This window comes from Sarcophilus harrisii, chromosome 6 (assembly GCF_902635505.1).
Source record: "Sarcophilus harrisii chromosome 6, mSarHar1.11, whole genome shotgun sequence".
NCBI classification, from domain to species: Eukaryota; Metazoa; Chordata; class Mammalia; order Dasyuromorphia; family Dasyuridae; genus Sarcophilus; species Sarcophilus harrisii.
The window spans coordinates 188,393,568-188,465,656 of record NC_045431.1 but is presented as its reverse complement, the minus strand read 5'-3'; the positions used below and the strand labels follow the sequence as shown (position 1 = coordinate 188,465,656).

General features: G+C 41.2%; 1 non-coding gene across 1 annotated transcript; it reads right to left on the bottom strand.

Annotated features, from left to right (window-relative positions):
- Positions 1 to 38,024: 38,024 nt before the first annotated feature.
- On the bottom strand, positions 38,025 to 38,131 carry LOC111721393. The gene has a single exon (XR_002770619.1). It is a non-coding gene; the product is annotated as a U6 spliceosomal RNA (small nuclear RNA).
- Positions 38,132 to 72,089: the final 33,958 nt, after the last annotated feature.

Below are 72,089 nucleotides of genomic sequence, written 5' to 3'. Positions count from 1 at the left end.
ATGCCTCCCAATCTTTGATCTTCATCAATCTTTCTCCAACCCTTAAACCAGCATTACACCATCTCCCTAAGCAATAGATTTAGGTTCGAACATAGATGACTCAAGACTCCTCCTCTTCCTTATCTCCCTGTTTCTCTAGGGAACACCATCCTCCTTGCAGTCAATCCTCTTCATGACTTCAATCATTCTCACCCAAATCTTCACTTGGACTCACCTTCCATATCTAATCAGTATTGACTTCATACCATCAACAACTCCATTATTTTCACCACAAACCCCCTAAACTTGGTAGTCTTGAAATACTATTCAAAGATCTCCTAGTCGGTCTCCCTGCATCTGGCCTTTCCCCTTTCCAATATAACTACCAAATTTATATTCTAAAGAATTGTTTTAGCTATAGTACCTCAGTTCAAGAAGCTTCAGGCTCTCCCTTTTGTCTCTGGGATAAAACACCTTCAGCATTTAGAGTGCTTCCCCACTGGGTTTCAGCCTATTTTTCCAGGTGGATTACACATTCCTCTCCCTTGAATATACTATTATTGGTTGCTTATTTACCATTGCTTAGGTGCAACATCTTCTCTTCCTGCCTTCATGTTCAGACTGTCCCTCATATCTGGAACAACCTCCCTTCTCACCTCTGACCTTGGAACCCAGGTCCCTTTCAGGGTAATTCAATGAGACTTTCCTGATTCCCCAAATTTTAATCTGAATCCCACTTCCAATGATTGTGTATTCATTTTTTATATCTCCTTTATTTACCTACCTATAAATATGCTGTGTGTCTCCTAGAGCGTAAACTCCCTGAGCACAGGAACTCTCATTTTTATCTTTGTATTCCCAAGGCTTACAACACTGCCTGATGCAGAGGAGGTTCTAAATGATTTGCTGGTTAGTTGATTAGCTTCCTAAATACTCACTGATGGCAATACAGTATAGTAAAAAAAAACAAACCCTGGGCTGGAAATAGGGCAGAACTGAATTCTAATTCCATAGCTACTTCATATGTGTGTGACCTGAAAGCTTTCCCCTTCCTTTCCTCATCAGTAAATTAGTGTGGCTAAACTTAATTGTTTTCCTGGATCCTTCTAGGACTACCATCTTCTCTATGATTGATAAAAATATTTTTGAAGGGTAAATTGGGGATTTAACTGAGGTTTTTATAATAGGGTGTAAGTAAGGGCCTGAAACAATAAACTTACATATAGTTCAGGCCAATAGATTTGTGTTCAATCTCAGATCATTTGGACGACACTGAGTTTTGTGTTTCCTCTGTCATAACTATCCAGGAAATTGTGTCCATGGAGGCGTATGGGTGCCTAGAGAATGAAGGGAAAGATAATAACAACAACAATAAACAATAGGATACTTTCATTTACTGAAATTTATCACACAGCTAGTAAGTAGCAGTCAGGATTTGAATCCAGGCTTTCTGACATTAAAGCCCATGCTTGTCACACTATGTTAGATTTCCTGGGAAAATCCTTTTATTTCACTGGGATGGGTGGTCTTTCCACCACAGATCAACATATTTCTGGTCTTTAGAATAATGATTTTTAAAGTGGTAGAGACCCCTTCAGGGGGAAGGTCAAAACTATGTTCATGATAATCCTAAAATGTAAAAACATCACTAGCTATTTATTTCCCCTAGAATCAAATCTAAAATCCCCTATTTGGCTCTTAAAGCCCTTCATAACCTAACCCCTTTCTATCTTTTCAGTCTTTTTATACCATCCTGCCTTCTACTCCCTTCTCCCCCTCCATTGGGGCAGCTCGATGATGTAGTATATAGAGTGCCATCCCTGGAGTCAGAGACATTCATCTTCATGAGTTCAAATCTGGCCTCAGACACTTACTAGCTATGTGACCCTGGACAAGTCATTTAACCCTGTTTGCCCCAGTTCTTCATCTGTCAGATGATCAGGAGAAGGAAATGGCAAACCACTGCAGTATTTTTGCCAAGAAAACTCCAAATGAGGTTACAAAGAGTCAGAACAACTCCTCCACATACAGCACTGTGATTGGGTGATGCTGGCCTCTTTACTGATCCTCAAACATGACACTCCTCCTGATTTCCAATATTTTTATAGTTGGAACTGTGCTTAGAACTGTGCCTCTCCTCCTCCTCTGCCTTCTGGTTTCCCCGACTTCTTTCAAGTCTCGATAAAGTCCCACTCTCTCCAGCAGTTCTCCTTAATCTTAGTGCCTTTTCTCTGAAACTCCTAATTTATTTTGTATAGATCTTGTTTGTACATAGTTGTTTGTCTGGTGTCTCCCCCATTAGACTGTAAGCGCCTTGAAAGCAAGAATTGATTCTTTTTGGATCTCATATCTCCAGAACTTAGCACAATGCTAACACATAGTAGATATTTACTAGATGCTAGCTGAGTGATTGACTGAAGGAAGATGTTTTCATTTCTAATAAAATAAATATTGGCAGATAAAACCCACATAAAGAAAAGTACTTGGGTGGAGGCTTCAGTAGTTTTTCAGAGTGTAAAGGGGTAATGGGATCAAAAAGTTTGAGACCCACAACTCTAAGGAAATGACTTCCAAATCCTCGTTCTGCTCCCCCATTCCACCCAAAAGCACCCATTGGTGTTCAGATATATTCCCTAATGACTAACCCTCATGGTAATGGCTCTTTTTGCATTTTATCAGGCTCATCTTCTATTAACAGATATGTATTCTTCCCTAGCCTTGAATATCCAGCTTGGTAGGACCCCCTCCCCTCCTGCCCCTTAAAAATTTGTTTTTTTTCTGGCATAGCCTTTGAGAATTCAACCCCAACTTTGATTTCATGATGAAACATCAGATTTCAATATCAATAGAGGAATAACAATACACCCAAATAAAACAATATAAAATTATGAGTCAATAATGCAAATGTTAGAATCCCTAATTTTACATATAAGGAAACAGACTCTCTAATATTATAGGTCTTGCATAAGTTCCCAAACTAATAAATAAAACTGCCAGGACCAGAAGAGAATCTGGTTTTTCTAAGAACTCAGGAGTCTGCCTTTTTTAATAATGCATTTTAATTTAATTCAATCCATTCCAACAAACATGTATTAAAACACTCATTGTTTGTAGGGCCCTGGGATAGACGAATTCTCAGTTTCTATCCTCAAGAAGGTCACTCTCTAGTAGTGGAAACAAATATGTAACCAAAGGCAGCATGTGGTGATTGTGTAGAATTATAGAAGAAGGAGATTGGGAAGGGAGGGATCCCTTACATGGGAGGCTCAGGAAAGTAGAGAGCAGGATGGATTCAGGTCAAGAGCGGAAAATCTTTCAGGTTGGTAGAACCATCTCAGAATCTCAGACTCTTAGACATCAGTGGGGATACAACATAAGCCTTTATAAGTCATTGATAAAAATGCTGTAACATCCCAAGGCCAAGCTTGGGACTTTCCAGGGCCCTTTAAGCTCTGGAGCACTGTACATACCTATTCAATTCAATTCCACCCAATCGATCTTGACTAAATATCTACGATCTGCAAAGGCAAAAATGTGAAAAAACACAGTCTTTTTTCAAGAGTTCAGTGTGATTAGGCAATGATAGATAAGCTCATCACAAATTAATTATTATATAGTATAACAGGATAAGTACATTAACAATTGGGTGAATCAATCAAATGCTATTTGAGGTTCCCAAGGGTGGGGACATGGGGGAAGTGGCTCCGATCAGCTCCAACTTCATCTCTTACAGTTTGGGGGCCAGTGAATAGGGAGAGGGAATTAGAAAGGAGAAAGGATGCAGACCCATGCTTTCATCTCTTTGGGGAAATTTCCTTCAATGATGCAAAGCTAAAAATGGTTTATATAAGGTATTGACAGACAAGAGTTTCTGTGATTATATAGTAGTATGTGTCATAGGTAGTATGTAAACTCCAAGTCCAATTCTTTTTTCACTGGACTACACTACCCCTCTTACTGATCCTCAATAATTATTAACACTAACAGCTCCTGTTCTTAGAGTGTTTTCCTCCCAACAGCAAAACAGTGAGGAATATCTCAGGATACACCCCTGGGAATGTTGGTATTATCCCCATTTTAGGGAGGAAAAAACTGAGGCTCAGTGCGGTTAAAAGGATCTACTCCTTAAGCAGTAAGCAAGCAGAGAAGAGCATCTATTCAACAATTAATATTTGCCAGGCATTATATTAAACACTAAGCAACTCATCATCAGGGCCAACCAAACTGGTTGTTTTCCCTGTGCCCTCCATCCTCCTGGTCCATCTGGGCTGGCTTGAGGCATTTCCTCTGCCACGTCTGGCAGCTCCCAGCCCAGTTGACAGCCCCTTTCTCGGCGCTTCTAAAGGGCCTAAGGTCTACACCACCCAACTTAGCCCTTAATTCCAGATCATCTCTTATCATTCATATCTGTTTCATGTGTGTGAGTGAACTGGGACTTTGTCTCCATCCCCCTCCTCTCCCCATGTGGGGACCGGGTCATAAGTTTGACTTTCTAACAAAAAGACTTAATTTTCTACCTGGGTGATATATTGTCTGACTAGACAGAGACGTGCTTTCAATTTTGAACCGGTAACTTTGGTAACTAAACGTGTAAATAAGTGCAGATTGCCGGGCACTGGGGGAGAAAGTAGGGAGGAATAAACTGCAGTGGAAAAAATCCATGAATGGGAATCTAGTGCCCTGGAGGGTAGTTCTGGTGCTGCTAAGAACTGCCTGTGTGACCTTGGGCGGGGCATTGAAGCCCCTTCTGTGCCTCAGTTTCCTTATCTACAAGATGAGGTTAATGTTATTTTGCATTTTTATAATGGTTTTTAGTTCTCAATGAAATTTTCTGTCCATTTTCTCAAAGAATTAACACAATTTTGAGGTGGTCCCATTTTTTGTCATTGTCTTTTGGTCTGACTTTTTGTGACCCCATTTGGGGTTTTCTTGGTAAAAAAAAAAATACTGGAGGGATAATACATTTCCTTGTCTAACTCATTTTACAGAGATTGAGGCAAACAAGGTTAAGTGACTTGCCTTCTTGCTAGTAAGTGTCTGAGAATGGATTTGAACTCAAATCTTGAAGTCCTCTGTTGTTATTTGCTTGTATTTTATTTTCTTTCTCAGTTTTTCTTTTCCTTTCTTCTTTTTTTATTATAGCTTTTTATTCACAAGATATATGCATGGGTAATTTTACAGCATTGACAATTGCCAAACCTTTTGTTCCAATTTTCCCCCTCCTTCCCCCCACCCCCTTCCCTAGATGGCAAGTTGACCAATACATGTTAAGTATGTTAAAGCATATATGTCCTAACAGTTATTTTGCTGTACAAAAAGAACCAGAATTTCTTTTCCTTTCTTCTTGATCTGATTTTTCTTGTACAGCAAGATAACTGTATAAATATGTACATATATTGGATTTGACATGCATTTCAACATATTTAACATGTATTGGACTACCTGCCAGCTAGGGGAGGGAATAGGGGGAAGGAGGGGAAAATTTGGAACAAAAGGTTTTGCAAGGGTCAATGTTGGAAAAATTACCCATGCATATGCTTTGTCAATAAAAAAAAAGAAATTTTAAAAAAGAAAAAATATCTTGAAGTCCTGACTTTAGACCCAATGCTCTATCCACTATATCTAGTTGCCCTTATCCCATTTTATAGATAGTCAAATTGAAACCTAGAGAAGGAAAGTCACATGCTGATTCAGTGGCAAAGCTAGGATCAATTCTCAGGAGTCTTTCTTGACTACTAATCCATGGTTTTAACCACTGGGTCAGATTTCTAAAATCCTGTCTAGTTCTAGATGCTCTACTATATGGGAAAAGAGTAATGGGATTGGACCTGAGTTCAAATCTTGGGCATGATTCTTGACAGTTCTAACCTGGGACAAGTCAACGTGATATAATGGAAAGAACACTGGATTTTAGATCAGAAAAACCTAGATTCAAATCTCAGCTTTTGCCATTGCCTTTGTGCGACTTTTGTTAAATCCTCCCCTTCTCTGGACCTCAGTTTCTCCATTTATCAAAGAAGGACCATGGACTACATTGTCTCTAAGGTGCCTTCAAACTCTGATGTTCTATGATCTCTAGCCCCCTGACTGTGAGAAGGGATGACAAGCCCAGAGCTGTCCCCTGGCAGAGTGGGCAGCTCTGGACTGGAGACAATAAAGAGCCAGGAAGCTTGACCCAGAACAGGAAGAGCACACAAGGCAGGTCACTTTAAAACCAAGCCTGGATGGACTCACCAGTGCCCCAAACCTGCAGGATGGAGCCAGAAACCTTAACTGAAGGGCTCTTGTGGAGAATCACAATCGTCCCAGATGCCACGGTTAAAAGTAGTTTTAGGGAGACAGTTCAGCTCAATATGAAGAACTTCCTAACATTTCCCATTTGAATTTCACAATTGGAGGGGCCAAGTTGGGAAAGAGGAAATTTCCTGACTTAGGACACATTTGAGCAGAAACTGGATGACTCCATCACATAGACTAGAGAGGATATTCCCATAATTGGATAGAGAATACTTCAGAGGCCCTCCGAGATCCTCCCTTGGCCTGGAGTCTAGACTCCTATTATCCCTACAAGTCCCTATCCTCTGAGAGGTAAAAAGCAGAGATTGCCATCAGAAGACCTGGCTTAAAGAACTCTTTGTGACTTTGGACAAGCGATTTCCACCTTTCAATTTGTTTACTTCTCTCTAAAAGGAAGGGGATTGGCTAAAGATGATGAATCCCACTGAGAATGTGCAGCAATGTTTAGAACTCTGCCAGGCCTGGATTCTAATCCTACCTCGGAAACCTTCTGATTTAAAATGAAATAAAAAAGCAAAAGTAAAATGGGGGTGGGAGTCAGACTAATGCTCTCAAATCTAATTTGCCTCTGGCATTCTGTGAATCAGTCGTTCCATTTCTGATTGTTGTTTCTGGTATTCTATTTATATGTATCCATATATAATTAATACATAAGTGTAAATGTATATGTATGCATATATATATACATATATACACACATGATATTAATATATACATGATTTACAATACTATATATAATAAGAGACAGAGGAGAAAGACAGAGATACAGAGAGAGGCAGTCAGAGACAGACACAGACAGAGATACAGAAAGGAATCAGAGACAGAGAAGAGAGAGATAGACACAGAGAGAGACAGAAAGATATACAGAGAGAGGCAGAGAAGACAGAGACATACAGGAGAGAGAGAAGCGAGGAGAGAAATAGAGATAGGCAGAAAGGAAAGAAACAGAGACAGAGAGACAGAGAAGAGAGAGATAGAAAGGAGAGAGACAGAAAAGACAGAGATAGAAAGGAGAGAGACAGAGAAGACAGAGATAGAAAGGAGAGAGACAGAGAGAGGCAGAAAAGAGAAAGACAGAGACAGACAAACAGATAAAGAGACAGAGACAGAGAAGAGAGACAGAAAGGAGAGAAAGACAGAGATAAACAAAGATAGAGAGGAGACAGGTGAGAGCAACAGAGATAGACAGAGGGGAGATAGAAATAGACAAGGAAGAGAGAAAAAGGGATGGAGACAGAGAAAAGAGAGACAGAGACAGAGAGAAACAGAGACAGAGAGGAGTTTGAAGCTTCTTTGGAACAGTCTGTCAGAAGAAGCTTAATCCTCAGCATCTACTCAGGGAAGTCAGGAAATTTTTACATTATGAAGGAAAACCTGGCTTGCATCTGCAAATTCAAATAGAGGATAAAGACTCCTGAGTCAGGAGTTAGAAGGCTTGGCTTAAGAAAGTCACTTACTCCCCTACTCTAAACCTCAGTTTTCTCAGCTATAAAATGGGGGCAGTAACACTTGCCTAACAAACAAAGTCACAAATCTGTTGGGAATTATAGTTAGTAGAAGCATACAGCTATAAAACATAATAAAATATGAGTTATTATTAATAACAATAATGTACTTTAACATGCTAAGAAAATGGGAGTTATTATGATTAATAAAGCCTTAACGGAATCAAAGTGAAAATATTCTTGCTAACAATAATAAACTCCAAATAGTTACAGAAATTTTATTATTATTGTTATTTATTACTAATAAATCTCAAAGCGCTATAGAAACCCAAGTTTCCTTTCCACCACCATCCCCCATGACATTCTCTTCATGCCTCAACACAGCCCCCACGGAGCCTAATGGGAGTCAGCCCAACACAATATGAACTTCCTCTGACTCCAGGGTAATTCAGCCAGAGACCGCTACAGATGTGCACAGCTGTGCCACAGACCTGTGATTAACCCTGCTCCGCTCCCGGCCCCAGTCTCAGAGGCTCCTGAAATAGCAGGCTCAATGGTGGGGCAGGGAGGGGAGCCCCTCAGTGTATATCACAGGATAGGCCCAGAGCAGGTTTCCTGATCGTCCCATGTTCTCATCCATCTTTAGGGGACTATTGAACTAGAGCCTCTTGCAGTCCCGGCCAATTGTGAGGTTCGAGGGTCCGTGGAAATCATCCACATATTTTAAGAAGCAGAGAATGAGAGCCCTGGATTTAGAGTTAGCCAATTTGCAGCTAAGACTTTTGAGAAGTCTTCTTCCCTGGGTTTAAACTTCCTCACGTTATTGGGAGGAAAATAATAAAGCATAAAATGTTGTAGAAGCAGGAGATATTATTATCTGCTATTATTCTGCCCTGATCTGCCGCAGTCCCATTAATTCAATTCAATAAAACATTAATTAAGTGCTCAATCAATGTTTATTGATTGATTGATTATGGTATATGAAGCATCAGGCCAAAGCATTGTTTAGATAAGATACAAAACCAGACAACTGTGACAAACCAGGGTCCAAATTTGAGCCTACGTTTATGTCTGAACTTACCACTGACCTGTGATTAAGACAAAAATTGATATGACCAGTTGGCTTTAAGATCACAAGTGGGAAGAGAAACATAATTCATGACCTCGGTTATCTGTTGAAGTAAATAATAACAGTTATCTCCCTCACTTGCCCAGAGCAACACAGTTTTAAAAGTGTTTCTCCATTTATCATCCTATTTAATCTTCACAAGTCTTGGAATGGAGTGTGGGTGTGAGAGTTGGGAATCCTAAGGTAAGACAGACAGCTGCACATGAGACACAACACTCCAGCAGCTCTTCCCAATCATTTATTATGCTTTTAGGAGGCAGATGAGCCATCAAAATGGCAGAAGGTATAGAGATGACTTAAGGAATATATGTCTTCCAGAAGAATACCACAAGTCACAAACTTGAATATTAGAATGCAATACAAGAAAACTTCCCAAAGTTTTGGAACTGAGAATACCATCATCCTTCCAGTTACTAAGTTTACAATCTTGGAATCATCCTCAACTCTTTACTCTCTTTCACCCTGATCCCTTATCTAATCAGGGGGAAATCTCAGTCTTCACAGACTCATAGACTTTAAGAGGTACGAGGAAATATTAATTGATCATCTATTGTGAATATAATCTAACATTATATACAGCCATAAAGCATAATAAACTTATGACTTAATAATAACAATAGACTGTATTGGGATCTTAGAGATCCTCTAGTTTTACATATGAGGAAACAGAGAAGTTAGATGATTTCTTACACAGGTAAGAAGTGGCAGGATTTTAATTCAGATTCAATTCCTGTGCTTTGTCTCTTGATCCCCACTGCTTCTGAGGCTAGCTCATCCAGCTGGTCCAGCTAGGAAAGAATCCCACAGCAGAGCATTTCTGACAAGTGGCTGTGTCTTCTGGTGTGGGGGAACCACTCCTTCCTAAGGCTACCTCTTCAGGCAAACACTTTCTTGATTTCTACTAGGTGCCCAAAACGTAGGTACCTCAGGAGGAAACAGAGAAGGAGATCCAGATTTGCCTGCCAGGGGTTCAGAGTGGAAAGAAAAGGGTAGAGATTCATACCCAAAGAACAGAACATGAAGAATCCAGACTGAGATGAGAGGGTACCCTGAAAGCAAGAACTGAATGTTCTCAGAGATATTCAGGGCAGACTGGAGATACTGGGGAGGACCTCCCCGGCAGAGGAGCCTCTAGGATTTGGGGAGGATTCAGCTGGATGGGGAAGGACAGAATAAGCCAGTAGGACAGGGAGGGGAAAGATCGAAAAGGTGTCTCAGGAGGCAACGCTAGTATAACATCTTTATAGCGTTTTATGTTTAACTAAAATGTCATTTGGTCATCATAACAACCTGTAGATTGAGCAGAGCGGGTATTAGAGAGAAGGCAACTGAGGCTGAGATGGAAAATGAACTTCCTACAGTCTCACAGCAAGGAAAGAGGATTTGAACTCGGATTTTTTGACCCTTCCTTTTTCCTATCCCTATCCTTGATATAGAGGGAGGGACGAGGTAAGGAAGCAAGCAGAACAAACCATCGACACTCTTTCCCCTTTCTTTTAGGGCTTCGGGGAATCTGGATTCTACATTTAACTCTGGACCTGCCTCACTGTGTGGTCAAATGACCACTGCTCCAGCTTGTGACGGTACAAACTAAATCTTTTCCCTGTCCTCAGTTTCCCCACCTGTCAAATGAGAGCTGAAAGCGATGACTCCTAAGGTCTCGTTCATCTCCAATGCTATGAGACTACTTGGTGTATGTTCCTGTTCTCTAGGCTGGGGTCTGGAGTCCGGAGGCAGGTGGGTCGGGATCCCCCTTTCTCCCCCACCCAGCCTGCAGCTTTTTCCCTGGGACGTCAAGTACGGGCGGGGGGCCCGCAGACCGAGGTCCGGTGGGGGCGGGGTCCTCCGGCGGCCCCGGTAATTCCCTCGCCTATGCGGAGCATCCCCATTCTCCAGGGCCACAAAGGCAGAGCATTTAAATTCCAATTGAGTAGGGCGCGGAGAAGGCGAGGGGGCCCGTGCTGACCCCGCCGCCCCCGGGAGAATAGGAACCCGGGCCGGGCCCCCAGCCCCCGCTCCGCAGCCCCCGCTCCAGGGGCCCCGCCCACATTCCCCTCTGCCCAGTGATGCCCCGGGATGGCCGAGGCCGGCGGGGGGAGGGAGGGGCTGTCTCCAGGAGAGAAAGGGGAGAATGGATTGAGTTGTGCCGGCGAGCAAGACAAGAGGCAGCCCCACAACAGGGCTATTGAGGAGCTGTGAAATCTGGGATTGAGCCATCAAAAAGGCCAGCTCACAACGCATGCCTGCCCGCCTGGGCCCTGGCCCTGACCCTGACCCTGGCCCTGGCCCAGCCCCACCCTGGCCTGGGAACTTGAGGCCCCGGCGCTGCTGCCTCTGTCCCAGGACTCTCAGCTCGGTCCCGAGCCTCGCCCTGCTCCGCGGCAGCCTACCTGGGGCTGCGAGGCACACCTGATTCTCCTCCAGGGCCTGAGTGCTCCTTTGGAAAAGGACTTAGTGACCATTGTGTCTAGCGCCCTTCTTTCTTTCCTTTTTCTTTCTTCTCCTGTTAATTTATTTCCCCCCCCCCCCCCAACCCCCAAAGCCTAGGCACACTGAATAAATACTGAATAAACAAGTGAACGAATAACGTCATTAAGATCACGGCTTCCTTTTTTAAGAAATCATATTTTGTTTCAGTCAGCAAAAATCTGCCTTCTCACTCTGTATCCGTCACCTCCAAGGACAACACAAAACCTGTTACCAACATGTTTAGTCAATCAAAACGATTTCCCCATCGGCCATATTTTTAGAAAAGTAAAAATATTTGTTTCATTCTGTACTCCGAGTCTTCTCCCAGGAAATGACTAGTACGAAAAGGTCCCATTTGCGAAGCGCCTTCTTCCCAACCATTTTGCAAAGCGGTTAGTGCAAAGTTTTTATTCCCTTGGAGGCAAGAATTAACTTGACCCAAGCAATAAATGAATGTAGAACTCAGTTCTTTCTTTCCGAAACAGGTCATCTCCAGAAAATGTTGGTAGTTGTTTCTTTGTTTAAATTATTGAAGAAATTATTTCACTCCTTTGTTTTCTCTGATTCGTCTGAATGTGATCTTAGTTTCAAGCTGGCTTTGGTGAAAGGTACAATTTTTTTTGTTTATTTTTTAAGGAAACTAGAAAAGTAAGGGGAGGGGATAAAGAAAGAGGAGGGTCATAGAGCAGATTGCCTGGGAATGAAATCCTATCTTGGATGCTAATTTACTGTATGATCTTGAACTAGTCTCTTACTTTCTCCAGCCTTTTGATAAATTGCTTCCACCTCTGACATTTTATGAAGCTTTAATGTTCATATCTCTATGTAGAAAAATAAGGAAATAATTTAATTTCCAAGCCTCAGTCAAGAGGACAGTCAGCAGGTGTGCCTGAAAACCTATTGCGTGCTCTTCTATAACTCCAGAACAACAAAAGAAATTAGGTTGTTCTTGTACCAGGAATACTCATCCCATCCCCATCCCACCAACTAAATCCTTACCTTTAATGAAGGGATGTCCTAACATCCCCACTCCAGAGCCACCTATTTCCTTTCCCTCTGTCCTTCCTTCCCTCCCTCCTTCTTTCCCTTCTTTCGATTTCTCTTTCTCCTTCTCTCCTTCCCTCCTTTCTCGTCTCCTTCCTTTTCTTTCTTTCTTTTTCCTTCTTTTCTTTCTTCTTACTTCCTCCTTCTCTCCTTCCCTTCCTTCTTTCCTTCCTTCTTGATTGGGTCTCTCAGTCTTGTCCAGGCTAGAAGTACAGTGGCCATTCACTAATCCTATTGGTGATTGGTACTGAAATTTTGACCTGCTCTGTTTCCTTCCTCCAATCAGTCTTCCCCAGTCAACCAACTAATTAATCTCAAGCCAATTTTGTTGAATCTCCCTCCAGTCAGGACATTACTTAACAATTAAATACAGTATAATTAGACTGACAAACACTGAACTAAAATCCGAAGACTTCACAAGCTTATCACTTAAAAGTTCCCTGTCTCCAAGAAAATTATTTCTCCTGATTTTTACTTTTTATAAAATGGGAAAGATGACACTTTCACTATTTACCTCATAGGATAATCATTGTTCCCATTTTGCGAATGAAGAAATTTCTTAATTACTCTTTGTCTTCCTCATATTACCTTAGTCCAGCATCTCCTCCCCAGCATAAGTAAATCCTTTTGAGAGTCAGGGCAGGCAATATTTCCTCTTTTTTTCTCCACTAAAATTTGTAGGGTTTGTTGTTATTTTTTAATTTGTGGTGCACATATAGTGCAAGCCAACTTGAATTGAATTGCCTACAGTTCCACATCTAATGTACCAATAAGTTTTCTGAACTTAAGACCCAGCAATACCCTCTCCATACTAAACCAACCCTTCATCAACCATAAAAACTTTTCAGAAATCTGAGTTATTAGAAAGGAAGTGCTGGAGGAGGACACAGGGGAAGCTCCGGGGACAATTGTCTCACACCTGATTCCTACCTTTTCAGGGCCCAGAAACTTCAAACCCCAAGCCCTACCTGGCCAACCAGCCTCATCCTTTCCTTCCTTTCAGAAACAAGAGGCCTGTTTGTAGGGAAACCGGATCCCCTCCTTCCCCTTTAATCGGATTCCCTTACACTTAACGGCCCAGCCCAGGGCTTTGTGGGATCTGTTCAGTGGCCAGGAAGCCCTCAAAACCCCTTCTCCCTCTTCTCCCTCCCCCTCGGCCTGTTGTTTTCCCTCCCATTAAGCCAGGAAGTCAGACTTTGCCAAGAGTAGATGGGACTCACACCCAGAGGACTCAGCTCTAAGTGCTCAGCTCGAAGTCCCAGAAAAGGTCAAGTTTCTAAGGTGTTTATCCTCTGGCCCTGTGAACCGATTACAAACCTGAGACACTTGATAATGAAAGTAATTGTTGTTTTTTTGTTTTTTAAAAAATAAAGGAAGCATGTACCAGGAGGGAAAAAAAAAAAAAACAGCCACCCAGGGACTACATTTTGTTTCTTAGTCTGGCTGTAGGTTCTTGGATTTCAGCCCACGGGACCGGGCATCTACGGGAACCAGGACACAGATAAAAATGCCTGGCAGAGGAATGGAAAACATCAGAATTGGAAGTCAGAAAACCTGCATTGAAATCCTGATGTTGCCACAGGATGGTATTGGGCAAATTACCTTCTATTTGGGTCTCAATTTCCTCATCTGTATAATGGGAAGGAGACAGTCTCTTGCAGTTGCTTAACTGGGCTACTGCATTCTCCCTACTCAATTATCTTATTTATCTCTGCAGGTTTACAAATTACTTCTCTAAGAGACTGCTTACTGGAATGTAAAGCTCTTGAAGACAAGCCCTAATTTGTTTTGTCTTTTGTCATCCAAACCTTAGTTTAGGGACAGCTGGATGGAGCAGTGGATTACAGAAAGGAAGAACTGAGTTCAAATTCAGCCCCTGACACTTATTAGTTGCATGACTCTGGGCAGGTCACTTAACCCTGTTTTTCTTCTGCTTTTTTCCCTCTGAATCCTCAGCACCTAGCACAGTGTCTGGAACAGAGTAGCTGCTTAATAATAATATTTGTTGCTTGCATTGGACTGGACCGGCATATACCTGGCCAGGAATTTCCTATGTAGCATCCTTGACAAATAGTAAACCAGCCTCTGCTTGAAACCTTCAGTGACTCACCTGTAAAGCAGTTCCATTCAGCTTTTGGACAGTTCAAATGGTTAGGAAATTGGGGGGAGGGGTTTCACCCCTTATATTGACTCAAATCTGCATCATTCGACTTCCCCCTGGTTCTCTATATTTTGGCCAAGTTAAACAACAGGAGAAGGAAGAGGCCTGACCCCTGCCCTTAGAGAATCATCTGGCTTCCAGCCATTGCACCTGGATCCTTGCAGCTGGGGAGGCTGAGGTTGGAGGATAGCCGGAGCCTATGAATTCTGACTGCAGTGGGCTAAGCTGATTGTGTGTCTGCATTAAGTCCAGTGGTAATAGTGAGCTCCCAGGATCCAGAGGGTGACAAGATGCCTAGGGAAGGGTCTAACCAGGTTGGATTGGAAACAGAGCAGGTCAAAATTTCTGTACCAGTCACCAATAGGATCAGACCTGTAAGTGGCCACTGTACTTTTAGCCTGGACAAGACAGAGAGATCCAATAAAGGAAGGAAGGAAGGAAGGAAGGAAGGAAGGAAGGAAGGAAGAGGAAGGAAAGAAGGGGAAGGAAGGGAAAGGAAGGAAGGGGAAGGAAGGAAGGGAAAGGAAGGAAGGGAGGGAGGGAGGAAAGAAGGGAAGGAAGAAAGAAAGAGAAAATAAAGAGAAAAGGAAAGAAAGGAGGAGGAAGAAGGGAAGGAGAGAAAGGGAAAGAGAAAGAAGGAAAAGAAGGAAGAAGAGAAGGAAGGACAAAGAGAAAGGAAAGAGAAAAGGATGGAAGAAAGGAAGGAAAGTAGGAAAAGGGGGAAGAAAAATCAACATAATTTACTTTAGATTGGACCTTGTAGCCATTTGGGAAAATTGCTGCCCCAGCCCATACTTCCCTGGGGAATCACAAACGACTTTCCTCTCTGAGAAGATGAAAAAAACCTAGCTAGGGAGTGTTGAAATCACTGGTTCTAAGATCCCACAGCCTCTTTAGGGGTCAGAAATTTGATTGGAAGTGAATGCTTTGGAATTCAAATATGATTGTATTGCACACAGCATGCTCTCAATAAAAGTTAAGTATGAAGAGAGGGTACATGGAGTATTTACTTTTCGAAGTCCTGAGGTCCTTGTCAGTGGAGGTATCTGAACACAGCATGAATAATTCTTTGTCAGGAAGTCTATAGAGGGGCTTCCAGGACTAGGCAGAAAAGTAGAATGGAAATCCTCTGAGATCCCTCCTCATTCCCCACAAAATTTCATGAGCCCAGCTTTCTCTAACTAACAATTCGATAGCTCCACAATACCTAAGATTATAAAATTATATTACTCTAAGATGTTATAGGTGGTACAGTGAATAGAGCACTGGGTTTGGAGTCAGGAAGAATTCTCTGTTGAAAATTTAGTTTCAGACACTTACCAGCTATGTGACTCTATGTCACTTCACCCTGTTTGCCTTAGTTTCCTTATCTGTAAAACAAGCTGGAGAGGGAAATGGCAAACTATTCCAATGTCTTTGCCAAGAAAACCAAAATTAGATCAGGAAAAGTCAAACACGATTGAAAAATGACTCAACAACAACATAAGATGTTGTCAGTGTTTGAGCCTATGATTCTAGAAGCACTGAAAAGCAGCACTGGAGGCTATACAGCAGTTCATTTTACTGACTTCACCAAATATTGTTAGGAAGCCACGGAGGAAGGTGCAAGAGCCCTTACATGCAAAAAATGAAGGTGGTCTCTGAGGTCCTCTCCAGCAGCTTATGCTCTTTGTTCTAAGATCTCTTTCAGCTCTGACATTGAAGAATTCTAAGGTCCCTAGTATGTCCTATCTCCAACATTTAACATTCAATTGTCTTTCAGTCTTGTCCAACTCTCCATGATCCCATTTGGGGTTTTCTTGGCAAAGATACTGGAATGGTTTGCCATTTTCTTCTTCAGCTCATTTTACAGAACAGGAAACTGAGGCAAACCAGGTAAAGTGATTTGTGTGATCCTGGGCAAGTCACTTAATCCCGATTGCCTCAACAACAACAACAAACTTTAATAATGTCCCTTCCAGCTTTAAATACGTTAATGAAGTTCCCAGCCCCCTTCCTGACAGTTTCCTTTTAGCTCTGATCTTCTAATAGACTTTGCAGTAATCATGGCAGAATATGTACGTTCCTGCCTTTAGAACATACGACTTATGAAATGGACTGTCTAAATGCATGGTGGTCCTACCTCCAAAGGAGGAAGGAGACAGGAGTATGACCTCGAAAGACTGGAATTATCTTCGGTGAAGGAGGTTGGGAGGGAATTATACTTTGAATGCTCATTTCATCCGTCCTCACCTCATCACCTAGCTTTACAGCCCGGCTAGTAAGGCGGCCATTGAGTGGCGGTGGCGGGGAGGGAGAGGCGGGGGAGAGAAGTCACACTATGAAAGGCATCTGGGGAGGTGGGGACATGGGTTCTGGGCCAGGGTATTTAGTATCCTGACAGAAACACACTGCAGGCTCAGCTGCCTACAGCCTTGTCTTCTCAGTGATACAGCACATCTGGAGGGCATGGGTCACTTTCCCAAACATGTTTGCATCCCTTATTTCAATCAGCTAACTTGGGGGGCTTCTTGGAGCTTCCAGAACCATTCTTGAATGTGGAAGAGATTGGAGATGCAAATTCAGTCTGCCTGCCCTCAGGGAGATCCTAGTCTTGGGGAGGGAGGAAGAGAAGAATCACAGAGAACCAGGAGACTGCTGAGAAACAATGCCGGCATTCGGTACCCTAGCATCATGGGAGGTCCTGACTCAGCTTCGTTATGGGAGCCAGGACTAGGGCAGACACAGTAACAGGCAATTCAAGATAATCTTGGAGAAGAATGAGGTGCTGAGATTGTCCTCGTGGAGCACAGCTTCCCTTTTCTACAGGATTTCCACTGTTGTTGCCTCTGCCTCTTAGTCTAGTCCCTCCCCTTTGTCCTGGACTATTTTCTCTTCCTAGCTAAATCTCCCTGCCCCAAGTCTTTCTTGCCCCCGGTCCATCCATGACATACACTGCCAAATCAGCTTTCCCATGCATCCCCCTCCAGCACTTTCAATAACTTCCTACTGCCTACTGGAGAAAGTCTACACTCCTTACTCCGGCGTTCTATGACTCTCACTGACCTGTCCCACCTCCCCTCTCAGTGCTCCCCACCCTGTTTCCCACTCCTGCTAGATACTTGAGCTCACCGTGCTACCTACACTTCAGAGTTGTTCCCTGCCCCATGCTTTTTACTCCTGCCATTTTCTTAACCTGGAGAGGTCGGGCAGGCTGGAGACGGCATTAGATTTGTCATCAGAACCATGTTCAAATTTTGATTTGAATTTACTAATTAACTGACCACCTGTGAGAGTCGGGGCAAACCCCTACCACTCTCAGGGTCTAAGTGTCTTCTTCTCTAAAAGGAGTTACACTAGAGCAGTGGTTCTCAAACTTTTGTTTTCCGTATCTTTATCCTATTAAAAATTATTGAGGATCTCTCCAAAGCGGTTTTGTTTATCTGGGTTATATTTATAGACATTTACCATATTGGAAATAAAAACTATTTTTTGAATTTGTAGACCCTCTAAAAGGGTTTCAGAGATCTCCAGGATTCTCTAGACCATACTTTGAGAACCACTGCAGATCTTCAAGGTCTCCTCCAACACGTTCTGTTGTCTGTGTTCTATGTTCTAGGTCCCTTCCAGCCTTGACATTCTATCTTCTGGGTTTTAAGGTCCCTCCAGCCCTGACAGTCTATGTTTCAAGGTCCCTCCCAGCTCTGACATTCCATGTAATAGGAACCTGGCTATTGCTAGAGCACTAATACCCTTTGTCTTTATAGTTCTTCTATCTCTCCCACACCATACCCTAAAATAGGGCTGTTCAGTAAACATGCTTTGCTTTAAGCTAAAATGAACCAGGCAGCTAGATGGATCAGTGTTGAATGTTGAGTCTGGTGTCAGGAGGACCCAAGTCTCAGATACTTAATCCTGTTTGCCTCAGTTTCCTTATCTGTAAAAAGAGCTGAAGAAGGAAATGACAAACAATTCCACTATCTTTGCCAAGAAAACCCCAAATGGGGTCACAAAGAATCTGACACAACTGCAAAATGACCAATGAAACACAAAGTTAATTAGCTTATACCCACAGTAGAATGGGCAGAAATCCATAGTCCTTCCCACCATCTTAAAAAACAAGGGGCATCCAGAAACTGATATTGATCACTGTAGGAGGTAGGTGAGGTCAGCATAAAGAATGTGTCTCTGTGCCCCCAAACAATGGGTAATATTTATTCAACACACTTTATCTTCTTTCCATCAGACTCTACAGGTTCAATGTCATTTTCAAAACGTGGGAAATCAGGTTCTCCCACTCTGAGCTTTTTCAAAAAATTTTTAATTCAAGGGACAGGAGGTAGAGAGTAACCAGGTGCAGCAAATCCAGGTGAGAATATCCCAGGGCTTCAGTCCAGAATACCAAGCACCAAAAGAGACCCCTTAAGTTCTAGGAACCTGGGAACATTTTATGTGAGAAAATGTGATCATCAGAGAATAAAGGGTCTGGGAAGCCCTTCAGACATCACCAAGTCCAACTCTGTCATTTTACAGATGAAGAAACTGAGTTCCAAAGAGAAGAGATTTACTCTTCTTTTTTTAATGGTATTTTATTTTTCCAAATATTTGTAAAGATATGGCTCTCTTCAACAATGAGTTGATTCAGACCAGTTCCAATTGTCTAGTAATGGAGAGAGCCATCTACACCCAGAGGGAGAACTATGGGAAATGAGTATGGACCACAGCATAGCATTTTCATTCTCTCTGTTATTGTTTACTTGCATTTTTGTTTTCTTTCTCAGGTTTTTTTTTTTCTTTCTAGAGCCAATTTTCCTTGTGTAGCAAGATAACTGTATAAATATGTATACATATATTGTATGTAACATATAATTTAACATATTTAACATGTATTGGACTACCTGCCATCTGGGGGGGGGGTGGCGGAAAGGAAGGGAAAAGTTGGAACAGAAGGTTTGTAAGGGTCAATGTTGAAAAAATTACCCATGCATGTTTTGTAAATAAAAAGATATAATTTAGCAAAAACAAAATAAAATATATTTAAAAGATATTTTTCAACATTCATTTCTGCAAAAACTGTGTGTTCAAATATTTCTCTCTCTCCCCCATCTATCTCCTCCCTAAGACAGCACAATCTGATATAGACTGAACATATGCAATTCTTCTACACCTTTCCAGATAAGATTTATTCTTCCAAGAGAGATTGCATTCAGGATTTTCCAAAGGCTTTAGTGCTCAGCTTCTTAAACTGCAGTTCACAGCTCCATATAGGGTTTCATAATTGAATGTGAGGATCACAAAATTATGGTTTATTTTCAGTAAATGTTTTATTTGTGTAATTATTTTATGCACCTATATACTTGGAGTCACATAAAAATTTGTTGGGCGAAAAGGGGTTGTGACTGGAAAAAGTTTAAGAAGCTCTGGCTTAATAAACTAATTTATAATCCAGGGGATTAGCTGGACCTGGACCAAAGGATTATGATTGTTTTAGTCTAGAGTATTCAGTTCTTAGAGAATATCTTGACTAACTCATTGTGCAGAAGATGAATTCAGTACCAGCATGGCGAAGGGACTTGCCTAAAATCACACAGAGAGTAGCTCTTCCCAGTCCAGATCCAGTGACCTTTCCAGTGACGTTATCTTCAGATAGTTATCTTGTTCAGTCCTGTGGGTGATGGACTAGTGTATGTGGACTACTATCAGAAGAGCAGTTTATTCAATTGTCAAGGCCATGGGAATGTGTCTGCAACTATTTCCTCCTCTTCCCCCTGGTCTGGTTGGAGGGGTTAGGAAGGAAAAAAATTAGATAAGTGGTGATTGCATAAGAATGTGGAGGAGAGGGGGAGGAAATGTTTCTCAAACCTGCTGTACAAGCCCAGGCTCACACTCGGGACCCTCCCTGACTGACTGAGCATGAACCCAGGATTACAGAATGGCACATGAGCAGGATGCAGAACACTGAGATGCCCATCCTCCTACTAAGGGATCCCTTTACTCTTAGGGCATTAAACAGCTGATTCCATTTAGTTTTCTGGGTATGCTAGTTCATTTTTAGAGTTAATCCAGGGGATGGACCTTGCCCTTGGCCTCAGAGATTTTTTTAAACTAATTTTTAAAAGTTCTTTCATTCCTAAACACAGATCCCCCTTCCTAATTTGAGATACATGAGTCCAGTGGACCTTCTTGGACCCTAAATCCACTTTAGAGATCTGTCCTATCTCATGTCTCAGCCCTAATGTCCTTCTGCCTTGTTTCTCTTGCTGTCAACATCTGCCTCCCTCTTTCTCTGTTTTCATCCCTCTAATTCCAAACACTTCAGATCCCACAAGAGTTTTTTTCTAGGATTTATTCATATAGCTCACAGGGCAACAAACTCTAAATTCAGGTTCAAGTCAGGGAAGATTTTGAAAATGTTTGTATATAAATAGCTTGAGTCTCTAATCCATATAAATCAACCAATCTTGATTCGGTTTGCACCAAACTAGCACTCCATACCAAGACCAAACTTTAAATGTAAAACACTTAATTGACATGAAAAGTTAATAATATTAATAATGATGATAATAATAAAAACTAGCATTTTAAACCTAAAGCTAGCACTTTAATATTATCTCATTTAATTCTCATTCTCCTCTAAAGGCAGGTCTATTATTATACTCATTTTACAGATAATGAAACTGAGGCAGAGAATGATTTGGAACTATACAGAAAATGTCATTCAAAAAATAGGATCCCAGATCTTTATTTCAAGCCCCACCTTCATTCTATAGAATATTCATGAGTATCATGCGCAATCCCAAACTAGGTTGTATGAAATGTTTAAACTATCTCAATACAATTCCCAGGGCTTAGATAGACCCTTCTAGCCATAGAGCAATCTACTCTCTTGTGCCTTGAAGGTGAGGGCATCTTTCACTCCAAATCACCTTCCAATTAAGCAGTCAAGTCTAAGCAGCACATTTGAAGAAAGACATTTCTAAGAGCCCTTCCAGGAAAAGGTAACCAGGTGGGGAAGGGCACAGAGATTGTGCCATTCCAGGATGAAAGAGGCAACAAGGACATGATCACTATTTTAATGTGCCCAAAGAACTGACACAGCTTGTTTCCAAAGGGGGGAATTAGGTGCTCCAAGTAGAAGCTGCAGAAAGATAGATTTCAGCTCAATTAAAGGAAGAATTTGATGAACATCAAGTCAACAAGTAGGGGAGCTAAATCAACAGTTTCATAAGTGGCTTTATGGTTCATGAGCTCCTCATAATCGGAGGCATTTGTGCAGAATTTGGGTGACCACTTATCAGGGAAATATGCCAGACAAAGACAAACTGCCATTCTAACCACCATCTCCCCTCATACTCTTACAGGGTCAACCCAGAACCCTGAGCCCAAAAGTCTTGGGAATAGCTTTGATTCTAGACCAGGGTCCTCACACATGGAGATGCATCCTGACAATTGCTTCTAGCTGTCACAGAGACAGCTAATGATACCCCAGAAATAAAGGTTCTTGCCACTAAAGTCCTTGACACTGTCCAATGGTGCAACTTTAGAAACTGATATAATTTCATTAATGGGAATGACATAAAAGAAGAATTCTTCCTGCTTTGTTGCTGCATCCTAAGGACCATGGGACTTTTCTACGTGACCTGCAGCAGAAACCTTCCATGTTTGTTGTCTCCCCCCCCATTAGAATGTGAGGTCTGTGTGAGCAGGACCTGTCATATTTGTTTATAGTCCCTCAGCTTAGCCCTTTGCCCGTAATAATGGGCACTTCATATATGGTTTATTCATTCCTTCATTCATTCATATAGAGGAAATTCCTCCTTAGGTGGAGACTGAACACCTTTCCTGCTCTAAATCCTATTGTCTAATGGTTTGTTCCCCACCCACTTTCCCAAGCCCATTTCCTAGGCTGTGGAGGTACATTCCTGGCCCTGAGTGCCATCTCTATGCGAGAATCCTGTTCTGTTTTTCACTTTCCCTTGAGAAGAGAAAGAAGTCACAGAAAGTTCAGCCTGGGTATGGAGCTGTTTAAACACAGAGCCCTACCAGGAAGTCAAGCTGAGAAATGTCTCTCTCTAGCCCTGGGTGTGTTCTGCAGGGCAGGGGTCCGGCTGCTTTGCCCCCGCACAGATGGCAAGCTTGCCACACTTGGGTGGGGGCTGAGCTGCTAAAGGCTCCAAGGGAGCATCTTTCTGGGACATTGAATTGGCTTCCCAGGAGAGAATTATGGCATAATAAGGTTCCCTCCCTGACCTCTCCATGCCTTTCCCTCCCGACTTCTGTCACACAGGCCCACAGGAAAAGAAAGAAGCATCAAAAACTGATTTAGAAGGGGGAGGATTGGAAAATCAGTAGAGATTAACAAAACTCCCCTTTCTTTCTTCCTTCCTTCCTTCCTTTCTTTCTTTTTCTTGCTTTTTCTTCCTTTCTTCTCTCTTTATTTCTTTTTGCTTTTTCTTTCCCTTCCTTCCTCTTTCCTTCCTCTCTCCCTTAATTCCTCTCTCCCTCCCTCCCTTCATTCTTTTCCTTCCTTCCTTCCTTCCTTCCTTCCTTCCTTCCTTCCTTCCTTCCTCCCTCCTTCCCTCCTTTCCTTTCCTTTCCTTCCTTCCTTCCTTCCTTCTTTCCTTTCCTTCCTTCCTTTCTTCCCTTCATTTCTTCTTTCATTCCTTCCTTTCTTCCTTCATCCCTTCCTTTCTTCCTTCCTTTATTTTTCAAAGCAATCAAAGTTAAGTGGCTTGCCCAGGATCATACAGCTGCCAAGTGCCTCAAGTTGAATTTGTACTCAGGTTCTATTGACTCCAGGGCTGATGCTCTATCCATTACACCCCCATCCCTCTTGTTTTTTGTTTTGGAACTAGCCTAGATTTTCAAAACACACAGAAAATGAAATGAGGAAAGTCAATCGAGGGTGAAAACAAATAAACTCCAGTGTCTCTCTATTGCCTTCAGAGCCAAATATATGATGTTGTCTGGCACTAAAAGGGCCTTCATGGCCTAATGTTCTTCTACTTGAATCCCCTCCTCACTTTGGCTGTCCTAATTCTACTGGCCTACTTGTATCCTTGAATCTGACACACACCTTCTCACTTGATGCATTTCCCCTGGCTATCTTTCTTGCGTGAAATGTTGTCTCTGGCACACAGAGTGTTTAATAAATACTTGTTGACCGACTGGGAGAGATAGCTGATAAATTAGAATGCATAGCCAGGATCTAACATGCTAGAACCTGGGCCAAAGCAAAAAAAAAAGATGAGATTTAATTGGGATAAATACAAAGTTTGGGTTCAAAAAATCAACTCAGTAAATACAATATGAGGGGAAGCATCACTAGATGTGGCTGATCTGCAACAGGAGACCCATGGACTGTGGCTTCGATGGGCCTCACCCCTGCTCTGAGTACCCTTTAAAAGAGCCCAGCTACCCAATAACTGCCATAGATTGCCACTAGTCTGAGAAACTCAGCTGTTTTCCTAGAACCTACCAGGGGTCCTCAAACTACAGCCCGCGGGCCAGACACGGCAGCTGAGGACGATTATCCCCTTCACCCAAGGCTATGAAGTTTCTTTATTTAAAGGCCCACAAAACAAAGGTTTTGTTTTTACTATAGTCTGGCCCTCCAACAGTCTGAGGGACAGTGAACTGGCCCCCTATTTAAAAAATTTAAGGACCCCTGAAACAATCTTAACAAAGAAAGAAGAACTTCCCTCTTTAACCTAGCCTGGGGAGGGACCAGGCCCAGCAGGCCCTTCCCCAGAAGCCCACGCTAAAGCTAAGAAACTCAGCTTGGCCCCGACAGCCCCAGGGTGGGCCTGGCCAAAGAGGGAAATAGCAGCCAAGTGACCTTCAGCCCCTACAGATGGCAACCAGGCTGGGCCACTGACCTAGGAACGCACACGCTTCATTTTCAGTACATCAGGCTGCAGACAAAAACAAATATTATTTTATCAACAGATGGAAAAGATTAAAAGCAAATAAAGCCCTGGCTTTATAGCCTTCAAGGATTTCATTAGTCTGAAAAAAATGCACGTTGAGAGGCATCCTAGGGCAAGGGAGAGATCTCTAGGGGTCTGAGAAACACTTACTGACTGTGTGACCTCAAACAAGTCACTGTCCCTCTAATGAGCCAGAGTGGCCCCATCTATAAAATGGGGTTAATAATAAATCTTTGTTGTGAAGATCAAATGAAATGAAGCTTGGGAGCGGGGCAGGGTGAATACTTGTTTTCCTTAAATTTGAAAGGGTTGCTGTCATATGGAAAAGGGAAAAGAATTGGCTCTCCTTGGCTCTGGAGAGCTGAACTGAATCCAGTAAGAGGAGGGGAAGAGAGAGGTTAGGAGGAGGTAGATTTCCATTAAATACAATAGCACCCACTTCCCAGGGTTGGTGTGAGAATCAAATGAGAAAATAATCAAAAAGGACTCATCATCATCAGGCTCATCATCATCCTCACTAACAATACAATCATCATCATCACTACTAAGCGATACAAAGGAAGGAAGAAAAAAGCCAGGTAGGCAGGCAGTAAGCATTTATTAAGCTCTTAAAGAGTTCACAGTCTAATGCAGGAGACAACATGTGAGAACCTGCATATAAGCAAAAATAAAATGGGACTAATCTCAAAGAGAAGGCAATGAGGTGGTACAATGGATAGAACAGTCTTGGAGTCAAAAAGACCCGAGTTCAAATCTGGACTTACAAATTTACTAGCTCTGTGACCCTGGACTGGTCATTTAATTCTGTTTTCCTCAGTTTCCTCATCTTTCAAATGAGCTGAAAGAAGTGACAAACCCCTCTAGTGTCTTTGTCAAGAAAACCCCAAATGGGGTCATGAAGACTGAACAACAATTTCAGAGGGAAGGTACGAAAGTGAAGGAGGAACAGGAAAAACTTCCTGCAGAAAGTGAGACTTTAGTTGAAACCTATAGGAAGCCAGGTACACCAGGAGGTGGAGATGAGGAGAGAGATAGCTCCAGACATGAAGTGTATAGGATGGGGCACATCCTTAGCACAGTGCCAGGGACATAAATGCTTAATAAATGCTTGTTAAGAAGAAATTTCTTTGACTCTCTGAGTGATACTAAGTATCTAGGAGCCTTGGTTTCTCCATCAGTAAAAAGGGGATGGTGATAGATAAAAGCACCTCCCAGGGCTTCAGAGAGGATCAAATAAAATGCTGTAATCAAAGCTCTTTGTCAGCCTTAAAGTGCTATATTAGTGTGAATCATTAAGTTGGAATTGTGGGAAAAGTGAGTGCCTCATCCCTCCAGCAGAGACTGGATGCATCCTTTTCAAGGACTCTGGTGGACACCCCTACATAGGGATCAAGGTGGAGTGGATGCCCATTTCGGTCCTTTCCAGTCCTGAGAATCTTTGTTCTTTGTTTCCACAGTACCCAGCACACTGAATGTTTACTGTTGGATTCCTTGGTATCCACACCAGAGTGACAATTGGCTTCTGAGAGAAGTCTAGCATCGGAGTTAGGACAAGGGGAGTGAAATGTCAGAGCAGAGGCCATGGCACAGGTTGGGGTTCAGAGTCAACAGCATCAGCAAGAGGGAGAGATTTTAAAAGGGTCCTGCTTAAACTTCAAGTCCACTGATGGCTTCAGGAGGCTGGTCCAAGGGGCCCTGTGGAAATCACTTTCCTTCTTGGAGCCTCACTCTTCTAATCTATTAAATAGAAATAACAATGACCACTCTGACTTTCTCACAAGGTTGTATTAATGGGCCAGGCATAGCATCATATAGCACAGGAATAATGAGCAGGAGCTCTGAGAGTCCTGGAGTTCCCACAAGGGGTCCACTTACCCATAGTCACACCAACAGAAGGACCTAACAAGGAGAGAGGGAAAGCCCTTAGACATCAAGACACAAGGACTTATGGGTCAAAGCAACCCCAGAAAAGCACCTCTGTTGATCAGGCTGCCCCTGGAGGTAGGAGGGATGGGGAGCAGGAAGGGGGGTGGTCACCATTATGGGGCCAGAACAGAGGAAGAACTCACAACTGAAAATGAGGGAAGGAAGAACAATCATCTCCTTGTTTTCTGTTTTCACTCATCGTTCCTGCTGACTAAGTGTTTACCTCAGACATTTCTACCTGCTAAATTCAGATGTCTCTGAATCGGGCACCCTGGGCCAAGTCCCAATTGCCTCAACTTAGCTCAGGCTCTGGGCTGCACCATGCTGTGTTGTTTAATTTCTATTTCAACAAAATAAGTAGCATGACTCATTATAAGAAAGAAACCTTCTGTAGATGGAATAAATAATGTCTCATTTTTCAAATGTAGGCAAATGCTATTATAACCGATAGCAAGTCAATTGAAATGACTTTGACATCATGTGCTTTCTCAACCCTTGGATCCAATACTCTTAAGCAAAAAGGTTGGGAACCAGTGGTTTGGGGGAAAGAGCATTGACCTAGAAGTCTGGAGCCATGGACTAAAGGTCTTGCTGTGCTCTCAGTCAACTCTCTTCCTCTCTTGAGCCACAGTCTCCAGTCCCTGGAAGATGGGGGTCTTGAACAAAGTGGCTTGTGAGGTCTTTGTCAACTCTAGAAACATGGAACATTTATTACAACTATTGTTCAAAGCGCTCTAATTATCTTTTCTGTCTCTGTCTTCCTTGCCTCTGTCTCTGTCTCTCTCTGTGTTTGTCTTTCTGTCTCTCTCTGTTCCTCTGTCTTTTTCGGTGTCTCTTTATCTGTCTGCTCCCTTTCTGCCCTGAGCCAGTTCAGCCCTCCTTAAGTAGCCTGTTAGCCCCTTGTTGCTATTCTAGTAGCTCGCCATATTGGTGCTGGACTTTCTGTGGCCATCTGATCAGACTTACTGTATTAGACAGTTCAGAACTCTAGAACCCCCTCAATCTACTCCCAGACTCAGTTTCTCTGCATCAAGGACTCCAGGCAATACCAAGCCCAGTTTACAATCCCTATTCCAGTCCCCATAGCCACCGTGTGAGACACAGGTCAGCCTTCTTCCCCTTTACCCATCACTAAGGAAAAGGGGGGGATGTTAGAAGAGGGGATTATGTAACCCGGGGCTAGAAGGAGGGCTACCATCTTCAAAAGTAAAAAAGTAATTTTCAGCAGCTTCAAGTCTGGTCCCGCCTCTTTCTGAGCACCAGTTTCTGGAGGGGCTAAATGTGTGTTTGCTTATGTCTGAGTGTGGGCGTTAGTATGTGTATACAAGTGTTTGCCCCTTGGGTGTGTGTATTTATGTATCTCACACACCTCTCCACTGACATCCAGCCAATCCCTCTGTTAAATTCCAGTGTATTTAAACATAGGATCATAGAACGTCCGCATTGAGAGGTTGGATCTTAGAACATAGAATATCAAGGCTGAAAGGGCTCTTAGAACATAGAACGACAGAACTAGAAGGACCCATCAACTAGTGCATTGTCTTTATTTTTGCCATTGGGGAAATTGAGCCCCAGAGAAGGAAGTTTCTTGGCTCCAGTGGTCCCGTTCCCTGCATTCCCTTCCCAGGTGAAAAATGAAGGCCACCATGAAGTCCTATTACTCCTCAAATATTTGCCATAACAGGATCTCTCTCCCAATCTCTTCCTTTCCTCTCTTCCCCGAAGGGCTGGCTACAACATTCCTAATTCTATTAGACGTATTAATAATGTATTAAGTCATAATAGCAAGAGCGCCCTGGAGCCAGGGGTTTATTAATAATTTCACCACAGTCTCTATTAAAAATCAGTGAAGCCTGAAGGGACTTGTTCCTTCCCCAGAGCCCCCTCCAGAATCCCTTACCTAGAGCCCTGGGGAGGGTGGGGAGGAGGGGAGAGATCTAATAAGCAAGATAACAGCCCCCTTTTCTGATACTTCAAGGTTTGCAAAGCACTTTCCGCTTCCCCCCCCTTTTTTCCCATTCTCTTTCCCCTCCCTCCCCTCCCCCCACCAACCACCCTACCAGAAGGAAAGGCAAAGGTTCTACCAGTATTTGGCATTTGAGGAAACTGAGACTAAATGCTTTCAGATAGAGAGAATGAGAACCCCAGAGATCTCAGCTCTTATGAGTCAAACAGAGGATGCAAATGTCTGGAAGGAAAGAATACATCTGTTATCTAGATATGATGTAGTCATGTAGACAGGAGCAAGTGACGTTCAATGAAGAAAGTTCCTTCTTCATTCAATTTTTACTATTTATTTTTTTAAAAATAGAAATTTTTACTATTTATTATTCATTAAAAATTAATTAAATTCATTGTCTTAGACTCTATAGGGGAAAAAAAACTAATTTCTTCCCTCAAGTTACTTTTTCTCTTCTAAAAGAATGTTACCCAACACAGATAAGTAAATACAAGAAAATGGAGGTGAGAAGGGGAATGGAATTAGAATAATCTTCTGAGAGGTAACTTTGTAGCCTAGTTTAGAAAGAAAAAAGGAATGCTAAGAGTGGGGGAAAGCAGAGTGCTGGAACCAGATCGAACTGGCTTCCTTGCAGAGCTGAAGTTAAATTTTTAGTGTGAGCATTAGCACCTCAGAAATCCACAATCAGGGACTGATTGATTTGTTCTTTTGTTGATTGCCCAGACTTAACAAAGTGCCGAAGAGAATATAAATAAGGCACAAAGACAAATTAAAGAACAATAATCTGCTCCTTTGATCGAAAGACTTGAGTGTTAGGAGGGGAATAATATAACATAAAGCTGGAAATGTAGGGGAGATTCAGGTTATGGAGAGTTCTAAATACCAAGTTAGGGAATTTGTATTTTATCTTAAAAGCAATAGGAAGGCACTGAAGGATATTTGATCACATATAATCTGTTATTCATTCAGAGTTTGTGGAGAGCATATTGGTATGAAGGAAAGAAAAGAGAGAGGAAAGAAAAAGAAAGAAAGAAAGAGAGAGAGAGAGAGAGAAAGAGAAAGAAAGAAATTAAGAAAGAAAGAAAGAAAGAAAGAAAGAAAGAAAGAAAGAAAGAAAGAAAGAAAGAAAGAAAGAAAGAAAGGAGGGAAGGAGGGAGGGAGGGAGGGAGGGAAGGAAGGAAGGAAGGAAGGAAGGAAGGAAGGAAGGAGAGAGAGAGAGAGAGAGAGAGAGAGAGAGAGAGAGAGAGAGAGAGAGAGAATTAGCATGCTTTAGTCTGCATTCAATCAAATCATTTCTCTGTAGGCAGATAATATGCTTCATCATTAATCCTTTGGGATTGTCATGAATCATTGTATTGCTAAGAATAACTAAGTCATTCACAAGCTTTGTCAACAATCTTTATCAAACAATCTTGTTGTTAACTGTGCACAACATTCTTCTAGTTCTCCTGATTCTGTTCACTTCACAATGCATTAGTTCATGTAAGTCTTTCCAGGTTTTTCTGAAATATCCTGCTTGTCATTTCTTATAGCACAATAAAATTCCATTACAATCATACAGTGTAGCTTGCTAAGCATTCCCCAATTGAGGGTCATCCCTTTGATTTCCAATTCACAAAAAGAGCTACCATAAATATTTTTGTACAAATAGGTCCTCTTCCCTTTTTGGATGTCTTTGGGATATAGACCTAGCAGTGGTACTGCTGGATCAAAGGATATGCACAGTTTTATAGCCCTGTGGGCATTGTTTCAAATTGTTGTTCAGAACAGTTGAATTATTTCACAACTCCTCTAGCAGTGCATTAGTGCCTCAGTTTCCCCACATCTCCTCCAATATCCAATATTTCTCTTTTTTGTCATTTTAGTCTCTCTGATAGATGTGAGTGCAATGGTACCTGAGTTTTAAATTTGCATTTCTCTGGGTTATCATCTACTAGTTTACTATGGTCATTTATTATGTGGTTTGTTCCTACTCTATTCCACTGATTCACCACTCTATTTCTTAGATAGATATAGATATTTCAAAGCTATTTCTTTGATAATTAACACTTTGAAATACAATTTGAGATTTGTTATGGCTAGACCACCTTTTCCCCCATTTTTTTCAGTAACTCCTTTGATATCCTTGAGCTTTTGTTCTTCCAGGTGAATTTTGTTATTTTTTTTTTAGCTATGTAAAATAATTTTTGATGGTTTGATTGGTTTGGCTTGAAATAAATAGATTAATTTAGGTAGAAATGTCATTTTTATTATATGGACTTAGCCTATCCATGAGGAATTAATGTTTTCCCAATTGTTTAGATCTGACTTACTTTGTGAAAAATCTTTTATAGTTGTATTCATGTAATGCCTAGGTTTGTCCTGGCAGGTAGACTGCCCAGTATTATATATTGTCTACAGTTATATTTAAAAAAAAAAAAGGAATTTATTTTTCTATCTTTAAGATAGAAAGATATCTTTAGAGTTTAAAGCCAGCCTCAGATACTTAACACTTCTAACTGTGTGACCCCGGGTAAGTCACTTAACCTCCAATTGCCTCAAAACAAAAAAACAAACAAAAAAGAAAGATATTTTTCTATCTGCTACACTTTGTTGGTAATGTATAGAAATGCTTATGATTTATGTGGGTTTATTTTGTATCCTGCAATCTTGCTTAAATTGTCAATAATTTCAAGTAAATTTTTAATTGATTCTCTAGGATTTTTAAAGTATACCATCATATCATCTGCATAGAGTGATAGTTTTGTTTCTTCATTGCCATTTTAATTCCTTTCATTGCTTTTTCTTCTCTTATTGTCATAGCTAACATTTCTAGTACAATATTAAATAATAAAGGTACTTCATCCCTGGTTGTACTGGGGAGGTTTCTAGCTTGTCCTCATTACAGATAATGCTTAGTAATTATCTTTTAGCTTTTTATTTTCAAAGTATATGTGTAAATAGTTTTCAACATTAATAATAAATCCATGTTGGATTACTTGCTGGTTAAGAGAGGGAAGGGAGGGAGAAAAAATTTGAAACATAAAGTTTTGCAAGGGTGAATGTTGAAATCCTTGACAACAGCAAAAAACAATTATTTTATTGCTGGGAATGATATTAACAACCACTTTGCCACTACACCTGCCGCCCAACTCTCACCAGTGGCTCTACAAGCTGAAGCATATACAGTGGCCACATTTTAAATCATATTGGCAGGCAGGCTAAGCCAGCAGTGACAGATCTCAAAACCATGGGTAACTTAGGGAGATGTCTATCCCAAACAGGTGAAGACTCCTCCCTGCAGAATGGGCAGAGGAGAACAGTTTGTTCCAGCGGCTCTGAAAGGGGCTGAAGACTGAGGCTGATGACTCTGCATAACTCTGCCTCACTTAAATCCAATTTATAGGCAAATCAAAACATTACTTGTGATGTTCTTGATCCTCTTCAAAAATAAAAGACCAGTACCAATACTCCTATCAATAACCCCCTGAGGGTGAGAAACCTTCCATAGGTGTCATCTCCCTCATGAGAATCCAAACTTCTTGAGGGCAGAGACTGTCTTACTTGTCCATTTGGACCTCCAGCACCTTGCATATAGTAAGCACTTAATTAATGCTCTATTCATTCACTTAAGAGTCCCAAAAGTCAAAGTAGGCAGAGCATACAAAATTATAGTGTTTGACAGTGTCCAAAGCTGCAGAGAGACCAAATGGATATCAACTCCAAAAAAGTCACCATATTCTGAAGTTAAGAGCATTGCTGTTCATAAACTCAGTGACAGAAGTTTCTGTTTAGGGGTAGGATGGGAAGTCTGATTGGGAGGGGCTGAGAGGAGTGGGAGGTAAGGCTATTGGGATTCTGCAAGTGTAGTTGATTCTTCTAGAAATTTGAAAGGGGGGGTATCTTTGGATCAATAGTATGAAAGGGTAGCAAGGTCAAAGGAAAAGTTTTGTGGTTTGTTTCTTTTTAAGGATGGAGGAAATGGTGGCTCCCTACCATGATACCAGGGTATCAACTATGCTGTTTCCATGACTCATCTGGATTTCTTGGTGACTATATATAAGATGGCTTCATTCTTAAGCCTGGGTCTCCATCTGGGCTCAACCTGGTTCTAGGATCAGAGACCAGTCTGGGGCTAAGATCCAGGATCACTCCTGGTATTGGTCTGGTGTCAAGGGATCAGGGCTCACTCCGACTGTTGCCAGGATTCTAGGGCCCAGCCTCCTCCTTTAGCCATGTACACAGATCCACCAAGTCAACTTTCTCAAACTAATTAAAAACTCCCAAGGCTGAATACAAGAAGCCGTATCTGTGTGCTCAGTGGGGGCATTTCCCAGCTGCAGCTCGGATCTGAGAGCAGTTAATCTGGGCCAGAAAAAAAAGCAGCCAGCCTGGAAGAGACCCAGATCAGAGAAGCAGACTCCGCCCTCACTTATCACACAGGCCTATTTACCTCTGGACTTTGTTTTATACTATTGACTAATCTTGGGGTTTAGACTGTATCTGTGAAGTTAGGGGTGAGGAATCAGGGGAGGGAGGACTGCTATCTTTTGGGGAGGGAGCAGAAGGTGTTTGGTTTTTTCACCCAGTGGGCCTCCTTGTCCATTAAATCATTTCCCCTTTCCCTGTGGCTGGGGTGGAAAGGAAGAAGGAAACATGTGGCCTGAGGCAGAATGATAGAACTATCAGTTGCCAGGAAGGGTGAGCCATTACAGCCTATAAGAAACATGGGTTCTTTGGGATGTGAGGACATGTCAGTGTCACCCTACTCATAATCTGCAGTTGACAAGGAGGAGGAGATGCGGGAGAGGGGAGGGTCCCCCAACTTTCATCAGGAATGAGATGTCTGGAGCTAGAAGGCTAGAGAAAGAAGCCTACTTGGCTCACTCACTTGGTCTAAATTACAGTTTCTGAAACTGTGCTTCATAATTCCAAATGGGAACTTGTAACTGAATGTGAGCATTGAAGAATTATGATTTATTATCAGTAAATGTTAGATTTGTATACCTACTTTATACACCTCTTTTATACACCTTACATAAGGGGGGTCACATAGAAATTTCTCAGGTGAAAAAGGAATGGCAAGTGGAAAAAGCTTAAGAAGCCCAGGTCTAATTGATAAATTTCAGAATGACAAGTTTCACCAATTTTGCAGAATGATAGAACAGGCCTCTCTCCCTAATCCTAGAGCTCCAGACTTCTGATGAGATCTCAGGCTCTGATGTGATCCAAGGGCCAGTGTGATCTTGCAATGTCCTCCTAGGACCTATTGTTTGGGAATCTAGAAAGGAATGTAGAGATCATGACATTGTAGACCAGAGATTTAAAGTCTTGGAGGTCATTTAGACCTTAAAGGGTAGTCTCTGAAACCCTTTCAGAGGGTCTATAAATTCAAAATTAATTTTATTTCTAATATGGTAAATATCTATAAATATAACCCACATAAATAAAAACCCTTTGGACAGATACTTAATAATTTTTAATATTATGAAAATACTGAGAACAAAAGTTTGAGAACCACTCATCTAGCCCAATCTCTTCATTTTACAGAAAAAAGAATTTTCTAAAGCTACACAGATTTTTTTGGGTGCTATTAGGATTAAAACCCAAGTTTTTCCTGATTTCCCAATTCAGTGGGCTGTGTGCTATGCTATAAAAGAATTATAGCTCTCATGGAATATAGCTTTAGAGTTGGAAAGAGCCTTAGAAACTATATTCCAACCCCTTCATTTCATAGATGAGAAAAAAAACTGAGGGTCAGAAAATGTAAGTGACTCCCAAGATCACACAGCTATTAAAAATTAGAAGGAGGATTTGAACTTTGGTCTTCCCAAATCCAGTGCTCTATCCCACACCAAACAGTGTCAATAAGAATCAAGAAAGGTATGGTTTGAGATATGGTGAGGTTGGAGCCAATTAAATTTGTTTTTCATCTGTAAAAATAAGGGGATTAACCAACGGTTCCCAAACTTTTTGGTCTCATGACCCCTTTAGAGACTTAAAAATTTGTGAGGACCCCAAAGAACTTTTGCTTATCGATCAATATTTATAATATTAGAAATGAAAACTGATAACATTTAAAATACATGACCATGGCTATGGAATTGATACCATGATATGCCAATTAGCACAAATATTTGTTTGATTCTTTCAGTTTTTCTTATATTCTAGACCTTTTGCAATAGTGCTTGGTTTAAATTCATAGCTTCCCAGAATGTCCTTTTAACAGAATGAAAAGCATTTGAAGGGAGATAATTTTTCAATTTTGCCCATCTCTAACTCCTAGTACATTGACTTGGACATAGTTGAAGCTCGATAGACACATGTAGAATTAAACTGAATAGTAGATAGGATATAGAGCAGAAAGCTACCTTAGAGATATTTTATCCACCTTCACTTATTCCCATTTTACAAATGAGGTAACTTAGGTAAATTCAGAGAAGTTAAGGAACTTGCCCAACGTCACACACCAATACGTAGAAGAGCTAAAATTTGAACCGACGTCCTCAGATTGTAAACATGGAGCTCTTGCAAGAACATTCTAAGGGGAGAATGGAAACGTTCCATGTGAAACAGAAGAGTGAAATTATGTTCATTCCATCCAAAAAAGAAATCTTCCCCCCACCTCCACCCCCATTCCATTAAGTGGGCTCCATGCCCTGAGCAATCTCAAGCCAACATTTCCCATGGAACAATGTGGCCAACTATCTGCCCTTCAATGAACAGTTAATTATGTGTGCACACATTTGGGTTGTGTGCAGTCTTACACAACCATTCCTAGCACTGGATATTTTTTTTTTCCTCTGTATGTTTTTAAAGAAAACCATGAATTTAAAGAACTAAGTAGCCAGACAACTCTGGGTTATCTCATTTAGTGCTCTGCTCTTTCTTGGATCATCATGATTCAAAGCGATTTGCCCAGAAGGGAATCATAAAGTCATAAAATGTTAGGGCTGGGATGTCAGAGCTGAGAGGGACCGCAGAATATCAGAGCTGAGAAGGACCTTAGAACAAATTATGTTAGAGCTGGTAGCAACCTTAGAAGAGAAAAAAAAAAAAATAGATCTGGAAAGATCTTTAGAACACAAAATATCAGCACTGGGAAGGATCTTAGATCATAGAATGTCAGGGTTAAGAGGGCCTTTAAAGTATATAGAATGTCAGAATTAGGAATGATCTTTAAATGTAAGATTCAGCCATTAGAAAATATAATATCAGAGTTCAGAAGGACCTTAGAAGATAGAATATAAGAGCTGGTAGAACATTAAATATCAGAGTTGGTAGAGAATTTAGGAACAGAATATGAGAATTCAGAAGGATATCGTTATTTTATTTTATTTTTTGCTGAGACAATTGGGGTTAAGTGACTTGCTCAGGGACACACCTTAAGTGTCTAAGGTCATATTTGAGCTCAGATCTTCCTGACTTCAGAGTTGATGCTCTATCCACTGCATCACGTAGCTGCCCCAACAGAAGGATTTTTTAAAAGATAGAATATCAGAGTTCAGATCTACAACTCAGCTCTGTAAAAGAGCTTCTAAACCCAGGTCTCTCTGCTCAGTTTGGCTGGAATCTACCTGTGAGGACTGGAGTGAGAATGGAAGAGGGAGGCTGAGTGTAGCTATTCATGGTACAGAAAGACGAGGAAAAATGTTTGAAATCTGATTTTTACTCCCCTTTTATCTGAACAGGCTCGATCCCCTCTCCAAGGGAGTTGGCTCCTGGCTCTATGTCCCATTGGACAGAAGACACTATCATAAGGTTGGCAGTGTCTTGGGGAACAAAAATAATAGGATTGCCCAAGCCAAGAGGCAAAAACAACCCCAGTTCATGACAAGCACGAGCCTTCTTTTGCTCTATGGCAATCATTTTTCCCCCTCTCCCCAACTCCAAGTCATCTCTTCTCTACCCCAGAGGCTGACTTGATTTCAACTTTGGAAATACTCTCCACTCCCTGAAGCTTCCTTTGATTGATTGGGTACTTCCATTTTTTCTTCCACATCCCCTCCTTTTCAGCTTTCTTCTATGCTTTGATAATTAGAATGTAAGCTTCTTGAGGGCAGGTTCTGTCTTTCTTCTTTTATTTGTATTTCCTGTACTTAGTCCCTGTAGGCACTTAATAAATGATCATTGTTTTTGACTAGTTAACTCAAGTAAGGCTCAAGTCCTCAAAAAAGATCTACTTCCCTAGCTCCTATTCCATGATCCAATGGGCTCAGAACTCAGAAGATTCAAGACTTAATCCCAGTTCTGATGGTCAACTGATGTATGATTTAGAATATTCAAGAACAATGAAGGAAAAAGATCCATATATATTACAGTAGTGATAGGGGTTCTTTTGTGGTAGCAAAAAGTGGAAACTAACTGGGTATCCATCTACTAGGGCTAAACAAATGATGGTATATAATATTTCTATACTATAAGAAATGACTAAAGGGAAGGTTTTAGAGAAATCAAGAAAGAATTATAGGAAATGATAAAGATTGAAGTGAACAGAACCAGGAACATTTTTTGGTTTATTTATTTATTTATTTTTAATTAACATATTAGGAAAGAAAAATCAGAACAACAGGGAAAAAAACATGGGAGAGAAAAAAAAAAAAAACAGAAAAAGAAGTGACCATAGCATGTGTTAGTTTACATTCAATTTCCATAATTGTTTTTTTTTTTTTTTTCCTGGATGCAAATGGCATTTTCTATCCAAAGTCTCTTGAGATTGCCTTGGATTGCTGAACCATTGAGAAAAACCAAGTCTTTCATGGTTGATCATTGAATATTCTTGCTGTTATTGTGTATGATGTATTCATGGTTCTGTTTCTAGGATCAGTTCATGTAAACCTTTCCAGGACTTTCTAAAATCAGTTTTTTCACTTTTTTTATACAAAAATAACATCCATTATCTTCATATATCACAACTTATTCAGCCATTTTCCAATTGATAGGCATCTTCTCATTTTCCAATTCTTTGCTACCACAAAAAGAGCTGCTACAAACATATTTGCCCATGTGGATCCTTTTCCCTCCTTTATAATTTCCTTGGGATACAGACCAAGTAAAGACACTGCTGGTTCAAAGGGTATGCATAGTTTGATAGCTCTTTGGACATAGTTCCAAATTGCTCTCCAGAATGGTTGGATCATTCCAACTCCACCAACAATGCATTAATATCCCACATTCCCCCCCAACATTTATCATTATCTTTTCCTGTCATCTTAGCCAGTCTGAGAAGTATGAAGTGGTACCTCAGAGTTGTTTTAATTTGCATTTCTCTAATCAATAGTGATTTAGAGCATTTCTTCATATGACTATAGATGGCTTTAATTTCATCATTTGAAAATTATCTATTCATATGCTTTGACCATTTATTAACTGCGACACAAAAACATTTTATACAATATTGTAAAGATAAACACCTATGAAGACTTAGGGATTCTGATCAATACAATGAATCAATCAAAATTACCAAGAACTGATGACAAAATTTGATCCAAATGATGGACTCAAAATGAATAAGACATACATTTTTGAATGTGGCCAATGTGTTTTGCTTCTTTTTAAAAAAAATTTTTTTTTTGGGGGGGGGGGAGAGGGAGACAGGTTAGCAGGGAGAGAAAATAAATGCTTGTTATTGAAAAAATGATTTTTTAATTTTATTTTTATTATAGTTTTTTTTATTTACAAGATATGTGCATGGGCAATTTTTCAGCATTGACAGTTGCAAAACCAAAAAAATATGGAACGTTTCACGAATTTGCGTGTCATGCTTGTGCAGGAGCCATGCTAATCTTCTCTGTATCGTTCCAATTTTAGTATATGTGCTGCCGAAGCCAGCATGAAAAAATGGTTTTTTAAAGGGCATTGCCCTTTGATATGTGTCCAGCATAGAATAACCAAGATGATGAGACACCAAATATCCAAAATGTCAATTAAAGGAACTAAGGCTGTGTAGCCTGGGAAATCAAACACATCTAAAAGGGATAAGGGCAGAGAGTGGGAAAGATGATAGGAAGGGCATTATTGCTGTCATCATGAATATGAAGGGTTATCACAGAGAAGAAGCATTAGATTTATTCAGCTCAGTTTTAGCAGGCCAAATGATAAACAATAGGAAGAAATCTCAGAGAGGTAGATTTTGGCATGATAAAATTTACAATCAGAGCTGTCTCAGCAATGGCACAGGCAACAATTGGAGAAAATTACTTTCACTAAAGGTATTTAAGATGAGGCTGAATGACTTCAGTCAAGTCCCTAGAGATATGAGCTTTATTATTATTGATATCCCATTATCCTTGTCTGGAATTTCCCTCTCTCCAACTTCTTTGCTTGATCCACATCCTTCCATCTTCCAGATCCTACCTTGGCCTCCAACTTCTTCTCTGATTGCCCCAATCTACATTATGTTCTTCCTTTCTTGGCCACCTGTAGCAGTGACCAGCCCAAACTCACTTTCTAGTACTTCCTTTCATCGATTCCTCTATTATTCTCTGCCTTATTCGCAGCTGTATCTTCTGTCCCGAACCAGACTATAAGTTCCCTGAGGGCAATGGAAATATCTGTTCCTCCAACTCCCCCAGAAAGAGAAACTTAAGGGAGGACACACACACACACACACACACACACACACACATACACACACACACACACACGTTTAATAAACATTTGTTTCAGTTGGCAAATTTACAGACTATCAGAGCTAGGAGGTTTTCTTTGAGCTGTCTAGTCTAATTTTATTAGGCTCTCGTTTTATTGGCTCAAAAGAAGTGATTTATTATGTAATCCTGGTTACACAACTAGTCAAGGACAACATCTAGATTAGAACTGATATCTCCCGACTTCAAGCCACTGGATCATCATGGAGTCCTTGATTGTAAAACATGGAGGAACCCTTAATACTCTTATCATTTCTAATCCAACCACCCTCATTTTACAGATGGAGAAGGAAAGTTCCTCCCTAGGATGGAGAATAAATAACTCACCTCCTGTCTCATTGATCAAAAGTGAAGATCTGGGACTGAATCCAAGCCTACTGACCCCTAGAGATTAGGAAAGACTTCATGGTGGACAAGGAATTAGGCTTAGCTTTGGTAGCATGGACTTTTTATATCTGAGAGCGGCATAAATCTCCAAATTCCCGAAGAGAATTCCTCTGCCATAAAAGCAAGGCATTTAAGGCTAGTTTAGCCTGTGTTGTCCAAAGCCCCACCTCAGCTCTGATGAGCCTCCTCCCTGATCAGAGCACACTTGCTGTTTGCCAACTGTCTGTGGTGTCTTATTCACAGAAAGCCTCTCAAAGGGGAGAAGAGACAGCTACTCCTTTCTGAACTTTGTAACTTGTCGAACCAGATAGATCCACCCCTACATACTTAGTATATCTCCCCGAAGCTGATATGCAACAGGAAAATAAGGCCCTGAGCTTGTGACCTCACTTGCATCTCAAGTGGTTAAATCAGCTTGAAGTGGAGTTTAATGGTTGAAGCCAACCAGCCTTTTTGTGAGATCCCTGCCTTTCCCACTCCCCCAATCCCACCCAATATGTTGAATGCAATGCTCTGTTCCACAGATAGAAGAAGAGGCTAGATCCTGCCTTGTGGGAGCTCACAGACTAGAACTGGAGGGATAAGGGAGGGAGAAAAGAAGCAGCCTTTTCCCTGTCCAACTCTCCTCAAGCAGAGATCAGGATGATGGTAAACAAGAAACCAAGAAACTCTGGGGCAGTAACTTCTGAAGTCCAAACTTTGATATCTCATCTGAGATTACACAAATGGACAAGATGAAGAAATTGAAGCAAGATGGAACAGCTCAGAACTAATGTCCCTAACTACAGCCATTCAGGGATCAGTATAAGAGAGAAAAGGCAATATAAACTGGTCCCAAGAAGTTCCACCATTTTTATCAGCAGTGTCAATAAAGGTATAAAAAACATTTCGAAAAAATCAGAAGATGACAGGAATCTGTAAGGGACTGATGATGCAATGGATAGCAGTCAAAAATGAAAAATATTTCAGCAGCCACAAATGATACACAAAATCCCCTTAGATTCACATGTGAAATGTGAATAAGGGAGATTTGGACCTGGAATATTATCAGGACAAGCACTCGATTGCTGATTGGGAAACTCCTCTCAACGATGCAAAGCAGCAAGTCTCAGAGAGTTGTTCTGGGACACCAAGAGAAGCCATTAAATATCCAAGGTGACATCAATTAACTTGTTTATGGCTTCCTAGCAATTATGCATCAGAGGTGAGTCTTGAAGTCAGGTCTCCCTTTTTCCCCACCTGATTACTTACTATTCCATGTTCAGTTCCTCTCCAGATAAAATTATAAAGAGATGATATAAAATTCTACACAGTTTCAAGTATCATTTTCACCAGTGCAGAATGGGCCTGTGATGTGGGAGCAATATTTTTTTTTAAGCTTTTTATTTACAGGTTATATGCATGGGTAATTTTACAGCATTGACAATTGCCAAACCTTTTGTTCCAATTTTTCCCCTCCTTTCCCCCACCCCCTCTCCTAGATGGCAGGTTGACCAATACATGTTAAATATGTTAAATTATAAATTAAATACAAAATAAGTATACATGTCCAAACAGTTATTTTGCTGTACAAAAAGAATCAGATTTTAAAATAGTGTACAATTAACCTGTGAAGGAAATCAAAAATGCAGGCGGACAAAAATATAGGAATTGGGAATTCTATGTAATGGTTCTTAGTCATCTCCCAGAGTTCTTTCGCTGGGTGTAGCTGGTTCAGTTCATTACTGCTCCATTGGAACTGATTTGGTTCATCTCATTGCTGAAGATGGGCCAGGTCCATCAGAATTGATCATCATATAGTATTGTTGTTGAAGTGGGAGCAATAATTTTTGTAGAAAAAGATCTAGGACTTCTAGTGAACCATGAGTTCAGTATGAATCAATGGTATGACAGGATCAGTAAAGGGCCAAATGTAATCCTGGAATATATCAAGAGAGGTATAGTATGCAGACTTATGGCTCTTAATATTTTTGGATGTTATAGACCCCTGGGGCAATCTGGTGAAGCTTATGGACCCTTTCTCAGAATATTATTTTGTTTTGTTTCCCATAATATTATTTCCATATAATATATTCTATATATATTCAATATATTTCATAATATTATTTTTATTTTCCCCCAGTAAAAACAATTTCTTTCAATTTGTTTTTTTTAAAACTTTGAGTTCCAGACTCTGTACCTTCTTCCCTTCCCAACCCCTCATTGAGAAGACCCATGTGAATTTATGCAAAACATTTCCACAAAAATCTAAAGAAAACATAGATCTCTCCCTGCCAAAAAAAGACCCTCAAGAAAAATAAAGTTTAAAAAAAGTATGCTTCATTCTGTATTTAGACACAAGCATTTCTTTCTCCGGGTATGGATAGGATAGCTTCTAAATGCATAAAATAAAAATGCCTCGGATTACAAGAAATACAGTTAGACTAAGCTGAGTAGCCACTCCATCTTAGAATTTGTGATAAAAGAGAAAAAAGCCAGACACAGTTTGACATGCCTCTTGGATTTGGGAGAGAAGATTTCAAAATGTTAAAAAAAAAAAAAAAAAAAAAAAATGAGCAGGAGCCCATGAGCTCCTGCCCATGAATTAAAATTCAAAAAAAAAAAAAAAAAAGAAAAGAAAAGAAAAGAAAGAAAGAAAGAAAAAAGGAAAAAGGCTGTAGAACTACTTGCTTTAAAGTGTGCTTGGTTTTCTTTTTTTCTTTTTTTTTTTTTTCAGTCAAGAAGAATAATGTTTGGATTATAAAAGATTGAGCAAAAATGTCTCCTGGGGAGTCAATCACTTAAGATAAGCAAGGAGATAGTAGGAGTGAATTTATCTGCCTCACTTGAGTACAGATCAGCAGAACCAGATGAACCACATAAACAAGATGGGAAAAAACATTTATTGCTAAGACATCTCTGTTCTCAGAAACATCATGGAGAACTACAGAGTTACTTCAGAGTTGGAGAAGGATCAATTCCAATTTGCAAAAAAGAAAAGAACAGGATTTGACTCAGAATGAGATCCGGTTGATGACAAAGTTATGATCCAAATGTATATTGGTAGAACATGTATAGTCTTTATCATATTGCTTGCCTTCTCAGTGATGGGGGAGGGATAGAGGTGAGAGAGAATTTGGAATTCCAAATTGCAAAATAAAATAAAATAAAATGAAGACTAAAATTGTTTCTACATGCCATTGGGGGAAATTCTAATTTTGAAAATTTTCACATTAAAAAAGACTTTGGCATAATAAAAGATTGGGTTGACTCTATTCAGATGAAAATAATAATATCTGCAAAGTACAGACCCATGAATTTTATTTCAATTCTTGGGGAAATTCTAGACTGCCTTTTTATATTATTATACAAAATCTCGGGAAAAAAATCTAGAAGAGAAATGCTAAAGAGCTAGCATGAATTCATCAAGAATAGATTATATGTGAATAATCTTAAAACAGGATGATTAGAATAGTGAACGGGGGGGGGGGGGGGGGGGGGGGGGGGGGGGGACGCTGTTGATATTGCTAATCTGAATATCAGGAAAGCATCTGCCAAAGTCTCTCGTGCTTTCTTTAGTGAGCACATGGAGACATGGAGAGATATATCATGGAACTGGTTGAATAGTTTCTGGTCAAAGAATCATTAATGGTCCAATGTCAACTTGGAAATCGATCTCTAGTAGAATGCCCTAAGGATCTATGTCTTACCTTGTGCTGTTTAATATTTTTTCTCAGTGACATAGATGCCTATTATCGGCAGAGGCAGCAGACTTACCCAATTTCCAATTGATTCAAAATTGGAAGAGATTTTTGATCTAATGGATGTCAAGAGTATGGTAGAAAAAGATATCGACAGAATCGAAGATTGGATTGACTCTAATTATTAATACAATTATAATTAGACTTTCCCCTTAGTTCTAAATTCAACTTCACAAGTACAAAAGAAGGAAGACATGGCTAAACACAAGTTTATCTAAAAAAGATCTGGATTGAAATGAGCTGCAAGCTCACTATGAGTCAACAGTATAGAACAGCTGCCCAGAAAGTTCATTCTCAGGCAACATTAGACTGTTCAATTCATTCATTTTATAAAAAGGAAACTGAGGCTGAGAGAGATTCAATAACTATCCCAGGGTCACCCAGATAGTTAATGTCTAATTCAAGATTCAAAATCAGGTATTCCAGACTCTACATCTGCATTCTATCCACTATGTCGCCTCTCTGCCTCAACTTGAGAGAGTTGTGTGCAGAAAGTAGGATGGGGGAAGGTCCCCACTGGGTCCTTGTCAGGTCACATGTAGAATATTGTATTGGGGGGGGGGGGGTATGGTGTCATATTTCAGGAAGGACATTGAGAAATTAAGAAGTAACCAGAGGATGGAGGACAACCTAGGAGGGTAGAAGGTCTCAAGATCATTTCCTCTGATGAACATTTGAAGGCACTGTGAATCTTTAGCCTGGAGAAGAGAAGACTTAGAGGAGATAGAATAACCAACTTTGCATATCTAAAAGGTTTTCATATGGGTGAGCGGATAGACTTGTTCTGCTTGGTACCAAAGGGTAAAAGAAGGAGCAGTGGCAGAAATTACCAGGAGGCAAGTTTGGGCTTGACATAAGAAAGACTTTCTATCAATAAGGATCATCTCAAAATGAAATATGTTCATTAGACATCTTCAGGCAAAGGGTAAATGGCTTATCAGATGTGTTGTAATGCAGAATCTGATTGAGGTGTGAGTTGGGGTAGGTGATGAGAGTGCAAGAGAGGTTGATAAAAGAAGAGGAGGAGGAGGAAGAGGAAGAAGAAGAGGGGGAGGAGGAGGAAGAAGAGGATGAGAATGAAGAAGAGGAGGAGAAGGAAGAAGGGCAGGAGGATGAGAAGGAAGAAGGGGAGAAGGAAGAAGGAGAGGAGGAGGAGGAAGAAGAAGAGGGGGAGGAGGAGGAAGAAGAGGATGAGAATGAAGAAGAGGAGGAGAAGGAAGAAGGGCAGGAGGATGAGAAGGAAGAAGGGGAGAAGGAAGAAGGAGAGGAGGAGGAGAAAGAGGAAGAGGAAGAAGAGGAGGAGGAGGAAGAAAAGAAGAAGAAGAAGGAGGAGGAAGAGGAGGAGGAGGAGGAGGAGAAGGAGGAGGAGGAGGAGGAGAGAAAGAGACAGAAAAAGAAAAGGAGATAGATATAAATACTGAGAGGAGATTCTGCTTCCTTTTTGTCATTGTTATCTCCAGCACCTAGCACAATGCCTGGCACATAGTAAGCATGTAATAAATGCTTATTCAATTAAATGAGAGACAACTGAGGAAACCCAGAGAGAAAAGCTAAGAGACTGACAGAGACAAAAGCAGTAACAAAGAGAGACGAAGACAAGAGAGAAAGATTGAATCTGACTGGCTCAATCGAAAATGGGCCATTATTTTCCCCTATGAGCAAATGTTAATTTATTGCCCCTCTAGTAATGGAAACATTCTTTTCTGGGGATTCACAGATCCAGCTTCTCCCCGTGAGTGAGCGAGCACAGAGGGACAGACCTCTGAAAAGAGAGTCTTTGTCTGAGGCTGAATTGGCTAATTTATGTCCTTATACTGTGACTTTAAGAAAGTGGGTCTGTGAGTGAGTTTATTAAGTGGAGTCAGTCTGTCTGACAGCAGGAACCTAAGGCAGGAGACAGAATAGCTGCTCATAAAAGGTAGAAGGCCAATTTTTTAGAGAAATAACTACACTCCTCATAGGTGGCTTTTTGAAAGGGCCTATAGTGGGCATGAAGGAGGAGGGGGTTCTCTGGAGCCAGGAAGCCTGATTCCTTAAAAACAAGGAAGGCTTCTTGGTACAGTGGATCGCATACTGGACTGGGGCTCAGAGGCTCTTGATTTGAAGCCTGGTTCCTCCACTTATTACCTTTGCCCCTTAGGTGAGTCATCTAGTGCTGGACAAGAAGCTTGGCCTCCTGGCTCTAAATCCAGACCTGTCCGAAGGGACCAAGGCAGGAGACTCCCTCCATTCTGATAGCCTCAGAGTCACACAGCTTTGCCCTAGTCGTGTCTTCTAAATCCAAAGCACCTCCCTCCCCACCAAATCCTAGCAAACTTTCCTTTGGGCAGAACCATAACTAGTCTTTTTTTTTTTTTTTTCACATGAGGTGAGGACTTATTAGGCTGAATTACTTTTTTAAATATGTGCAATTCTTCTAAACAAATTTCCATATTCATCATGTTGTACAAGAAAAATCAGATCAAAAAGGGGGGAAGAAACAAAACACAAGAAAGAGGAGGAAAAAAAAGACCAAAAAAAGAGCGAAAATACTACGTTTTGGTCCACATTCAGTCCTCATAATTCTCTCTCCGGATGCAATGGCTCTCTCCATCACAAGTCTATTGGAATTGCCTTGAATTACCTCTTTGTTTCAAAGAGCCAAGTCCATCAAAGGTGATCATCATATAATCTTGCTGTTGCCATGTACAATGTTCTCTTGGTTCTCTTCACTTCACTTAGCATCAGTTCATGTAATAGATCGAATTATTAAGACAAATTCCATAGAATATGGGATGTCACAAGGAAAGAAATGAGAAGGAAAAATCCTATGGCATAAAGCTCATGACAGGGGAAATTGAGTGGGGAAAGGAGGGAAGATTAGGACACCAAGAGATTAATCCATGAAAAGCCAACAGCAATGGGAAGGGATAGGGCACAAGGTGAGATCAGGAAAAGCTTAGCTTTCATGCAGTGTGCTACCAATAATTTCCTAATTTAATCAATTATTCTTACAAACTAGGTGCTAAACTAAGTTATTTCTACACTGCTAAAGGATCAGAAATATTCTTGGCACCCTCTAAATTTCTGTGCCCTGAAACAAGAGACCCATCTCCCAATCCTAGTTATGCTGTTTCTTCTGGGACAGCAAACACTAGGGTCCTTCAGCTTCTTGGGACGTACAGAAAGTGTATCTCTGGAATCTGCCTTAGTTCTAAGACTTTCTTTTAATTTAATTACAGTTTCTTAATCTGAATTAAGCCTTATCCTATTCCTAAATTTAAACATCCCTTGGGGAGCAGTGAAGTGGAAAGAGCCCTAGCCTTGGAATTCAGAGTGCAAGTTTTGGTTCCAACACTTATTAGCTATGTGCTCTAGTGCAAATAATTTCTATCTAAAGATCTCTGTTTCCAAATATGCAAAAGAGAAAAGAGGATAGTGGTGAGGGATAGATTAAGTGAACTTTAAGGTTGCATCCAGCTTTAGAGAGATAGAGAAATGGAGAGAAAGAAGAAAAGAGGCAAAGAAAGAATGAGTGAAGGAAAGAGAAAGAGAGAAAAGGAGATGGAAGAGAAAAAAAGAGACAGAGACAGAGACAGATAGAGAAACAGAGACAGAGATAGAGAGAAGGAAAGAGAGATAGAGACAGAAAGAAAGAGAAGGAAAAAGATAGAGATTGAGAGACAGAGAGAAGGAAAGAGAGACAGGGACAGAGTATCAGGTCTCTACCTGTCTCCACAAACTCTGATTTCCAATTTCCAGTGCTACCAGTTTTGAAACTGCTACAAGATCAAACATTGGCCAAACCCCTTTGTAAACTATTTTTAAAAGACTGGAACAGGAGTGGGGAAGGGAAATAACGAAGCAGGAAAAAAGAAATGATGTAGAGGAGATTGGACACAGGAGGTAAGATTAGAAGCATCATGGACTTAGATTCCCCAGTCCCTTTAATACCCCCATGCTGAGGGATGTTGGGAAAGACAACCAAGACCATGGTTCTGTCAGCCCAGAATTAGCACCCTACAATATAGGATCATTGAGAATTGAAAGGGAACTCAGAGATCATCCAGCCCCTCATTTTAAAGCTAAGGAAACTGAGTTCTAAAGTGATTTTCTACAATTTTTTTTCTACTTCTAATTTTCTACAAAGTATTGCTAAGGTTAGAAGTTGAATCAAGGTCTTCCAGTTCCTAATTCATAGGAAAGGGTGCAAAATAAAAAGGCTATAAATATTCAGAGGAATAGCAACTTTGAATCATGGGACCTGAGTTTAAATTCCAGCTTTAACACTTACTATCTAAGTAATCTTGGGTAAGTCGCTGGTTCTCTATCAACACAATAAAGAAGGTAACCTCGGTGACCCTGTCTCTAATTAGGAAGGGATTTCTTTTGGGATGGGGAATTCATGGAGGAGTTAACATTTAGACTTGACCTTTAAAAAAAAGAGGGATTTTCACCATTAGAAATGGAAGGCCATTTATGGCATGAACAAACAACAAAAGTATGGCAAGAAACACAGTATGTGGAGCAGAGAAGGGAAAGATGAGGTTGAAAAAGTAGAATGGAGACAGATTGCAAAAAGTCCTTAAAGGCTAGACTAAGAAGTTTACATTTTGCTCTCTGATAATGGGGAACCACAGGAAGTTTCTGAACCAGAGAGTGATGAAGTAAGAATGAAGAATTAAGAAAAATAATCTGTCTAGAAGTGAATGGGGGAGGGACTTGAGGCAGGGAGAGCTGAAGGGCATTCTCAGGGTAACTGGGGTCCTGAGAAGACATTATTTCAAAACAAGCCTGGAGACATCTACTTTAGAATGTGAGAGACTGAAAATTTGTGCATGATGGTCCATTTCTGGGTAAGGGTCCACATCTCCAGGTCCCCTATCCCATCCTACCCAACCTCCTCCCTGCCTCTCCAATCCCAACTCTGATAGGTCAGGTTTCCTGTTAAAAGGAAAGAGGATACAGTCCTGAAACTCTCTTGTGTACACTTCTTCCTGATCTGAGCCTTCCCGTATGACCTCATAGAAGTAGGGGAGCCCCAGAGAAGGAGAGAGATCTATTTTGCTTTTTTGGCTCCCAGCCAAGAGCCCAGCCCAAATGCCTTCTTAATTACCTGTGTGAATTATTAGCTGAGTTCTGATCATGAGTTTATTCAGTGCCATTGGCTAATCCAAGTGTTCCAGTGGGTGGCCAAAAGTGCCTCCCACTCAGTCTCAGGAAAATTTTCCTGGGCCACCTAACAGCTGGACAGAGGACAGGCAGGGTGAGACATCACCCAAGAATTCTGAGTCCAGTCTCTTCCCCTGCAAGTCAATGCTTTGGGGAATATCATCCTTAGAGAAATCCTTTTTCTTTTCTTTTCATTATTTTCTTTCTCTTTTTTATATTTAATATTTATTTTATCCATATTGACCAGGGACTCTTACCCTTTTTATTTCATGGACTCCTTTTTTTAAAATAGCATTTTATTTTTCCAAATATATGCAAAGATAGTATTCAGTATTCACCTTTTCAAAACCTTGGGTTCCAAATTTTTCTCCCTCCCTTCCCTTCTCACTTCTCCCCTAGCAAGCAATCTGATACATTGTGCAGTTCTTCTAAACATATTTCCATAATCATTATGCTAAGCATGAAAAGTCAGATCAAAAGAAAAAAAACATGAAAAAGAAAATAAACAAGCAAACAACAGCAACCAAAAAAGGTGAAAATACTATGCTTTGATTCACATTAAATTTCCAGAGTTCTCTTTCTGGATGTAGATGGCACTTTCCATCACAAGTTTAAGTTTCATGGATTTTTTGGCCATCTGGTGAAATTATGGACCTTTTCTCAAATAGATTTATTCTCAAATAAAGGCTTGTTGCCTACATTCATAGTTGAAAGAAATGGTAGAATTTTATTAAGAAGTAAGTGAAAATAAAGATGGAATTTTTTTCCATCCAAGTTCATAGATGGCCTAAAATCTACTTATGGATATTTCATGAGGTCACTTGATAGAGGGAACTCCTGGTGAAGAAACCCTTCACCAATTGGAATCAGTAAGTGCTCTACCACAAGGCTTCTTAAACTTTTTCCTCTTATGACCCCTTTTTGACCGAGAAATTTTTACATAACTCGGGGTATAAAGGTATATAAAATAGGTATACAAATCAACTATTTGCTGATAATAAATCATAAAGAAACTGATTTTAAAACCAGACATTGGTATGCACATAATTTTACCATTTATTAAAGAGGAAAGCAAATTTCTATACTAATGAAATGGATATGCTTATTTTTACATAAAAAATTAAATTTTTACATATCTCTTACTGTTGGTAATTTTTTTGCAACCTCCACATTCAATTATGTGATCCTATATTAGGACCCAAACCATAGTTTAAGAAACTTTGTCTACAATTCATAGTCTTTCTTTTTTTTTTTTAATTAGAGCTTTTTATTTACAAGTTACATACATGGGTAATTTTACAGCATTGACAATTGCCAAACCTCTTGTTCCAATTTTTCCCCTCCTTCCCCCCATCCCCTCCCCCTGATGGCAGGTTGACCAATACATGTTAAGTATGTTAAAGTATAAATTAAATACAATATGAGCATACATGTCCTAACAGTTATTTTGCTGTACAAAAAGAATCGGAGTTTGAAATAGTGTACTACTAGCTTGTGAAGGAAATAAAAAATGCAGGCGGACAAAAATAGAGGGATTGAGAATTCTATGTAATGGTTCCTAGTCATAGTCTTTCGGAGCTATGGGAAACACTGAGAAGTTAAAAGACTTGCCTATAGTACATCATTCTAGGTCTATAATTGCATGTCAGAGACAGGACTTGAACCAAGATTTTCTGACTCTGAGAAAAGCTCTATATTCCTTATGCCAGTGCTACCTCCATAATAATCCTAATAACTGACATTTCTAGGGCATTTTATGCATTATTTCATTTGACTCTTCACAACAGCCTTGTGAAACAGGCACATCAGAAGTATTATTACCTTCAGTGTTGAGGGGATTTCCCCAGAGGAAGAATCTGGAATTCAGAGGAACAAAATATTTTTCCCAAGATCACCCAGGAAGTGAAAGGTTAGTATTCTTTTCCCCAGACCTACAACTTTCCTTTTCAACCTATGATTTTGACTCAGAGACTCTCAACAAGGAAGAACTTCAGAACGCATCTGGTCCAACCTATTCTTGAACAAGAATCCTTCTCTAACTTCCCCCAACAAGGAAATAGCCAGCTATCCTTCCCAGACTTTTAGTGACAATGAAAAGCTTTCTACCTTCCAAGAAAACCCATTTCACTTTTGGACGGCTCTGATTGTTGGGAAGCTTTTCCTTAGATCAAGCCAAAATCTACCTTTCTGCAATTTTACCCAACAGCCTTAGTTCTGCCCACTGGGGCCAAGCAAAATATGTCTAATCCCTCTTATACATGACAGCCCTTCACATACTTGAAAATAGTTACCATTTCTCCTTCTGTCATCTTTTCTCCAGACTAAATATCCCCATTTACCTCAACAGAACCCCTGACTTGTCCTTCCCACAGCCTGAGATCCCAAGAGAATTTTGGCCGCCATTTCCATGGAATGGATTTACCTTAAGCTTACAACTTACTAACACTCCCAGATCTTTTTTAAGTTGTCAGGCAGTCCTTCCCCCATCATATTATTCCTCTGATCAAAAAAAACTCCACAGTTTGGCATTCAAATACATTCACTGATTCATTCATTTTCTCAACCAACATTGTTGATTAAGGACGCCTACAATATACAGAGCTATGTACTAGGAGCTCAGTCCAATGACACAGGCCTCCTGGCTGATCATGTACAAGACACTCCATCTCTTGGCTTTAGAAATTATCTCTGGCCATAATCTATGTCTGGAATGATCGCCTCCTCAATTCTGCCCACTGACTTTAGCTAAAATCTCATCACTTACAGGAAGGCTTTCTCAACCCCTCTTAATTCTAGTGCCTTTCCTCTGTTAATTATTTTCCATTCTTCCTGTGAGTTGCTTGTTGTACATACACACACATATATATATGTTATTTGCTTGTATTGTAAACTCCTTGAGGACAGGAATTGTCCTTTGTCTCTCTCTGCAATGCCAGGACTTACCATATAACTAGCACATAAGAGGTACTGGATAAATCTTTAATTGATTGATTGGAGAAGATGCAGAATTTAGATAAAAAATTCAATGGATGTAGTTCCTATCTTTATGGAGTGGTCAATCTAACAGGGAGAGAAGAACATACAGAAGGACAAATCAATGCATGATAAATGCTTTAAAAAGATACTAGACCAAGTAGAAGGTATAGGCTAAGGAGAAGAGTGTGGTTACTAGGCAGAATTGAGAAAATCAGAGACTTCTTGCAGGAAGTAGCATTTTAATCTTTTTCCCCTCTTGGTTGTTTGCTTTTATTTTTTTAATAGTATTTTTCCCAATTACATGTCAATTCAGTTTTTAGCATTCTTTTTTTTTATTAAAGCCTATTTTATTTTTAAAATATATACATAGATAATTTTTCATCATTAATCCTTGCAAAACCTTGTGTTCCAAATTCCCCCCCCCCTTCTTCCCACCCCCTTTCCCTAGATGACAAGTAATCCAATATGTGTTGAACATGTTAAAAATATATGTTAAATCCAATATATGTATGCATATTTATACAATTATCATAGCATTCATTTTTACAAAATTTTGAATTCCAAATTTTTCTCCCTCCCCTTCCCCAAAGATGGTAGGTAATTTGATACAGGTTATATATGGGCTATCATATAAAATATATTTCCATATTAGTGAATATGTGAAAAAAGAAACAGATCAAAAGGGAAAAAGCCATGAAAAAGAATAAAGTGGAAAAAAGTATGCTTCAATCTGCATTCAGAGTCCATCAATTCTATTTCTGGATGTAGATAGCACTTTCTTTCATGAGCCCTTAATACTTGCTGAGTTATATTTAGTTGATCATCACACAATGTTGCTGACACTGTATACAATGTTTTCCTGGTTCTTTTCATTTCACTTTGTTTCAATAAGTACATGTCTTTCCAGGTTTTTCTGCTTGTTCTTCTGCCTGTTCTTCATTTCTTATTGCATAATAATATTCCAATTACATTCATATACCACAGATTATTCAATCAATTCCCGAATTGATCAGTATCCCACCAATTTCTAATATTTTGTCATCATGAAAAGCACTGCTATAAATATTTTTGCACATGTAGGTCCTTTTTCCTTTTTTATCTCCTTGGGATACAGCGCTAGTAGTGGGATATTTCTGGATCAAAGGATATGCATAATTTGATTGCCCATTGGGCATAGTTCCAAATTGTTCTTCACAATGGTTGGATCAGTTCACCTCCACTCCACCAACAGTATATTAGTGTCTCAATTTTCCCACATTCTCTCCAACATTTATTGTTTTTCTTCTTTGTCATATTAGCCAATCTGATAGATTTGCATTTTTCTAATCAAAAGTAATTTAGAGCATGTCTTTATATGCCCATAGATAGCTTTGATTTCTTTACCTGAGAACTGCTTGTTCATATCCTTTGACCATATATCAATTGGAGAATGGTTTGTATTCATGTAAATTTGACTCAGTTCTCTAGATATTTGAAAAATGAGGCCTTTGTCAGAGATACTTGCTATAAAGATTGCTTCCCAGATTTCTGGTTTCCTTCTAATCTTCGTTGCTTTGATTTTTGTGTGTGTGCAAAAGCTTTTTAATTTAATATAATCAAAATTATCTATTTTATATTTTTGTAATATTCTCTTTTGTTTGATCATGAATTCTTCCCTTTTCCATAGATCTGACAGGTACACTACTCCTTATTCTTCTAATTTGTTTATGGTGCCATTTATGGCTTATCTTGCTATATTTTGACCTATCTTGATATGTGGTGTGAGATGTTGGTCTATATACCTAGTTTGCGCTTTATTGTTTTCCTGAAATATGAGTTCTGCTTCCATTTTATGAAGAGTTCATCCCATTTACATTCACAGTTATGATTACTAACTGTGTATTTCTCACCATCCTATTTTTCCTCCCATTTATCTTCTCTCTCCTTTCACTCTTTCCTTCCTCAACAGTGTTTTGCTTCTGTCTACTGCCTCTCCCTGTCATCCCTCTCTTCTGTCAGTTTCTCTCTCCTTCTACTTCACCCCTTTATTTAATTTCTTCTCTGTGCCTCAATTTTCTCAGATGCAATATGAGGGTTTGGACTGGATGGTCCCTCAGGTCTCTTCAGGCTCTAGACCTAAAATCCTATTATTTATTATTGTGAGTATAGATTTTCAACAGTATTATTTAGAAGCTTCTCTCTAGCAAAAGAGATCATAACTAAGTAGATATCCTCTGAGAGTTCCTATAATCAATTTCATGGCTTGCAGCCAGTCTTCCTCCAACCTCAGCTAGGCTGGTCACAAGGACTATCCTCCAAGCCTACCCAGCTTGGAAAGACCTGCCAGATTTTGGACTCTGTTCACACTGCTTGATTTTGAGATCTCCCAGTCACCTTCAGGTCACTTTGAGTTGAGGAGTTACCATGAATTATTACCATTATTCCCCAATAAGCAAAAAACCTCTCCTTTTCAACAAAGACACTTGCCACCTATGAGGCACAATTTAACATAGGATTCTAGTTTATATCACTCCAGGGAGAGACTTTTTCCTTTTTCATAGGGTGTTTTCCGAGGATAGGGCCCAGACCCGTTCCTCCAGAGCCAGGTCCAAGGAATGGTTTTGCCTTGTTTTGTATCTGCAGACCTTAGCACGATGCTGGCACACAGTAAGTACTTAAGAAATGCTCGTGGATTGATTGATTGACAACTCATTCCACGACCCTATTAGGGGTCTGTTTCTCTCTGCCATCTGCCTGGAGGTGAACGCCCATGATTTGTGATCCTCTCTATGTGCATGTTCAAGCACATGCCTGTGTTTAGCTTGCCTTGAACTGTGCATGTATGCACGTATTTAAAGAGATTTGTCATTTGTGGAGGAAATGTAATTTTTAATTAAATTAAACTCATTTTAGTCATGCCAGACTACCCTCATTTCCTTTCTTTCACAATGTTACTTGACTGGTAAGATAGAAGAATGGCCTAACTATGGGATCCCTGAATGATGAAGACATTTGGGACAAATGGAGAGAAATGGGCTCAATGACAAGGGGATGAGGAAAGGTGAGAGTGGGAGAATGCTTGTTTGGTTTTTGATCCTTATCTGTGATTGGACCAGAAACTCCAATCTTGGAAACTCCCTCCACTAAAGCAGATCACCAACTCTTTTGCAATTTCTAGTCTTAGAGAGTTTCGTGAGGTACTGGGAGCCTAAGACATCTGCCCAGAGTCATATAGGAAGTGCATGTTGGAAGTAGGATTTGAATTCAGGTCTCTCTGATTCCAAAGCTGACATTCTGACCACCTGTTATGCCATCCTATAACATTCATAGAAATAAAATGTCCAAAACAAAGGGAGATAATATGCCAAACATGATCAAATGGAATTTAATAGGGATAAATGTAAAGTTCTTACCTGGAGCTCAAAAAATCAATTGCATAAGTACAGAATAGAGTAGCTTATAGAGTATGGATAGAGTTTTGAGCTTGAGGTCAGAAGGACTTGGATTCAAATACTACTTCAGATATTCACTAGCTTTGTGACAAGATGAATCACTTTCCTCATCTGTAAAATGGAAATAACAATAGCATATACTTTATAAGAAGGATAATGAGATAATATATAGAAAGGATTTTGTAATTATTATTGTGATTTGGAGCTAGGTGGCACAGTGGATAGAGTCCGGGATCTGAGTTCAAATTCAGCCTCAAATTATTAGCTGTGTGATCCTGAACATGTCACTTAACCCTAGCTCCCTGTTTCCTCATGTGTAAAATGAGCTGGAGAAGGAAATGATAAGTTACTCTAGTGTCTTTGCCAAGAAAACCCTAAATGGGATCACAGAGTCAGACATGACTGAACAACAAAATTATTACTATTACTACTATTAGTACTACTGCTACCATTATTTTAATATAGTTGGTATGAAAAAAGTCCTGGAGGTTTCAATATAAGCCAGCATGCTCAATATAAACCAGCAGTAAGATATGGCCAAAAAAATCAATTCAACTTTATAGGGTGAAAAGAGGTTCACTCTCTAAAAAAGGGGAGTTGATAGTTGACACTCCTATAGAACTCCACTGGCAGTGGATAGAGTGCTGGACCTGGAGTCAGGAAGACTTGAATTTAAATCACATACTAACTTTCTGAGCCTGGGCAATCCCTTGACATTTGTATACCTCAGTTTCCTCTGTTGTAAAACAAGAGATAATCATAGACTCTATCTTGCCAGGTTGTTGTGAGAATCAAATGAGATATTTGCAAATGCTTGGCACAATGCCTGGCACATTGCAGATGTTCTATAAAAACTTATTCCCTTCTTCCCCTCCTTCCCACCCTGGTCTGACCATATCTGGAAGACTGAGTCCAATCCTGGGTGCTGTATTTCAGGAAAGATATTGATAAGTTGGATTGAAATCAGATAGTGGCTACCAAGATGGTGAAAGGCTGGGCAATCATGCCATACAAGGATTAGGTGAAAGAACTGGGAGTATTTCCCAACTCTGAGAAAGGAAGAGTGAATGGGCTGTAATTGGGGGAAAAAACAATTTTCTGAGTGGACTCCAGTATAAGATGCAGCCAAGTCCAACCCAATAAGAAGAAGGGCTTTTTAAATTGGGAGGATGTGAGTAGAGCCATGACTAGCAAATCTGGAGCCTGGAGCAAACACCACAAAAGACAATCAAGTTTGAAGGCAAACTTAACTGGGGAGGGTATCTTGAACCTTGGAACACTACTCCACCAACCAAGGCAGAGATAGAAGTCCTGATTAGTGGAAACCCCAGAATACCAGGAGACTATTATTGGGAGATGGAGTAGGGTGGGAATAGGGGTGGGGAGGGGAGAAGGAGCAACATAAACTTAGCTTGACTATACCTGCCAGGAAAAGGATTTTTCCCTTTTAGTAGCTTCTTCTTTTAACTAATCATTTTTATTAACTGGGCTCTAAAGTATTTCACTTGTTTTTACCTGCTCAATGAGTATAAGTGCTAAATATAAGGATCAATATACTCTCAATTTTGGTACCTAGGGACAAAGTCCTAGTCACCTCACTCTAATTATGGCTCTGTTTGGCACATAGGAAAGATTTGGAGGCTGGGCCCTATGTAGGAATCTAGCTTCAGGAGGGCTCTAAAAAGAGCTTCTGGACACCTAAAAATTATAGTAACTAGGGGGATGCAAGGAGTATCCTTCAGCAAGAGCCCCAAATGTCCTAGGTTGGCTAAGGGCCTATGTGCCCTCACCCATTTGTCCAGGTGATGAAAGGCCTCATTCCAAAATCAAAGGAGAAAGTATGGACACAAAGGGGAGTTAGGAACATGGCCTAGGTGATCTGGAAAGGAGGAGAAGCCCCATACCTGTCCCCTGAGCAACAAAAACACAGTATGGAAATAGAGTTCTAAATAAGTTCCAACCTCTGCTCTAGTGAATCAGTCATGTCCAGATTTCCCTTTCCCAGCAAACTGGTTCTCCACTATTAGCACTGGCCTAATTCAGATGGCTGGCTATCTCTTTGTTCAACTCCAGACCTATCAGGCCCTCTCTCAGTCATGCCCATTAGCTCTGAATTTTTCCCATTAGCCTTAAACAAGGCTCTTCCCCTCCAAGGCTGTACTGACAAAACTTCACTCTATCTGTATCTATAAGGACAAGACCCCTGGCAGTCAAGAGCCCTGGTTCTAATTCTTGATCTCCTCCCTTTGTGACTATGTGATCCTGGGCAAATGACTTAGTATCTCAGTTTCTTCTTTTGCAAAAAATGACAGTCCTGGACTAGTATTAAGCTTCCCAGTCTCACATTTCTTGTTCTACATTCCAGGTTTCTTTCCAGCAAACACATCCTATATTCTATACTCCAAGGTTCCTCCCAACTCTAAAATTTTGTAATTCTCCCTCCCTTCCTTCTTGAAAATCCAGGAGGAGGCTTAGTTTCCTAATGTGCCCTCCCCATCCCACCTATACTACCCATAGACACCTTGGAGGATGCAGCAGAAGGAAGGCTGTGAGGAGGACCAGCTGCCTGGGGCCCCTTCTCCTCAGCTCCTCCCCTTCCTCAGGCGTGAGCTGGCCCCAACTCTGGACTGGACTGGAGTCCAGGCTCCAGGCTGGTCTGCAGTTTAGCCTTCAGCCTCCTCTGGGGTGGGTGAGGGCCAGCAAGGATGAAGGATGAATAGTTTGCCCTCCTTTTGAATGGGCTGGTTTATTTTCTCTTCCCTTACAGGCTGTTTGCCTTGGATGGCTCTCTTATCCCCTCCTTCCCCTGCAACTTGCTAAATACACAATTTCATTCTCTTTTCTCCTTTTTCTTCTTTGGAAAAGGTGCTCAGGTTTAATGGTTGAACCTTAAGCTCCTGATCTATCCTTCTAACTAACATGGGAGCCTCAGGGTAAGTTACTCTAAATTCACAGCCTTGGATTCCTTATATACCTGGCATTATAAATCTATATTATGCCTCACAATGATCCGCCAACCCTTTCATCCATTGCTTTGAATTCTGTGGGGAAAGATAGAGAGGAGAAAAGAGGCAGAAAGGGTAAAGGAGAAGATAGAGCAGGAGATGAAGTCAAGAAAGCCAAGAGTTAAAAAGGAGAGATGGAAGATAGAGAATGGGAAGAAAATCGGGGGAAGAGAAGAGTGGAAAAACAGAGTGCAGGGAGAGAAAGAAGCTGAAGAAGAAAGAAAGGGAATAAAAAAGGAAGAAAGAGGAGGAGAGATAAAGGTGAGGGTGGATTACAGGACCAACATGAGGGTCTTATGAGTTCAAACATCCAAGCATAAAAGGTCACTGCCTTCAGTGGGCCTGTGATGTATTTAATAAATTATAATTTGATAATCATAGAAAGTAAATAACTCATTCAAGAGAAAAAAGATCTCTTGCCTGTTCTCCCTACTGGATGTGCAGGCGCCCAGCCCAGGGAGAGGCTGGTGGCCATGATGAAGAGCAGGGGGTTGATGATGATGTTTGTTTTTGCATCTGTAAACTGGGCAGAGGTCTACTGTTTCCTAATAGGGTTTTGGCCATGGTGGGGACATGGATTGTGAAAGTGTTCACAGACTGAGCCACAGCCTTGCACCCTGGCCCTTCAGGACCTGGCCCAATCTTCTGAATAAGAAGCAAAGCTCCATGGAGCCAGGGATCTTCCAACTGAAAGGGGTCTTAGGGACCTGTGGTCCAGCTCCTGCCCCACTAGGAATGGCCTTTCCAACAATTTTTCACAAGCAGTCATCCACCTTTCAACTAAAGGCCCCCAGGGCCAGGGAGCCTATGACCTCACAGAACACTCTATTCCATCTTGGAATTGGTCTGGTTAAAAAGAAATACTGAGGAAAAACCTTCCCGTGACCCACACATTGTTCTTAGAATTCATCTCTTAGACTATCTAATCCTTCTCCCCTCCTGACAGCTTTTCAGATATTTGCAGGCAGAGATCACATCTCCCATCTTGTTTACTCATCTGCAGGTTAAGCATCTTCAACCAGTCTGTATTTGGACATATCCTCCTCATCTAGGTCATCCTCTCTAGTTGGACTCCATTTTTGTTGTGATTCAGTCGTTTCAATCACATCTGACTCTCACTGATCCCAATTGGGGTTTTCTTGGCAAAGATCCTGGAGTAGTTTGCCATTTTCTTCTTTGGTTCATTTTACAGATGAGGAAACTGAGGCAGAGTTAAGTGATTTCCCTGGAGTCACACAGCTAATAAGTGTCTGAGATCAGATTTGAACTCATGAAGATGAGTCTCCTGATTCCAGGGCCAGCAGTCTATCCACTGTATCACCTAGCTGCCTCACTGTCCCTCCCTAAAATATGTCAATTATTATTAATGGCCATTCAGGTGCAAACATCCAAGAATCAAATAACTTGTAGTTATTGTCTTAGGGACTATAAGAATGAATGAGACTCACAGAATGTTGAGAGAATTTAGGAAATGGAACAGAATGTATACTCTCAGAGCCAGAAGGGAAGGTAGAATTTGGAAAGTCAAAGGTGAGAGGGATGATAGAAAAAAGAACATCAAAGCTAGAATAGGCATTAGAACAAAAATGTCAGAGATGAGAAGGTCCTCAGTGCATGGGTATTAAAACATTGGAACTGGAACAACACCCATAAATTGTTAGAACTCAGAGGGACCTTAGAACTGATAGCAAAGCAAACCCCCTCATTTTGGCAGAGGAGCAGTAAAATATAGGTGTGGAATGAGGTGTTACACATCACCAAAAATGGCTGTGTTCAACTGTTCTTTTTAAACTAAATTTCTTTGGTTCACACAACGGGTCTAAAGGAGGTGGAAAGTTATTGAAAAGTGACAGGGATATTGGTTTAAAGAAGAAACAAATACTTTTATTTTTAAGAAAGTACTTTAGAGATTGTTTAGTCCAAAATCTTCAGTTTGGGGAAATTGATACCCAGAGAAACTGAAATGATCATCTCTGAAGCTCAAGTTCAATGATGAGCAAAATGAATTGAGGGGGACCTGGTTCATTGATTGTCCCCAGGAAGCAAAAGGGCTGAGGATGGCTGACTCAGAGTCCCATAATTGTAATTCTAGTTGGAACTAAAGAAGGACTCTCTCTTTGTCTTTTTCTCTCTCTCCCTCCTTCCTTTTTTCCCTCCCTTCCTTCCTCCCCCCTTCTCTCCCTTTCCCTCTCTCTTTGCTCATTTCACTCTATATCAGTTCATAAAGTTTTCCCAGGTTTCTCTGAAATCAATTCCTTATTTCTCATAGGACAATAGAATTCCATTACATTCATATATCCCAAAATTGATGGTCATCCCCTCCATTTCCATTCTTTGTCACTGCGAAAGAGCTACCTTTTTATCTCTTGACTTCCATTTTTTGCACTTCAAAATTTTGGGGCAGCTCTATCTTTGCATATTTGGAAGTGCTCTATTTTTTAAAGTTCATTTTCTCCCTGTAGAATTATATAATCAGTTTTTATCTGGGAGAGTTATTCTAGGTTGTAAATCTATATAGCCTTTGCTTTCTGGAATACTGTATTCCAAGCTCTCTGTTTCTTTATGGTAGTGGTTGTTAAATCATTTTTAATGTTGACTATAGCCCACTGGTATTTAAAATGTTTCTTTCTGATTGCAGTGGAAATGGAAAAGAAAGTTTTTCTTTGTTGTGGAAGCCCTGTATTTTGGCTACAATGTTTCTTGGAGTTTTCATCTCGGGCTTATTTTAGGAGGTGACTGGTAAAGTCTTCCTATTTATATTTTGTCCTTTGGTTCTAAGAGATCTAACAATTATCTTTTATGAATTCTTGAAAAGTAAATGTCTAAGGTAAAATAAAATTATATTCTGCTTCATATAGCCCCTTAGCTAAAGGGCTTAGTGCAATGAATAGAGTGCCTAGAATCAGAAAAATCTGAGTTCAAATTCAGTCTAAAACATTTGCTCATTGTAGGACCTTAGGCAAGTCATTTTAACCTCTGTTTACTTAAGTTTCCTCGATTGTAAAATGGGGGTAATAATAACATTTATTTATCAGGGTTGTTGTGAGGATTAAATGAGATAATATTAGAAAGCACTAAGCACAGTGCCTAGCATATAGTAGGCATTTAATAAATGCTTATTCCCTTCCCCTCTTCTCTTGGGACAGGGACTGCTTCATTGCATCCCCAGCATCTCACTGTGCATATAGTAGGTATTAAATACTTTTGGGTTGAATTGGATTAAATGCCACATCCTCTCTATTGAACTAAAAGTTCTTTGAAGACAAGAATTGCAGTTTGAATTTTTAAATTTGTTTTTAAAATAGGTAACCCGCTAGGTAGTACAGTGAATAAAGTGCTGAATTTGGAATCAAGAAGACTCATTAAAATCCTGTCTAAAATTTTTCTAGCTATGTGATGTTGGGCAAGTCACTTAACTTCTCTCAAACTCAGTTTTCTCATAGGTAAAATGGAAATTATAATAAACTCAGAGAGTTTGTTTTGAGGATCTAATGAGAAGATATATGCAAAATATTTTGCAAACCTTAAGAACTATTAAATGCTATCATCATCATCATCATCATCATCACCATTGTTGAATTTTTATTCTTAGAAAGTAAAGCACAGGATCAGAGCTAAGATTTAAATCCAGATCTGACTTTATGTTTGTTCTCCATGCCAAGCTCAGAGGGACTCATCATCAGGTTGGCTATAAGGGGATGAGATTTTTTTTGTCCTATTTTTTTAATGGGCAGTGATTTGGTAATATTTCTAAATGACAACTTCAATCTAACTTCAGGAACTCTAAAGTCTATACTCCAGAGCCTGGCATTCAAGGCCTCCTATCATCTAGAACCAACCTCCTTTTTCATTTATATCTCATACATCCTGCTCACATTCTCTGTGTTCAGTTCTTGCCATACTATTTTGAGTCCCCTTTCGCACATTTGTGCTTTCCACCATGACATCTTTGGTAATTATTTGCTAATCTGGAATAACCTTCCTTCCCTGGCTACATGATGAAGTAAACCTTAATAACCTGATGAAGTGGTTTATGCCTGTAATCCTTGCTATTGGGGGAGATTGAGTTTGATAGAGGACTTGAGCTCAAGAAGTCTCAGTTGTAGTAGGACTATACAGCCTGGGCATCTGCTACTGTTAAACCTGGCACCACAGTGAGTTGCCAAGAGTGGAGGGCCACATGGATACTTAAGGAAGTACAAACTAGCACACTCTGGAAAAGAGTAACTGATTGAAAGTGGAATCAGTTCTATAAGTGGCCAGTGCATTTCAGTAGTCTCAGGAAACAAGTAGTCTCAGGAAAGAAAGGAAGGAAGCAAAAAAAGGAAAGAAAGAAGAAAAAGGAAGGGAAGGAAGGAAGAAAGAAAGGAAGGAAGAACTAAGGAAAGGAAAAAGAATGAAAGGAAGAAGAAAGAAAGGAGGAAGGGAGGAAAGAAGGAAGGAGGGAGGGAAGGATGGAGGGAGGGAGAGAAGAAGAGAAAACTAAGGAAAGAAAAGAGGAAGGAAGAAAATAAAGGAAGGGGAGGAAGGAAAGAAGGAACATGAAAGAAGAGAGAGAGGGAAGAAGAGATAAGCCCTAGCTTATCCTTAAAGATCCAATTCAAATTTCAGTTCCTCTAAGATGGCTTCCTCAATCCTCCCCCAAGAAGCATTCTAATCCCATTTGATCCCAAAGCACTGTATATCTCCCTTCCATCTGCTTCAGTTTGGAATGACTGTTAAATCTGGACTTAGAAGACTCAGACTGGAATACTAGTTCTGTTCACCATATAACCATGAGGAAGCCTTTCCTCTTTCTTTTATCCCAATTTCATCATCTATGAAATGGGGAGAACACTCCTTCCCCTTCCTACCTTTCAGGGCTATTGTGAAGGGAGACGACGGAGCCAAGGCATTTTGACCAGTCTGGACAGGCTCCTGGGGAGAGCACTTTACATCACAGAGGTCGTCCTGCCTCTGACCACGACTCAGGAGAGCTCCCTTTATCTGCCTTTATGCGGCAGGTAGAGAAAGTGTCCCCCAACATTGGGAGAGGGAGAGGGAAGTTTCTCCACCTCGGAGGTCCCTGTGTCTAAGAAATCCCGGGTCCAGGCCCTCCTAGACTGTCTGTCCCCTTCTCTTTCCTTGTAGCATTCTGCCCAGAGTCGGTCCTGCGTGTGAGTGCGCCAAGACCTGCGATACCCACAGCATGCTGTCATTATCTTAGTTTTGCGGGACAGTGCAGTTGAGGCAGCAGACAGGAGCCCCACCTGGGCTGGATGCAGCTTCTTTCTGCAGCCTGGGCTTAGCCCCGCAGAGCTTCTCTAGCTGCAGAGATATCCAAGGTTCTTTCAGCAGAAAACCAAGGGGGGGGAGGGGTTTCCACTGAGCAAGACTGCAACCTGCCCACTCGAGTGTGGGCAGAGCAGACTTAGCCTTCGGATCGTCTCCTCCCTCAGCCCTCGGCAACAGTCAGAGTTCAGCTCCCCAGCAATGAGTCAGTAAATCATGGGCCAAGAATAATAGTCACCATAATCCCTCATGTTTGTGCCATGCTTTGTGCTTTCCAAGGCTTTCCCCATCTATTATGTCATTCCATGCCCCAAACTATTGGGGGGGGGGGGCAGGCAAGGCATTAGATCATAGAATGTCAGAGCTGGGAGGGGCCTACAGAGTGCCAGAGGCTGGAGCACCCACAAAGACCGTCTGATACAATCCCCTCATTTTACAGGCCAGGAAACTGAGGCACAGGGATGCAAGTGAATTTCTTATGGCCACAGACTAATTGACAAAGGGTCTTTGACTCAATTATTGGGCTTCTTTTACTATATCATACTGTATCCTGTTTATTTTTACAAATGGGGAAACTGAGCTAGAAGAGGTCTGGGTTCACATGGGCAACAAAATAGCTGACTCCCAGGCCAAAGGACTTTTTGTAATATTCCCCTTGGATTAAGAAAATTAAACCTGTATTTCCAATTTTTTAATAGTTTCTGTTTTGCTGAGAGTGGGAATTATATAATCCAAGAGCTAGAAAGATGATGTTCCTCAATCCTCCTCAAAGAAGCATTCTAATGTTCATCTGATCCCAAAGCACTTTATACCTCCCTTCCATCTGCTTCAGTTCGACAAGACTGTTGAATCTGGATTTAGAAGACCCAGGCTGGAATCCTAGTTCTGTATCTCTATTTCACCGATAATGTTATCCAAGTCCCCTTCATGTGCAAAAAACATCTTGATGGCCTCTGCATTTATTCCAACTCAGTTCGAACACTTTCAGAAACAGAAAGCTCACTGCCTCTCAAGGCCACCTTCTCCACTGATGATTTAAACATCATTATTTTGAATTAAAATTTACCTCTCCACGACCTCACCCATTTTTTCTAGTTCTGTTTTTCTGGGGCCACGAACAAATCTTTTAAGGCCACATGACTGTCCTTCAAGTATTTGGAGACAGCTATAGCACCTGCAGACACACACACACACCTGGAGTCTCTTCTTCAGACTAAAATCTCCCCAGTCCTTTCATGCATCTCCTCTGGCGATGTTCTGGATCTAACAGGATAGTCTAGGCTCTCTTTGCTCAGATTACTTTCAGTTCTGACATTCTATGATCACTATGGTACGCTCCAGCTCCGATCTTTAATGATAAGGCCGCAGTCTTTGCCCCCTGGGAGCTTATCTTGCTTGGGCTGGAGACAGGAGAGTTGTGCTTCTATAAACCCGAAAGGGGATGAAGGCATAGGATGAGGGCTTCCTGAACAGGAGAAGTATTCAGGAGGAGATAAAGCTTATTTAGTGATTAGAATATGTCACTGTGTATCTTTGTCTCTGTCTGTCTCTGTCTGCCTGTCTGTGTGTGTCTCTGAATCCCTCCTTCTCTCTCTCTCTCTCTCTCTCTCTCTCTCTCTCTCCCCCTCCCTCCCTCCCTCCCTCTCTTTCTCCCTCCCTCCCTCTCTTTCTCCCTCCCTCTCTTTCTCTCTCTCTGTCTCTCTCTTTCTCTCTCTCTTTCTTTCTCTCTCTTTCTCTCTCTCTCTCTCTCTCTCTCTCTCTCTCTCTCTCTCTCTCTCTCTCTCTCTCTGTCTCTCTCTCTCCTTTCTCTTTCTCTTTCTGTCTCTCTAGGAGGGAGTTGGTCAGTCAGACATTTCCAGCCAGAACCCCGGAGCCCTGTCCTACCCCTAGATGACCTTGAGTGAGTTCCTGACCTTACTGGGCCCCCATTCCCCCATCCATCAACCGGCCCAGACAGGCCACTATCTCTTGTAGGGAGAAGTGGCAGGAATGCTGTGGGATTAGCAGGAGAAAGTCTGGAAGCTCTTTCAGCTCCTCATTAATAAGAAGGTGCGCACGCTTGCCTACACGTAGACAGAGCATTCTGCTTGCAGAGAGGAGGGTGGGCCACTGTCCAGCTCACTTCTCATACCTATGGATGTCTAGGACTTCCCAGGAGGCCAGAGCAATGAAACCCAGGGTTTATCTATTACTTATAATCTGGTTCAGGAGAGAATCTTGGCTATGGGTCAGGAGACCTTACTCTGTCACTTTGCTGCTTATACAGTGGGGATAATAATGCTCATATTATCCCCATCATCAGAATGTTTAGGGGAAAGAATTTTGTAAACCATAGAGTTCTATATAGATATTGGAGAAGATATTATAATTACCATCATCATCACCACCATTATTACTACACACTTACTGAGCTTGGGCTGCCTTTTCCACAGCAATTTTTAAACTCAAGTTCTATAATTGTCCTTTCAGGGCTAACCTTGGGATCATGAGATCACAGGATCATAATAGATTTAGAGTTAGAAAAGCTGATATAGGTCAGCCAATGATCTACGACCCTCCTTTTATAGATAAGGAAATTAAGATACTTCTTCCTCATACAGAAGCATCTCACAGCAGCATAGTTGTATTCCTAGCTGACTTTCATCCTTCCTCTTCTCAGCCCAACCAGACGTAGACTTTTCCTAGAAGGGAATGAGTTGGGAAGAAAGGGAGCCTGGGAAAGGGAATGAGAAAGGAAAAGAGGGGAGGATGGGGCTTAGCAAAATCAGAATCATTGCCTCCAGGTTTAGAAAATACTGTGCTTTGTCTTTCCAACTTCCAGATGTGTGTGTGTACACATGTGCATGTGTGCATGTGTGTATTGCAAATGCATGTATGCACATAAGGAAGTGTGAGGAGCCCCTTCATCTCTGCCCTCCAGACTTCAGAATTCTAAGTCTTTTTGGTCCTCTCTTCATTTGCTCCAATCTCTGAAAACTAAGTGTTTATCTCCTCACCAAGGCTGAGCCCCTAGTTGTGCCTTTAATTTATCTCATCCCATCACCCTAACTCAGATAGTGGCTCTTAAGCTAGGGTCCATGAGGGTTGATATCAGAGGGTCCAGGATTTTGGAAGGAAAAAATTACACTGTTATTTTCACAAACCTTTGGTTTCCTTTGTAATCCCATGTATTTTATTTTATGAATTTCAAAATATTATTATGTGAAGAGATCCATAGGCTTTACCAGACTGCCAAAAGGGTCTAGAACACACAAAAGATTAAGAATATCCAATTTAATTGCTCACTTGAGTGTTCAGTTTCTCACTCTGTCTGTGTCTCTTTGTCTCTTTCTCTCCATGTCTTTGTCTCCCTCCATTTCCCTTTCCCTCTCTCTCTCTTTTCCCCTTTCCTCTCTCTCTTCTTCTTCTCCTCCTCCTCCTTCTCTTCTTCCTCTCTTCTTCCTCCTCTTCCTCCTCCTCCTCCTCCTCTTCTTCCTCCTTCTTCTTCTTCTTATCTCTTTTTCTTCTCTCTGTCTCTCCCTCTGCCTCTCCTTCACTCTGTTTCTGTCTCTCTCTCCTTGTTTCTCTCATTCTCTGTCTCTCTTATCTTTCTTTGTCTTCTGTCTCTATCTCTTTCAGTCTCCAACTTTCTTTTCTTTCTCTTTCTTGTCTTTATTTCTGTCTCTCTCTTTCTCTGTCTCACTTCCTCTCTCTCTTTTTGTCTATCTTTAATCTCTTTCTCATCTTCAATTTCTCCCTCTTCACTGACTCCTTCCCTGCTGCCTCCAAATGTGCCCAGATCTCCCCAATCCTTATAAAACTTTCATTTGATCCTTTCTTACTCCTTCTTTTACTGGCGTGCTCCTAAGAAGAATTTCACTTGTGGCTTCCACTTCTCATCACCTATTACCTTCTTAATCTCTTTCATCAGGCTCCCAATTCCATCTTTGTAAACAAGCTACCCACTCCAAGATTACTAAGGTATCAAATTGTACAAACTTCTCCACCGAGGTTACCTTAACTTCACTGCTCAGTTCTCTGTCCCAATTCTACAGGCCTCTACAGTTTCTGACACTGTCATTTCTTTCCTCCTGGATACTTCTTCCTCCCTTGGCTACAATGATTCTTGTCTCCCTGACGTACCACCCACCTTCTAAATCTTCTTTACTGGGCTATTATTCATCTCCCATTCACCAAGAGTGGGTACCCCACAAATCTCTGCCCTGATCACTTACCTTTCTCCTAGTCCTGCTGGTTTAAGACTTCAGAGTCATCTTCAACCTTCACTGCCTCTACCCTATCCAAGGTGTTGCTACATCCTGCCCATCCTACTTCATCATCATTCTTTGCCAGGGCTAAAGATTTTTATTGACCTTCCAACATCCAGCCTCTCCATCCCTACTCCCCACCCAATCCATCTTTAACTGCTAACCTAATCTGACCCTATCATTCCCTTGCTCAAAAAAAAAACTATTACGCTCTCTGGGATAAAATACAAGCCCCTCAGTCTGCCTCCCCAGTCTGGTTCTAATCCTTTCCAGCTTGATTTCAGATTATTTCTCTTAACATAATTACCTATTGAACTATATATTTAACTTGGGGGGTCTACGTCTTAATAGATTCTTTCCTCATCCTTTCAAATTTCAGTTCAGATGCTTCTTGTATGGAGAGAACTTTTTTTCTCCACCCCCACTTCCCACCCAATCCATCCTCGGCTGCTAAAATAGATAATTTAGTCTACAGACTCCTAGAAATTTTTCTTCAAGCACTAAGTTAAATGACTTGCTTAGGGTCACACAGCTAATATGTGTCAAATGAGGGACTTGAACTCGTTTTCTTCAACTTGAAGTTGGCTCACTAGCCACTACTCTATCCTGCTTTTCATCAATAGAACTAGGAATAAAAGGGGGAAAAAAGAGTGAGATTGTAAGTAGTAGTGAGTGAGAAGGTCCATGAGACTATGGGAATGCCTGGGGATGATCTGTAAATGAGAGGTGAGTGTCAGTGAGGATGAATCTGCAAATGAGGGAGGGGTATAGATGTGGTAATGGGCTTATCTGAGTGTGAACAGGATTAAGAGAGCAAGTACACTCTGGTGAACAATATTAGAAGGCCAAGGTCTCCCATTGCATCCAGGACCATCTCCAGTAGTCTTGATCTCTATCTGGCCCCTGGATCCAGAGGACTTTTGAGGGGAAAGTGAGGCAAGTACCCTTCCACAAACTTCCCTCACTCCAATCCAATTGGAGTCACCTCCCTGAAGTCATGGTCCTCTTACAGAATGAAGGGCAAACAAGTTAAGTTTTGCAATGAGAGGTAGCTGCTTGAATGCATGGGGCTGTCTTGGAAGGTGGCGTGCTCTCCCTCAGTGGAGCCAAGGACTGATGTACCCTTTGGGGGGACCATGGAGGGGGACTTCTCTCTCAGGCCAGTTTGGCTTAGATGGCTCCAAGGTCCTGCTCTGCGATGCTGGGAGATTCTGAGATTCTTTGCTCTATACAGTGGCTCCCCACCTGCCCTGGGCTCTCAGCATCTCAGATGCCTCTTCTCTGCTTGTCAGAAAGGCTGGGAGAGAGGGGGTAGGGAGAGGAGGAGGAAGGCCAGTGAGTGAACAGCAAAGAGCCCTTCAGTTTTCAGGGATGCTGGAAACCTTCTCCTAGGGTACAAAGGGCCCATTCTTCCTCCTAGTGTTTCCCTGAGACAAAAGGAAACACGTTTTCATTAAGGGCTCCTTGGAGAGAGTTTTAGGAGGTGTTTAAGGGGATAGATAAGAAAGAGGAGGCCCAGTGGGGCTAGGGGTCTGGACTATGAGCCTTGTACATGGAAGGCCCGCTCATTAAGGCACAGGAAGTACAAGCACTTGGACCCAGCCCAGACGTCCAATCCACCCGAGAGGCTCAGTCAAGAGACGGAGCTGGCTCCCGGCGCCCCTGCCCTTCCCAGCCCTTGACCAGAGGCAGAGCTCAGACCAGGGGGCATCCTGTCTCATTCTACCGACTCTCCAGATGCTGCTACTCGCTCACAGAGTACCTCTCAGTCTCTGTGATCCCCCGGGTCCCCTCTAACTCCAGAATAATGTGGTTCTCTCTGTGCTCTTGGGACTAAAAGGGGGCTTCAGGGAGCACCCATTCCAACCTCCCTTTTGGGGCAAGAATCCACTCTTTATCCTTCCTGGGAGGTGCTCCTCTAACCCTCACTTAAATACCACAAATGACCAAAAATCATTCCCTTCGGAGGCATCCCATCCTGCAGCTAGACAGCTAGGAGAACTAGAAAGCTCTTCCTTATGCCGAGTTTCTCCAGAACTTTCTCAGATTCCAGACCTCTCACTAGCAGGGTCTCTCTGTAGGTGATTTTCCCCCAACCACTCCTACCCTCTCATACTTCTTAACCCTCCTTAGAGCCTTCCTGTTGAGCCTCCTACTTGAATTCTCTGAGAAGAATGCAGAATGACAAAAATGGTTAAAAAAAAATCACATTCCTGTAAAGCTCTGAGGTTTACACTTATAACTGTGTTCTAGTTCTTTCTACTGTCATCATCCCCATTTATCAATGAGAACACTGAGGTTAGGAGAAGGAAAGGAACTTGACTGAGATTCATAATAAGTGTTTTAGGTAAGACTCAAACTCAGGCCTTAAGATAGCAATTTTAGGGCTCTTTCTACTATACTTCCTATACTATTTCTGACTTCCTGTTAGTGAGGAAGGGGAGGGAGGGAAAGGAAGGATGGAAGGAAAGAAAAAAGGAAGGAATGAAGGCTCAAAGAAAGAGAGGGAGGGAGGAAGGAAGGAAGGAAGGAAGGAAGGAAGGAAGGAAGGAAGAGAGGGGAAAGGGGAAGGAGGGAGGAAGGGAGGAAGAAAGGAAGGCAAGTTTCACTCCAATTCATCCTCTCTCTTCTCCCTGAGAAATAGCTATTCACCTTAGGCCAAGTCCTAGGGCACCTTCTGCCAAGCTGGCCACAATGGCCTGGAGAAGAGTAAAACAGACCTATCTCCTTCCCCAGGAAGCTGCTCTCCAAGGGGGCCCTGGCTGTCAGAGCCTGCCCAGCATTCCTGGGAAGTGGGCAGCCGGGAGGACCTGCCGTGGTCCCTGAAGCCTGTGTCCACTACCCTCCCCCCCATCCTGTCTGCCAGGCCCTGCTGGGTGTTGAACTAAGAAATAAACAGAAGGCCTTTACCATGGCCCACCCAGGGCGCCCAGCACAGAGCAGAGAAGCTGAAGCCTTATAAGGCTGAGGAGAGGAGCCGTTTTCAAAGCCCCCAAAGCAGGGGCTGGGAACATCCTCTTGAAATCCCCAGGCGGGCCTTTGCACTGATCTCCAGGTCCAGCATAATGCATGGGCCCTGCGGGTCCTGGACTGGGCCCGGGCCAGCAGGCAGCACACACAGTCTGGGAAGACTTTTCACTGGAGTGATATAGAAATGATGGACTGAGGACAGGACACATACCACAGGAAAACCCAGAGAGGGGTCAGGGGAACGTGAAGGGAGCTCAGACGCTCTGTGTCTTGAAGGGGAGCCTTCCAGCTGAGCCGGGGGGCTGAGCACTCACTCCTGTTCACACCCCAGCCTTCCAGCTCCTGAGAAAGCCAAGGCAGAGTTGAAATAAGGACAGGCAGATGCCCTTGCAACAGACAGCTCAGAAAGAGAATCGACATGTTCCTTAGGACATGGAGCATAGAATGTCAGCTTTAGGAGGGGCCTTAGGAAACCATCTATTCAATTATTTATTTTATAGATGCAGAAATAAAGATTCAGAGAAAATTGGTAACAGCATAAGGACTAGGACCCAGGACCCCTGACCCGAGTCCAGAATTCTTAGCATCCCATACTTTGAGCTAAAGGGAACTTAACGGTCACCTAATACAAACCCCTCTCTTTAGAGATAATGAAATCAAAATCCAGCAGGGTAAAAAATGATGAGGCAGCCAGGTGGCTCAGTGCCTAGTGTACTGGGCATGGAATCAGAAATATCTGAGTTCAAACCCAGCCCCAGACACTTACTAACTGTGGGCTCCTGGGCATTTTTCTTCTGGCTACCTCAGTTTCTTCATTTGTATAAAGGGGGTAGTATTAGTGCCCTACCTCCCAGAATGGTTGTAAGGATAAAATAAACATGATTTTTGTGAAGTGTGATGTGAATCCTAGGTGTTATTACGTAGCAAGGTCAAGATTTAGAGCCAGGACCTCTGATTACAAATGCAGCAACCACTCCTGAATTACCCTGCTATGCAGTGCTCTAAACCAGCTTCTTTCCTGATCCTGTCCTTGGTAGGACTAATTGTGAAGTCAGTAAAATTTGTCTTCATTCAGACATTCATATCATCTATAGATGGTTTCCTAAGATCCAATTCCCCCATGCCTGATTCACATCCCTCCTAACCTACTCCCACCACCACTAATCAGGGAAGTAAGAAAAAGGCCACTTAAAATAAACTCCTTTAATTCAACATTTATTAATTATTTCCCATGTACAAAATCCTATACTGGACCTTAGGGTACCAAAGACAAAAATTAAGCAGTCCCTTCCCTGCCCTCAGGAAGCTAACTTTCTATCAGGAAGAAATAAATGGTCATAAATGAATAAATGGGGTAATGATGAAGTGATTTCTATAGGGAAAACATCTGGAAACACAAGCCTCCAAGTTGGAGTAGAGGTCTCCTGGAGGTGGGAGGCCAGGGGCTGTGATCTGAAGGGAGCTTAGAGATGGGGTGAGGAAGGAGTGCATTCCAGGTGTCAGGGACAACCTGGGCAAAGGTGGGGAGAAGGGAAATGAAATGTTGTGTAGCAGGAACAGCTGGCAGGATGAATGGACCACGTAGATAATTGACATATTGCTTGTCTCCTCAATGGGTAGGAGAAGGGCTGGAGGGAGAAAGAGAATTTGGAACTCCACTTTTTTTAAATGAATGCTAAAAATAAAATTTAAAAATAAATTAATGGAATACTGCTATGCTCTGAGAAATGTTGAGCTGGGTTGCTTTTAGAAAATAGAAAACCTGCATTGAAAGTCAGAACACCTGTGTTCTAATATTTAACTAGCCATCTGACTTTGCTATTCTAGACTTCATTTTGCCCATTTTTCCAATAAGGGACTTTGATCAGCTGGTTTCAGTTTACTTCTGTTTGTGGCCTTCTATGTTCTAAATTCTAAGGTCCCTGAGAACTCTGACATTTGATGACTCTAGAAACATAGTGTGTC